Genomic DNA, 72,089 nt, shown 5'->3' on the forward strand with positions numbered 1-72,089 from the left:
TCTCCTTCCTCTACGCTATGAGACTTCCTTTCACTTGTCCATTAATTGTTGACATGTTTGAAATCATTGTAATGAGTGACATTTCTATTGAATTATTTAAATATATAGTTATCAACAGATCAATTGCACAATGTAAAATAGCAAATGCAAGATTAGATGGTTAAACAGAAACGATCCCTTTCTAAAAAAATGTTAAACAAAATGAAAATACAATTCAAAAAAAATGTTGAGAAAATTTGTAATCACAGTTTTAACATAACTTAAAATCAAGCATGTGATTATTGAATTTAAAGTTATGAAAAAAGATCCTACATAGCCCAACTCCCTACAAATCTGTTATTGTTCTTGAAATTCTTAAAAGGGTAAAGATATGAAGGATAAGTGTAATGTAACCACTCTATCCCTAGCCATGGCCCTTGACCAGTCCTAACTTACTATTCACTTCAGTGGACTGAACAAACTATGCATTCTGATAAACTCTCTAATTATTGTGAAGAAAAAAGGGCTTTCTGTATTGGATAGTCCTTGCTCTTGGATTTCATCTGGTCCTGCCTCATATTTGGAGTTAGAAGATGCCTACAAACCGAATAAAAATAAAACCCTCCTATTACTTGAATAAAAGAAGAGAAAAAACATTTACTCCAGCCTGTTCTGTTAATTTGCTCAGGAAAGAAATACCCCAAGTCATTCTTAACTAAGAAATTGTTTTTTATGAAGTATACATTAAAAAAACTTGGTATAGTGAGAAAAGTGACAGAGTCAGATCATGAAGGTATGGTAGCTTCTTCATGCCTTTTTAGTTTTTCCTGTTGAAGTTTAGAGAATGGAGCGAGGATTTATGCCTTACACTGACTTTTGGCCACTAGCATAATCATTGTGACACTGTTCAAAACCGAGAATAAGTTACTAGATATTAACTTACTACTGGAGAATTATAGTATTAAATCTCTGGATGAACAGAAGAATATACTGGGTAATAAGAAATCCTAAGAAAAGTTCAGAGCAACAACTAAGGTTGGAGAATTTATTTCCTAGAACAGGAGTTAATGGAAGGGTCCTACTTTATATACCTCGTCATAAGTATCATCTGTTGAGGCAGTCCCACTAGTTATGCTAGGTATTTTATAAATAATAGTTTATTGAATCATTCAACTATAATTCAACTTGCGTAATAGTATATTTTGCATATTAAATTATGAAGGTGTGATTTTTTATATACCCTTAGCATAGTCACATATGCAGTGTGTAGTTACACATGATTCAAATCCTGATCTATCTGATCATAGCTCCTTCCCAGTTTGCTATGTCCATGTCGCCTGGTTGGAGATAACCAGGAAAGGCATGGAGCAAGGTTAAGTAGAATACTTGGTAGGGGTGGCTTCAATCATAAAAATGTGGCAATAATTACATGAGTACCTCCTACCTAACATCACAAATTAATTTAAGATGTACTTTTGTATAAACAGTTACAAACTGTGTGGAGAATTGAAAACATCTTCCATTACCAATTATATTTAATGCACTGCCCCACCTCCACCCAATCTCCACTCTTCTGAGACATATTGTATCCCTACAAGTTAGTTTGGATGGAGTGCATCACCTAGTCTCCATTGTCAGCTGGCTTCTGATTAGATTTGCCAAAGAGAACTATGTTAGTCTGGGTCCTCAAAGGAGATAATAGTAAACAAAATTAAATATATATATATATATATATATTTAGTGGAAACCCCTATGTAAAAGAAAATGAGTGGGAGAGAAAGAGAGAGAGAGAGAGAGAGATATTCAGAGTGATTCACTGTATGCTGGAATATCTATATTGGGAAGTCATTATTAGTCTCTGCTGTTGGGTATTTAGGGGAATCCATGTGGTTGGATTCAAATGCAGCTTTTTTCTTTGCCACCATTGATGCTCTGCACCAGTCCTACAGTGGCTGATAATGAAGACTGGCTAACATAAATTGACTAAGTTATTTTGTCAGTATATCTTTGGATTTGGATGAATTTTGGTATTTTGGTAGAATTATTATGTGATATAAAGTCATCAAATTTTGTATCTATTCCTATTTGCCACCTCACATGCCTTTCACCTAGATTTCCTGGCACTAATCCTTCATTCCCTTTGTTTCCATGAACCCAACCTGATTGCTAGGCCACTAGACATTGCCCCAGCATTTTGTATCTCACCATAGATTATTTCTCCTTTCTTTTAAAGTAGATGGCTATTGCACTGCTCACAATTCCATTTATTTAAAATATTATCTTCTTCACCTGTCTCTTTGGACTATGCCTCAATGACTACAATTCAGCCTCCATCCACTTTCTGCTTGCACCCACTTATCAAGTTGGACAATCTATGAACTGTACTATACATTTCTCCATTCCTTAGTTATTCATGCCAGGTCCCCCAACCCATGTATAGGTGCATGTACTGAAACACCACTGGTGCAACTCTGGTGGCTAACAAGGCAACCTGGACTTCTTGTTCCTGTAATTTGCTTGTACTCTGTGGTCCTACTCAGGCTCAAGTCCCAGCTACCATGACAGGCTACTGATTTTTTTAAATTCATGCTTCTAACTTCATAATGTAGCAGGTCTGGCAGAACCCAGATCATTATAGAAAGCTAATGGACAGATGGTCATACCTTATCTGTTGCTGCCAAACAAATGATCCCAACTGGGCAAGGTGGTGCTGAGTGTAGTAACTGCCCTAAAGCCAAGGGGCCTTGGAGGAGGGAGGCAAATGCTACTGATGTTCTTTGGCCACACTGTTGTTCCATCTGTTCTGTGTGGCCTCTGTCAGCTTTGCCTCCGTTATGATCATGTGGGACTTCTAGAGTAGTCATGATCTGGGTGCTAGAGGATGACAGCAGCCAAGACCCACGTCATAAAGTGAAAGTGAAGTTAGATAAGGAAGTGCATATGCCTCTTCCTTTGAGGCAATATTTGAAGACAAAATATTTTAAGAGTCCAGCATGGCTCTGGCTCTGGGATTGAGTTCAAAGCTACAAATGGTTAAGATAGGTAAACAACTAAAAGGAATTTGCGAAGCAGCAGTGCTGAAGACTAGCTGGAAAGCCAGACTGAGGATGACAACTCCAAAGACGTTAGTAAACCATATAATTGGACCTACACAACAAATTGGAACCGTACTTGAAGAATCCCTTAAATTAAAGGTTGCACCTATGATAGAATTAGAGTTGGAAAAACTGCAAGCCAAATTAAGTTTTTTGAAGAATTTCTGTTTGAGGATGAACTTCGTAATTGTGAAGTTCAAGACTGAATATGAAAATTAGAGTCCTGCCTTCTAGCTTTTGGGGGCTGTTGCTACTTTTCTGGGAGTTGAGGTGCTTATCAAAATAAGAGACTTTACCACATGGCCCAAAAGACCTATATGCTATAAGAATACACATCACAAGAGCAAAAGTGCTAATGTCATGCATGTTTCACTTTCCCTCTTCACAGGACGTAATGAAATATCCACAGCATTTTAAAATATATGTTCTCCATAAATTAAATTGACGGTTAATTTTTTTAAGTCAGATAAAAGAAAATTATGAGTGAATCTCCCTCTCCCTCCTGCTTCTGTATTCCTTTAAGGCAATGGTCAGTAAATTTTTCCTGTAACATTTCAGATATTTAATACTTTTGAATTTTCAGGTAATGGTATTAAAGTCACAATAAAGCAACACTATCACTGTAGTTCAAAAGCAGTCACATATGATATATAAACAAATAGGTTTGGCTATTTACAAAAATAGGTGGTGGACTGAATTTAGCTCATAATCCATAATTTTTCAAGTTCTGCTCCACAGCTACATCATTGTTTTCAAAAACAAATAATTGGGATTAACCAAAATATCTATAATATAGGATTAAAAAAAACCCATGAAACAGTTTTTAAAAAGTAAATCTATAGATACTATCATGGGTTGATATCAATAATATTAGAGTAACTAATATATTATAATGTGTATAAACATGCTATTTCCCTTTTGTAATAATAACACTTAGAGAATTGTGTTTACATAATAAATATATCTGAATGGACATGTGTTTTACTGGTTTGAGTAACGTACCCTTCAAAAATCACATCAACCCAGAATATGGCCTTGTTTGGAAATAAAGTCTTTGCAGATGTAATAAAGTTGAAATAAAATTATACTGGGTTTAGGTGATGTAATTTAATGACTGGTGTCCTATGAGAAGAGGGATCTATGGACACAGGAAGGAGGACACAAGAGGATGATATGGAGAAGTTCACGGGGAAGACACCATGAGATGACTGACAGATGTTAGTGGTGTGTTTCAAGGCAAGGAATGCTAAGGATTGACAGCAACCATCAGAAACAGAAGAGAGGCAGAGAAAGAGCCTCCCCAAGAGCCTTCAGAGAGAGAGTGATCCTGCTGACAAATCTACTTTGGCCTTGTACCTCCAGAACTGTAAGAGAAAGAAAAGTCTACCCAGTTTGTGGCAGTTTGTTATACCAGCTCTGAGAAAGAAATACACATGATAAAATATTACCCCTCATTTTCTGGGAGCATGTTTACCTTTTGACAGTTATATTTTGATGTTTACATTTTATGCTATGAATTAGATGATCAGGCAAAAATTGCTATGAGTGAAAATTTAAAGTGCACATATCCTTTTATGTGATAGCTATTTTTATATACTTATTTTTAGTAATACTTATTTTGTGCAAAAAATGAATAAACAGTCAATATAGCAAGGTTCTCATGTAGTTTTTTTAAGAAAACAAAAATCTAGAAACAAACATCTGTAAGCAGGCGACTACTTCAGTGAATTCTGACAAATATGCAAAGGAAGAATATAAATATTTGAGAAGTAATAAAATAGGCTTACTATGCTGATATAAAATAATCACTAAGAGCATTAAATAAACAAAAACCTTAAAATAACATAAAAAAAAACCTTAAATAACCTTAAAATAACATTTGCCTTTGTGTAAATCGTACACTATAATTCAATTTTTCCCACAGATATTATTTATTTAATTTCACTGTATATCATGTTAAACAGAATACCTGTAAATACGAATCTTATTCTACATAAAATATGCATTTTTTTCATAAGTTCACACTTAGTAAGAGGCTAAAAGTTAAACTACTCAAATAACGAATTTATAATGACCCAATCTGTGTCATCTATCCACATATGAATGCCCCAGTCTGAGTTTTTAGGATTTGGGGTTTATGTAAACAAGAAGATCTGATTATCTTAATGGTGACAGACCTTGTTGTTTCCATAACCTACAAATATTTTTTTAAATATTGAAAAATTTATTTTAAAAAAATTTGTATTAAAAATAAAATAGCTTTTTAAGAACATATAGAAACAATATTAATTCCCATTAATACTATATTCAAGCAGGTGACAGACAATTAAATAGAATGGGGTGGGAGAAGACCTGCTACTATATGAAATCTTTTTTCACTTTTCATTTGTCAATCATTGCTTAAAATCCTGTAATTAAATTGTAGGTATATTTCAGCAATCCAAAGCAGGAATTTCCATAAAAACAGACTACCTTTGAGATAGCTCTGCTACATTGTAATCGATATCAACAGTCTGCCATTCCTCTTCAACTCCTCTAAGGTCTGATAAGGTTTGGGTTGCTTCTGATGAGGTTTTCTTATATTTCAGTCAAAGAGACTTGGTTATTCTCCATTCTCTTCTATTATTAACAAATTGAATTGATCTGAAAAAATCAATTTCTATCCTCTGTCTTACTCACATTTTTAAAAAAACAAAGTTTGTAGTTTTCCTGTAGAACTATAAAATATAACTCTGTGGAAACAGAGACTTTTTCATTTTACTATATATCCTACCACATTTGAATGCTTTGCCAAATATACATATGTCGTTAACAACAGTGCAAAAAAATAGACAGCAAAATAATAATAGTAGTAGTAACATTCTTATTTAGTTCTCTGTGAAAAGTAAGACTCATGGAGAAGTAAAGATTTGGAACTATGCATACCTGCAGAAGCTCTTTTTCTACCAGGGGTCTTTTAAATGTATTTTTAAAGAATATCTTCTAAAGCAACCTGAAATAACTATAGTTGTAAAAACTTATTTTTATTAATAAAAATAGATTTTTTGATACTAAAAGTTGGAAAATTAAGAAAAAAATCTGTGGAGTGGGCTCAAAAGGTGAACCCTTTATTGATCCCAAAGGAAGTCTTAGGTCTGTGCTCAGTCACATTGATTGTTAAATTAGACAATTCTTATATACCACTTCATAATAATTTCCAATTCATAGTTACATAACTGTAACCCTTAACAGAATGTTCTCAGAATTGTGTCTTCAAAGAAGATTCTTCTCAGATGCTGGAATTAGCAGAGACAAGCAGAAGAACTGACTCTAGGAGTCTGTACAACTATGAATTTAGTTAAAATGAATATCAACATTTTCATTCTAAGAGCTTCCTATTTATCCACTTTCCTCAGATGTTTCTCTGGAAATTGGATATTGTGTTTCCTGTATACATTCCCTAGGTCTACAAGGAAGTGGCAAGTCCAGTTGCCCAGATGTAATGCTTCTTCAGTAGGGGCAATAAAATAGTGACTCTAAATTCAATTTCAAACTTTCCCTGTCCCTTCTCACTCCCTTCAGACAAACTTCTCCACTTCCCACCCTCTCCTTAACACACAAATACAAACACTCACCCAAGTCTACACGCACCTTGGCCTTGCCTTGGCAGACAGAATACAATTCATCAGTGATGGGCAAATTATTGTCTGCTCTTATGTTCTCTCCATATGGAAACATTCCACCCCATCTTACATGTATTTTGTGTGTGTTGGTGTTCAACATGCTTTTTACATATATTATCAGGTATAACTTGCTCAAGGATTATCAGGTATAGAAAGCAGGTGTCATTATTTTATTTCACAGGGCTTAATTGCCTTGCTTTGGAGTTACTGAACCCAAGAAATTGTCTTGCCCCTTAGCTCTCTGTCCAAATATAAACATCCCATCAGCTAAACTACTGGCATAACATGTTTCTATCTCTAGTCAATTACCCCCTACACGGCATTCATTTAACATTTTTTTTCCATGAACCCACAACTGCTGGATTATCAAATAAGTTTCTGCCTGGGGGCAATTGTTATAGGCTCCTTCCTCCAACAACTGTATTTAGTTACTTTATCCCGAAATTCCTTGGTTTTTACTCCATAAATAATTGGGTTGAGCATTGGAGGTACAAGGAAGTAAAGATTGCCAAGAATGGTGTGGACGTGGGGTGGAATACCTCTGCCAAAGCGGTGTGTAAGAAAAGAGAAGAGCGAAGGCGTGTAAGAAATAAGCATGACACAGATATGTGTGGTGCAGGTGTTGACTGCTTTGTGGTGGGCTTCCTTAGAAGAGAGGCGCAGTATAGCTTGGATGATTAGCACATAAGATGAGGCTATCGCAGAGATGTCTAATCCAGCAACCAGCAGGGCCACCACCAAACCATATATCCGGTTGACTGTGGTGTCCACACATACCATCTTTACCACAGCCATGTGCTCACAATAGGTGGTGGGGATGACACGGTTGGCATGAAAGGGCATATGCTGGAGGAGGATGGGCATGGGGAGAATGAAGAGGATGGCTCTCACCAAACTCACTAGGCCAATGACCCCAATGCGATTATTGGAAAGGATGGTGGCATAGTGCAGGGGCTTGCAGATGGCCACATAGCAGTCAAAAGCCATGGTCATCAGGATGGCTGACTGCATGGCAGAGATGGAGTGGATGAAGAACAGTTGGACCAGGCAGCCTTCATAGCTGATCTCACTCTGGCCAAACCAGAAGATGCACAGTACCTTAGGAATGGTGGTTGTCGACATGCCCAGGTCTGTGAGGGCCAATAAGCACAGGAGTAGGAACATGGGCTTATGCAGGGAGCGCTCTGTGGAAATGGTGAAGAGGATGGTGCAGTTTCCGAGCACAGTGATGAAGTACATGGAGGAGAAGGGAATAGATATCCATTTGTGTTTGTCTTCCATCCCAGGAATGCCTTGGAGAATGAAGAAAGAAGGGTGGCCTGTGACATTGCAAGTAGTCATGGCAGCACCCTGATGAAGTACCTGAGGGGAGCAATAAAGACACTACCTGAACTTCAGTATTACAAAATCAAGAGCTTCAAAGTGGAAAACAAGGATTAGAATGATAAGATACACAAAAATGGTTCTGAAATTTTGACAGTATATGTCATGTAGTATAAGACTATACTATAATATTACAGCAATAATAATGTAGTACAACAGCATCAGTATCTAAGAGAATGTTTTATGATCAATGTTTTATTAAGGCTAGACTGATTAATTATATGTTAATAAAATTTGGTTATTAAATGTATGTGAATAAATGAAGAATTTAATCTATTTCTACCAAGAAATAGAGGTTAATATATGCAAAAATATGAACAGAAACATGAAACATAATCAACAAAATTCCCCCTTTCAGGAAATAAAAGATGAAACTTAGCAACAAATTTTTAAAATTAATGTAACTTCAAAGTTATGTTGAATCCTGTATTCAAACATTTAAAAATACACATTTTTAGTAAATATAAGATCAGAGGTAGTGGGGTTATTTTTGGTGAAGATTTTGTAGTGGTGATGAAGAATGAGGTACTCAACAGTTGAGCTCAAGGAGCAGGCAATGGGAATGTGAACTTGAAGTCTACCCTTACCTGGAACTACTTACCTGAAAGTGAGGTAGTGAGAGAGTGGGCAGCTTGTCCAAGACATCTGTTGAAAATGTGCTTGGGTGAGCATGTACATATGTGTGCATGTGTGTTTTAGCAAACATTATGTTGGTTATGGAGAGCAAACTCATCTCCTTACTTTCCTGCCCCCAGGATCCAAGTTGTGGTCCATTAAATAATCAAAGCAAAGGCCCCCAGGGTGCCCAGAATTGATTCTCCCCTGAAACATAAAGGCACCATTTCTATTATGTTTGACATTGACTCTGGAGTTTGCCCTGAGCTCCCAAGAGATAAAGCTGATTGATTTTAGGGATTCTGGGAATGGTGAATATTTGCAAGGTCTGGAGGAGCTTAGAGAGAGAGAGAAGGTACAGTTAAAGCTGAATAGAAAGATGAACAGATAAAGAAAGTGGTGTCTGTTTATGTGTGTGTGTATTTTCAGTCTTAAGAATGGAGATCCTGCCATTTGCTAAAACATGAATGGACTTGGAGGACATATGCTAAGTGAAATAATCCAGAAACAGAAAAAAAGGACACTGCACGATCTCACTTATATGTAGAATCTTTTATTAAAAAGTCAAAATACAGATATTGAAAATAAAATCATGATTATCAGGATCAAGGTAGGGGGTGGAAATGTGGAGGCATAGGTCAAAAGGTACAAAGTTGCAAATAGGGATGAACTAGAAGGAAAGATCTAATGGGAACATTGAGGACTGCAGTCAATAACCTTGTGCTGTGTGAAACATTTGTTGAATGAATAGATCATAGCTTCTCTTATGGCAGTGAGAATGATGGGTAGCCCTATTCCACTACAATAACCACTTAAATATAGACATTAAAATTTACTGAAGAACTCAAAATCTAATTATGGCACTAGATTGAGGCCTAGTAAATTGAATTTGCCAAAGACTCTTATTCCCAAATGTGTAGGTGTGGGAATCAGGGAGGCAAGTAATTCCTGGCTGGAGTGATCATGCCAGGAAAGCATCAGAGATACAACCCTTGTTGAGAAATATCTTAGCCAAACAGTATAGAATCCTCAAATTTTTCTGTCCCTAGTCTCGTCCTGACTTTCCCTCTCTATCCTTTTCCCCAGGCCAGTGGCTTTGTCCTAGACATTCTCCAGGGTGTCTTGTGCTGTCCATTACTCCTCTCCCATCCTTACATCATTTGTGGCTCCAGCATTTCCCCATCTTCTGGGTCCTCATGTGGCCAGATATATTTTTCCCTTTAGTTGAATGGAAGAAAGTTATTAAGATTTGTTTAAAAATCAATTATCCAGGCTGGGGTTGTGGCTCAGCGGTAGAGTGCTTGCCTAGCACGTGGGCGGCCCTGGGTTCGATCCTCAGCACCACATATAAGTAAATAAAAAGAAACATATTTTTAAAATCTTGTTTAAAAATACCAATTTTCCATGACCACTGAAAAATACACAAGACAAAACAAAACAATCCAAAAATTGTGAAAAGCTCAAGAGAAGTAGGACTCAGAGAACCAGCTTCTAAATCCTGATATAATATATGTTCTGCCTACAGATAGGTCCTATAGATGGCTTTGATGAGAGATGAGTGTCATCAAGAAGAAAATCAAGGGCAGAGAAATGAGTGGCAAATTATAAATAGACAAGCCTGGTGCACTTGGTCATGGGCACATTAGCCACAACCTATATCTTTTCTCTGCAGAAAGTGAGGCTATAACTACATGCAGAGATCCTGGCCTCTTTGACTCGAGATGGTCATGATGGATGATAATGACAGGTAGCAACCAAAGATATGAAAAATTGTGCTCTATATGTGTAATAAGACTTGTAATGCATTCCGCTGTCAGATATAAGTTAAAAAAGTAAAATAAAATAAAAACAGTGGTACACCTTCTGCAGTCTTCACCAATCAGGTGTTAAACACCTTCACATTTGGTGGGGGGGGCAGTTTTTGACCCTATATGATCTTCCCCTGAATTATCTTGGTGACCATCCTATTCAAGAAGGCTTCATCTACAGGTCAATTCTTCGTTAATGCTGTACTGGGTTCAATGACAACACAGACTTAAGTTTAATGCACCTGTGTAACTAAAGAAAATTTCCTTCTATGATATACTAAGAAAGCTATGGTTATAGATCCTAACTTTATAATGACATAAGAAGACCCTGTCAGGAGTTAGGGCCATTGATCTTTCTTTCTTGATATATTTCTTAGATGACTCCCTTGTTTTTTTTTTACTCCCTTGTTTTATACATTTATTCAGAGTTAGCATACCTGTTCTTGTTCTACAAGTTACTTGATTACAAGTTACTTGTTCTACAAGTTACTTCATTAAAGCAATTTAAATAAACCCCTATGTTATTAGTTCAAAGTCCATTGCTTATTTTTTTTTAATTTTTTATTGTTGGTTGTTCAAAACATTACAAATTTATTGATATATCATATTTCACACTTTGATTCAAGTGGGTTAAGAACTCCCATTTTTACCCCATATACAGATTGCAGAATCCCATCAATTACACATCCATTGATTTACATATTGCCATACTAGTGTCTGTGCTGTTCTGCTGCCTTTCCTATCCTCTACTATCCCCCCTCCCCTCCCCTCCCCTCCCCTCTTCTCTCTCTACCCCATCTACTGTCATTCATTTGTCCCCCAAGTATTATTTTTCCCTTTCCCCTCATTTCCTCTTGTATGTACTTTTGTATAACCCTGAGGGTCTCCTCCCATTTCCATGCAATTTCCCTTTTCTCTCCCTTTCCCTCCCACCTCTCATCCCTGTTTAATGTTAATCTTCTTCTCCTGCTCTTCGTCCCTACTCTGTTCTTAGTTACTCTCCTTATATCAAAGAAGACATTTGGCATTTGTTTTTTAGGGATTGGCTAGCTTCACTTAGCATAATCTGCTCTAGTGCCATCCATTTCCCTGCAAATTCTATGATTTTGTCATTTTTCAATGCAGAGTAATACTCCATTGTGTATAAATGCCACATTTTTTTATCCATTCGTCTATTGAAGGGCATCTAGGTTGGTTCCACAGTCTTGCTATTGTGAATTGTGCTGCTATGAACATCGATGTAGCAATGTCCCTGTAGCATGCTCTTTTTAGGTCTTTAGGGAATAGACCGAGAAGGGCAATAGCTGGGTCAAATGGTGGCTCCATTCCCAGCTTTCCAAGAAATCTCCATACTGCTTTCCAAATTGGCTGCACCAATTTGCAGTCCCACCAGCAATGTACAAGTGTACCCTTTTCCCCACATCCTCGCCAGCACTTGTTGTTGTTTGACTTCATAATGGCTGCCAATCTAACTGGAGTGAGATGGTATCTTAGGGTAGTTTTGATTTGCATTTCTCTGACTGCTAGAGATGGTGAGCATTTTTTCATGTACTTGTTGATTGATTGTATGTCCTCCTCTGAGAAGTGTCTGTTCAGGTCCTTGGCCCATTTGTTGATTGGGTTGTTTGTTCTCTTATTGTCTAATTTTTTGAGTTCTTTGTATACTCTGGATATTAGGGCTCTATCTGAAGTGTGAGGAGTAAAGATTTGTTCCCAGGATGTAGGCTCTCTATTTACCTCTCTTATTGTTTCTTTGGCTGAGAAAAAACTTTTTAGTTTGAGTAAGTCCCATTTGTTGATTCTAGTTATTAACTTTTGTGCTATGGGTGTCCTATTGAGGAATTTGGAGCCCGACCCCACAGTATGTAGATCGTAGCCAACTTTTTCTTCTATCAGAAGGCGTGCCTCTGATTTGATATCAAGCTCCTTGATCCATTTTGAATTAACTTTTGTGCATGGCGAGAGAAAAGGATTCAGTTTCATTTTGTTGCATATGGATTTCCAGTTTTCCCAGCACCATTTGTTGAAGATGCTATCCTTCCTCCATTGCATGCTTTTAGCACCTTTATCAAATATAAGATAGTTGTAGTTTTGTGGATTGGTTTCTGTGTCCTCTATTCTGTACCATTGGTCCACCCGCCTGTTTTGGTACCAGTACCATACTGTTTTTGTTACTATTTCTCTGTAGTATAGTTTGAAGTCTGGTATCCCTATACCGCCTGATTCACACTTCCTGCTTAGCATTGTTTTTGCTATTCTGGGTCGTTTATTTTTCCATATGAATTTCATGACTGCTTTCTCTATTTCTACAAGAAATGCTGTTGGGATTTTCATTGGCATTGCATTAAACCTATAGAGAACTTTTGGTAATATCGCCACTTTGATGATGTTAGTTCTGCCTATCCATGAACAGGGTATATTTTTCCATCTTCTAAGATCTTCTTCTATTTCTCTCTTTAGGGTTCTGTAGTTTTCATTGTATAAGTCTTTCACCTCTTTTGTTAGGTTGATTCCCAAGTATTTTATTTTTTTTGAAGATATTGTGAATGGAGTGGTTGTCCTCATTTCCATTTCAGAGGATTTGTCACTGATATACTGGAATGCCTTTGATTTATGCGTGTTGATTTTATATCCTGCCACTTTGCTGAATTCATTTATTAGCTCTAATAGTTTCTTTGTAGAGCCTTTTGGGTCTGCTAGTTATAGAATCATGTCATCTGCAAATAGTGATAATTTAAGTTCTTCTTTTCCTATTTTGATGCCTTTAATTTCTTTCATCTGTCTAATTGCTCTGGCCAGTGTTTCGAGAACTATGTTGAACAGAAGTGGAGAGAGAGGGCATCCCTGTCTTGTTCCAGATTTTAGAGGGAATGCCTTCAATTTTTCTCCATTCAGAATGATGCTAGCCTGAGGCTTAGCATAGATTGCTTTTACAATATTGAGGTATGTTCCTGTTATCCCTAGTTTTTCTAGAGTTTTGAACATAAAGGGATGCTGTACTTTGTCGAATGCTTTTTCCGCATCTTTCGAGATGATCATATGGTTCTTATTTTTAAGTCTATTGATGTGGTGAATAACATTTATTGATTTCCGTATATTGAACCATCCTTGCATCCCAGGGATGAATCCTACTTGATCATGGTGCACAATTTTTTTGATATGTTTTTGTATCCGATTCGCCAGAATTTTATTGAGGATTTTTGCATCTAGGTTCATTAGAGATATTGGTCTGTAGTTTTCTTTCTTTGAAGTGTCTTTGTCTGGTTTAGGTATCAGGGTGATGTTGGCCTCGTAGAATGAATTTAGAAGTTCTCCCTCTTTTTCTATTTCCTGAAGTAGCTTGAAAAGTATTGGTATTAGTTCCTCTTTAAAGGTTTTGTAAAACTCTGCTGTATACCCATCCGGTCCTGGGCTTTTCTTAGTTGGTAGTCTTTTGATGGTTTCTTCTATTTCCTCAATTGATATTGGTCTGTTTAGGTTGTCTATATCCTCCTGACTCAATCTGGGCAGATCATATGACTTAAGAAATTTATCGATGCCTTCACTATCTTCTAATTTATTGGAGTATAAGGATTCAAAATAGTTTTTGATTATCTTCTGTATTTCTGAAGTGTCTGTTGTGATATTGCCTTTTTCATCCCGTATGCTAGTAATTTGAGTTCTCTCTCTTCTTCTCTTCGCTAGCATGGCTAAGGGTCTGTCGATTTTGTTTATTTTTTCAAAGAACCAACTTTTAGTTTTGTCAATTTTTTCAATTGTTTCTTTTGTTTGGATTTCATTAATTTCAGCTCTGATTTTCATTATTTCTTACCTTCTACTTCTTTTGCTGTTGTTTTGCTCTTCTTTTTCTAGGATTTTGAGATGAAGCATGAGATCATTTATTTGTTGGTTTTTTTCTTTTTTTTAAGGAATGAACTCCACGCAATGAATTTTCCTCTTAGAACTGCTTTCAATGTGTCCCATAGATTCCGATATGTTGTGTCTGTGTTTTCATTTATCTCTAAGAATTTTTTAATTTCCTCCTTGATGTCTTCTATAACCCGTTGATCATTCAGTAACCTATTGTTCATTCTCCAAGTGATGTATGCTTTTTCCTTCCTTCTTTTATCGTTGATTTTCAGTTTCATTCCATTATGATCAGATAAGATGCATGGTATTAACTCTACTCCTTTATATTGTCTAAGAGTTGCCCTGTGACATAATATGTGATCTATTTTTGAGAAGGATCCATGTGCTGCTGAGAAAAAAGTATAACTGCTTGATGTTGGGTAGTATATTCTATATATGTCAATTAAGTCTAGGTTATTAATTGTGTTATTGAGTTCTATAGTTTCCTTATTCAACTTTTGTTTGGAAGATCTGTCCATTGGTGAGAGAGGTGTGTTGAAGTCTCCCATGATTATTGTATGGTGGTCTATTAGACTGTTGAACTTGAGAAGAGTTTGTTTGATGAACATAGCTGCACCATTGTTAGGGGCATATATATTTATGATTGTTATGTCTTGTTGGTGTATGGTTCCCTTGAGCAGTATGTAGTGTCCCTCTTTATCCCTTTTGATTAACTTGGGCTTGAAATCTATTTTATTTGATATGAGTATGGACACACCTGCTTGTTTCCGAAGTCCATATGAGTGATATGATTTTTCCCAACCTTTCACCTTCAGCCTATGTATGTCTTTTCCTATCAAATGCTGTTGATGCTTTCTTAATGGATTGAGCAATGCACGTGATGTTTCCTACATATAAATAAAGCAAACCCGGGCTCTCACTGTCTTTTTAGTGTGGAAGCTCAATTCCTAGGGTTGAAGAGCTGTCCTGCCCTTGCTTTCAAATGTCATGTGGTTTTTCTGTCACCTTCTTTTTCTTAGCTTTATTGTGTAGCCAGCCCACTTCACTTAAAGGGAACCCAAATTCCACCAATCACACAGGATGGGGTGAGAATCTTCAAGGGTGGTGATTTGTAATGAGTATATCTCCTCCTTCATTCTAGTGTTAATCATTGTAATTTTATTCTATCCAGTCATTCCCTTGCAGGGGAATACCCAACGAGGTAGCATCAATCAATTGTTCTTTTTTTTTTAAAGAGAGTGAGAGAGAGAGAGAGAAAGAAAGAGAATTTTTTAATATTTATTTATTTTTTTTTTTTTAGTTTTCGGCGGACACAACATCTTTGTTTGTATGTGGTGCTGAGGATCGAACCCGGGCTGCACGCATGCCAGGGGAGCGCGCTACCGCTTGAGCCACATCCCCAGCCCCAACCAATTGTTCTTATTGTTCAACTGCTTCTGCCACTATTAAAAGGGAAGAACTAGGTGCCTTGAGTAGAGAATTTAGAAAAATTCCTATCTTTGTTAAGATATCATTACCCAATAATGGAGGTGGACATTCATCCATCACCCCCAAAAGAAATGAACGAACATTATATCTTTCTAACTACACATAGGTGAAGAGAAAATTACCTTAGTTTGGGTATTCTGCTCACTCCCATAATGAACAGGAATTAGCAGAAAATGATCCAGGAAATGGTGGCAAAACACTATAGTTGGCACCCATAAGGAATTTAATAGCACTATTTCCTACTTCCAGAATTACCATCCATTCAGCCCCACCAATGGTGACGCTTTGGGGCTCCAGATGATTCTGAAGTCCTCCTAATTCTTGAGCCATCATTTAGAGAACATCTGATCTAAGGCCCCCATGGCCTTTGGGGCAGTGATTTCTCCAATGGCCACTCTGCAACATTAAATCAAAAAAGAATAATTGTGGCCCTTCCCTTATTTGAGCAATCATTCTTCTAATGCCCTGGTTGTTTGCACAATAAAAAATGTCTTCAGGGGATCCAGGGTTCTGAGGAGGAAAGGGGTAAACCTTGAGAGCCATAGCCAATAATTGCACCTGTGTCTTATCCCTCTTTAACTATTTTCACTGATACCTGAAATTTTCTCCAGGTCTCAGTTATAAAAACCTGGGAGACTACCTAGAGTAGATCTTCTCAAGAAGTCCCTGTGCCTGTTGCCAATTTTAAAATATTATCTAATAGTTGATTTCCCATTTATAAAACAAATTAAGTCAGAGTTGAGCCCCCAGGGGCTCCCTCAGTAATACTTATGAAAAAGAATAATGAATGTATGAAGGCATCCCTCCCATTTATTCCATTTTAAGCCCAGAACCAGGAGGTATCCCTACGTGATTCCTGAGAACTCATTCTATCATAATAGTCCAAGTTCCACAACTTAAGACTAATTTATTGAAAGCTTTATTATTCAAGTTTATTATTTACACTAAGAAACATCTTCAATATTTTTATAACAGAAAATTGATATAACCTGAGAAAGGGACCCTCAATTATTTTTGTACAGAATTTTAGGAGTAGCATAAATCTGATGTTGAAATGTGAAAGGGAGTAGAGGATTTGGGGTCACTATGTTGGAAACATAGCAAGTCTGAAAATAACAATGGAATAAATGCCATAAAAGAGGAACAAGGATTATAGTGTCATTCAGCTTTTCCTTTAAATGAGAGACATGAGGGAACAAACATAGTGGCCATGCAGGGTTGCTATACAGTTACAACAAAAACTAAACTTTTGGTGAAGGGAAGAATAAAAAACTAAGAAAATATTTATCAGCTTTGAGATATCTTAAACTCTCTAGTGCCCAGTGAGTTGATTCATAAGTAGAAAAATTTGGTGATTTGATTACCCTCCCAATTCTTGATTCTCTAAAAGGATATGTTCTAATGTCCTTCCTGATGTGAGTCAGGTATATGCCATAAGACAACAGGCACAGTGATAGAGACGTTGTCATTGCCACTGCAGTGACCTTAGTAACCTTGCTGAAAAAGATGCCACAAACACACACACACACACATGCACACCCACAAGAAGAGAGCATAAGAGTGCCAGCCAGAAAATCCATGGTGCTTATGTGGTTATTGACTGCAGGAAAAGTGGAACAAGTGCAACAAGATGATACAGGCAGACAGAATATGGGTGAGAGATGGAGAAAATTTGTACAAAGGAAATATTACACAGAGAAGTCCAAAGCAGAAGATATTGGAAGCTAAATTAGATACCATCTCCATTAAAGCTGGGAGATGAAGAAGGTGAAGTTCAAAGGCCTGTCCTGTAGATGGCGGCATTGATTCAAGCCATCTACAGGACAGGCTTTTGAACTTCAAAAGGTTATTCTCCTGAAACATTTGCTGTTACAGGAGAGTGGGGAATTGAAGTTCCAAACCTCAGTTCTTGTGTTCTGACAAAAGGACAATAAGAATTAATGTTAAAAATAATAAATAATAATAAAGTCGGAAATGAAAATCCAAAAAGAAAATTTGGTTATGAGTAAAAATGTAGTGAAAAGAAAATAAAGCTCAAGCTAAGAGCACTCCCAAAAGAAATTTGGTTGTCTCTGAGCAAAGATTGATAAAGGAAACTATGATACTTTCAAATTTATTGTTGTTTGATATTTACCTTGAGAACTGGAGTCCACCTTGTGCAGTTTTGGCCCGCCAGACTGTAACTCCTATGAACATGAGTTGGGTAGGGATGTTTTTGAGCCTCCTTGGACATCTCCAGAACTATCATAGTGATTATCTTATTCAGGAAGGCTTCATCTACAAGTCAATTCTATGTTAATGTGGGTGCTTGAATAAAAAAACTCATCTTAGTACACTTGTGCTACTAAAGAATATTTCCTTCTAGTATACACTGAGAAACAATAGCTATAAATCCTTACTTTGTAAGGATACCAGTAGACCTTGTCAGGAGTTTATCTCATTTATCTTTCCTTCTTGATGTATTTCTTCATTGATTCCCTTTGTTTTACATGTTTATTTTCAAGGTTAGCACACCTGTTCTTGCTCAACAAATTCCTTGATTGCTCATTAAGAGTAATAAATAAACCCTGTGATCCTGCTATACTATTAGTTCACATTCCATTGCTCATTACCACTACCTAAAGAACTTAATGTGAGTTTCTTATCTTTCAAGTTAAAGTGTTCTGAGTTGTAATCTGTGGGGGTTTTTATGACAATAAAATGTTCAATATTTGTTTTCATATTTTTATAACTTGGTTTCATTGTATTCTTTGATAAATGCATAATAAATTATTTTTTATATGGTGTAAGTTAGTGAAGTTCATTTATTTCCATATGAATCTCAATTTATCAGTAACAGCTATTGAAAATATTTCTTTTGTTCCTTGAATCGCCTTCATCTAAATACAATAAACAATTGACTATATTTATGTGGGTCTATTTGGGGACTTCTGGGTAGTTACATTGATCTATTTATCTTTTTTACATCAATATATCACTTTTGATTATTGTAACTTCATCAAGGTCTTTATTTATTATGTTAGTCTAAATACTCCAAATTTATTCAACTTGTTAAGTTCATTTGTGCTATTTTTGGTACTTTATATCTCTGTGTGAATTATGCAATCAACTTGTAACATTCTAAGGCTGCTTCCTAGAATTTTGATTTGAATTGCATTGAATCTACAGATAAGCAATGATCAGGTAGATGTCTGAAGAATGTTGAAAGTTTAAATCCGTAAAGATGAAATTTTTCACTACTAAAGTTGCCATAATTTATCTTAGCAGTATTTTAAAATTTCACAATATAAATTTTATGAATTTATTACAAAGTATCTATGATGCTATTAAGAACATTTAATGTATCCAATCATTTGCTCATTGACTACAAATGCAATTGATTGTTAACTGTAGACCTTCTATACTGTTAACTTGTTAAGATCATTTATTGATTCTAACAGTTTCTGAGTATTTTCTACAATGTCATATGCAAATAAATATATTTTAGTGTTATGCCTTTAATTTATCTTTTACACTGTGTAGATTCTTCAGTACAACATCAAACAGAAAGTGGTACAAAGGGCTTCCTTACCTGCTTGTTACTATAGAAGAAAAGCATTGGTTATATTAACAAAAAGTGAATATTAGATGTGGGGCTTTTAATTGCCATTTATTGGGTTGTGGAAGAATGATTCTGTTGCCACTTCTAGGAGGTTTTTGCTTGTCTGCTTGTTTTCTTGCTTTAGTTAGCAGTGGTGTTTTAATTTTTATTAACTTATCTTTCTGTCTTTTTTGAAATGATCATATTAAGCTCTTATTATTCCATTAATGTGGTTAATTGGTTTACTTTCTAATTGTAATCAGCTTTATGTTCTTGGAACAAAAATGAAAAGGTCATTTTATGAATTGCTATTTGTGACCTATAAAATATTTTATTGAGAATAATTTCTTCCATATTTATGAAACGTTAATGATTTAGTTCATTTTAGTTCAGTGTAATTGGTTTCATGAAATGTGATGAAATGTATCTTCTATTTTCTGAGAGTTTGGTGAGATTTGTAGTAATAATTTCTTAACTTGAAAGAGTGACCAATGAAATCATTAAAAACTTTTTTGATTATGCCTTCTATTTCTATTTCATTTAAATAGTTATTTTCTCTTTTACTTTTTTTGCATTAGTTATTATAGTTTATGTTTGTCAATGAATTTCCCCACTTAATCTAATATGAACTATTTGTTGACAAAGCTTAAGATATTCCATATTAAACATTTTGATATGTGTAAGATTCATAGTAATGTCTCCTCTTTCATCTCAGAATCTGGCATTTTGGAGGTTTTTCTTTCAGTATTTTTTTTCCTATTTTTAAAATAATTTTCCACCACTGATCTGTATTTTTGTCTACCACCCCAAGTTTGCTGAAATATTTTTAGAGATGGCATTTAATCTACAAATATATTTGTGAGAAAATGGCATATTAAAAATTTTGGTTCCTATGAAGAGGAAGCCTAGAAAATCTTTCTCCTAGGAAGGAGAAAATCTTTGCCACCTGTACCTCAGATACAGCATTAATCTCCAGGATATACAAAGAACTCAAAAAACTTAACACCAAATAACCCAATTAATAAACAGGCAAAGGAACTGAACAGACACTTTACAAAAGAAATATGTTTGGTCAACAAATATATAAATAAATGTTCAATATCACTAACAGAGCAATGTAAATCAAAACTACACAGATTTTATTTCACTCCAGTCAGAATGGCAATTATCAAGACTACAATAACAATAAATATTGGTGAGAATGAGGGGGTAAAAGTACACTCATGCATTGCTTGTGGGACTGCAAATTGATGCAAATACTATGGAAAGTGGTTTGAAGATTCCTTGGAACACTTGAAATGGAGCCATCATTAGATCTGGTTATCCCCTTCCTAGGACTTAAAATCAGCCACATCAATGATTATAGCAGCTCAATTCACTATAACTAAACTGTAGAACAAACCTATGTGTCCTTCAACAGATAAATGGATAAAGAAACTGTGATACATATACACAATGAAATATTACTCAGCCATAAATAAGAATGAAATAATGGATTTGCAGGTAAATGAATGAAACTGGAGAATATCATGTTAAGAAAAATAAACTAGTCCCCAAAACCAAAGGTCAAATGTTCACTCTGATATGCCGATGCTGACTCACAACAGGCAGTGGGGAGAGAGTGGAGGTTCACAAGATTGGACAGGGGATGTAGGGGGATAGGAGGGGAAATGGGATGGGAAAGACAGTAGAATAAATTGGACATGACTTTTCTATGTTCATAGATAAATACAAAACCAGTGTAATTTCATATTATATAAGACCACAAAAATAGGAAGTTCTACTCCATGTATGCATGATATGTCAAATACATTTTTTGTTATGTATAATAACTAAAAAAGAACAGATAAAAATTTAAATGGAAATTACATTCCTAGCACTGAAAAAAAAAACTAATTTGATTATATCACAACAACCATAGGACCTGTACATTTTAACTACATCCACCCCCACACACACATTTTGAATTCTTAATGTCACAGTGTATATCCTTTTATATTGTACATTTCTTAATGGAGGATTGTATATAATATTATTATTAATGCTTTTGTATTTTCCCCTTCATGTTAAATATATAATTGATTTAAAAAAATATTGGTTCTTCTAATGCACAAACATGTCATATCTCTGTAGTAGTTATGTTCTATTCTATTACTTTGGGTCTCTTTTATAATGTTGAATGATGGGGCATCAGTTGACTGCTTTTTTTTAACCATTATTCTCAAGGAGAAATATTTTACTATTTTTATTTTTAATTACAAAATTAGCTATAGATTTTTTAAAATGCATAGCCTTTATCAGGTTAATAATGCTCCCTTCTGATTCAATAATCAGTAATTATCATCCTATACTCTAAATAACATACTATAATATTACCTCTCAGCTATTGTTTATATGAATAAATATTTATTTTATCTTCCTTTTTGAATGATGTTTTATTTGGATATATAATGCCAACTGACAGAATTTTTCCTCAACATTTCAAAAATTGAGTTTAGTTTTCTTGCTCCATACTTTGTGTTGAAAATTGTTGACCACCACTTAAAAGCTGTTCCACTAGCGATAATATTCATAGACTGTGACCCTGCAAGCCCACTCCTATATATATTCTAAATAAAATGTCTCCAGGCTCACAATAGAATGTGTGTGTGCTTGCACAAGCGCATCTGTGGGCAAGATGTTCATCATCTTATCATTAATGGTGATAGGCTGACAAAACATAGTTTTTCATAATCTGTGTGTGGTTAAGAAATTATTTCTGCTGACATATTATGAAAATCTCTGAAGTAACCAAATGCAAGAAGTAAACTACAGATAATAACTTAAATGCATTAAGAAAACAATTGAGTTGAAAGTGAGCCACCTATCATTGTACAAACAATGGATATTAGCTATAAAACAAGTATTTAGAAAGTCAGTCCATATTCATGCATCTTAAAAAATGAATATGCACTGACTGAGTTTTCTGATAGTATCCGAAGAGGAATATGGCCTTGGATTGTGGCACTTGCCTGTAATCCCAGGGAGTCTGCAGGATGAGGCAGAAAAATTGTGAATTCAAAGTCATACTCAGCAATTTAGAAGGCCCTAAGCAACTCAGCAAGAACCTGTCTCTAAGGAAAATATTAAAAAGGGGGCTGGAAATGTGGATCAGTGGTTAAGCACCCCTGAGTTCAATCCCTAATACCAAAACAAACAAACAAATAAAACAAAACAAAAGAGAAAAGAAACATGGATTCTTGCAAGTTGGACAAAAAAATAATCAGCTCTTTAATTCTCTATGGTATGTTGACATTGTTATGGGATGACTATTACTTTTGGTTCTCACCTACATGATAATTTATTAGGACCTTGAATAGTATACAGAAAATATTCAAGTAATTCACTTAATTTCATTTTTAGCTCAAAGGTAAAAAAGTAACCATCACTTCTCATGCCCATAAGCCTTAACCTATCAAAATATATGTATTAAAATGATTCATAAATTTGTAATAATTTTACTTATTCCTTCAGAATGTGCATTTTTTAAAGCTTTCTTAAAGAAAGTTGACAAACTGTTAGTTCAGAAGAAAAAAAATATATATGTGCATGGCTCAGGCTGGGAGTGACCTAATCAGATACCAGTCACCATATTTTCTCATAAGAGGTTCACTGACCTCCACCTCATTTTAGGACTGATTTTGGAGTACAATTTCTGGTTCCATCTTTAAGAAGTTGTTGGGAAAACTGAAGATTTGGGGAGTAATGAGAAAATACTGTGCATGTTTTCCAGAGTTAAATCACAGTTATTAATCCAGAAACTCCATTTGCTATTTGAAAATAGCAGTTTGGATCATCTGGCCCAAGATCATTAGTTTCATAAGATTCAATTTTGCGGATGATTGCTCCAGCATCCAATTTGTTCTTTTCATTTTTCTTTCCTTCCTTCCATCCTTCCTTTCTTCTCTTTCTTCCCTCCTGCCATGATGGGCAAAAGGTGAGACTTATGCAGTCCAGGGGGGAAATAAAAAATGTCCACTTGCTTCTGCCCCTTTCAATGCTTTATTTACTCAGATTACTCAGTACAATTTTACTCTATAGGCTCTTAATCAAGAAAATTACAATCCTTAATGCTAGGCTCTGCAATAGACATAATCCACTCATATCAAACAATTCTAGATTAATTAATTCATAGCAAACAATTCTAGATTAATTAATTCATAGCAAACAATTCTAGATTAATTAATTCTAAGTACTGCAAACACACTTAATTATGAAAGGCTAATGACAGACATTTCCCCTGCATGCTGAGTTGTGTCAGATCAAAAGTCTCAAGCCTTAGGCTTTAAGTCCAGCAGATGCACACTCACTCAAACCATGGTGATCAGGTCAAGAACCAAGGCAGGCTTCTCCTGGGGTGGAGCTGAGGACTGGTTGAGGAGTGGGTCATAGGGAGAAGTTGTGGCTTTCACTAGGGTTAAGATGTGGTTGTAGAGTTTGAGAGCAGTGAGGACCATGCAGAGGATCAGGCAAATGATGACAAGTGGTGGGATGTCAGTCCAGGTCCTCATCAGGCTCTCCAGCTTGTGTGCATCAGTATTAGCTGGCTGAATTATCTGTTCATTTGTTCTATGATTTATACTAAATTTGGGAGCTTTTGACCCCTCTTCAATCCTTATCAGCTACCACTGGATTTCTCATTGACATAATTTACCCTGGGGTTAGAACATCTGGTCTGATGGTTCCCACCCTGATTTTCACCTTTCCCTCTTATCAGGCACCTTTCCCTCTTACCTGGTGAGGGCAGCCTGCCAGAGGCTTCACTCTGATTTTATCATGATAGAGGAAGTAACTTGTTTGTGCCTGAGGGCCATACCAGAGGGCTCCCTTAGGAATGCCTGGTGAGACTGCAGGTTTCAAACTGGAGTTTTTAAAATGGAGTTGCTTAGGCTGAGGCCTAAGACCATCCTCACACCTCCTTCACTCCATTCCTCCTTTTCTCTCTCTCTCTTTCATGGAAAATAATGTTGATGAAACTTGAATTATAAAAAAGTATTCTTTTAATAAAATTCCTATTGAGGATGATTGGCATGCCAATGATTTCTGTATTAATGAGTGTGGATCATGCATCATATTCATTTGACAAAACCATGTAACTACTTCTGGAATGGCTTCTGCCTAAACCCATACAAATATATTTTTTATCCCACCCATACAAGTATTTTCTTCTTATGTTATGAAATTTGATGTCCTTGAGACCTGAAAGAATTCGTACAACACAATCTCATATACTCTTGATTTTCACCCCACAGGCAAAATATTCATTGTGAGGATCAAAAGCAGATAAACATTGGGCACAATAATGTGGCAAGATGGATGAATCTTGGCACTCTCAAAATATGGGTGATAAAAAAGGAGAAGAACACTGGGATGTGGAAGGAAACAATGGCACAGATATGGGCAGTGCAGTAGCTTAAGGCCTTCTGTTGAGTATGTCCTGAAACGAGGCTGATTGCTGCAGGGAGGACCATGGTGTCAGAGACTGAGATGAACAAGATGTCAAAGGCTCAAAACAAGAGGATCAATATGAGACTGTAGGTAGTATTGAATTTGGTATTGCCACAGGATAACCTGATTATTGACATATGGTTGCACTAAGTATGAAAAATAATACTGCTTCTGTAGTAGGGCAAGTTCTTGCTGAGAGAAATGAATGAAATTATAAGCAATAACCTCTGAGAAAGGTGAATACCATGACCTTTGCAATAATTAGACGGGTGAGGATGATTGAGTAACACAGAGGGTAGTAGAAGGCCATTCAGCAGTCCAGGGACATAAGCATAACCAGAATCCATTCCCTTGAAGGTGGGGACAAGGAACATCTGGACCATTTATCCAAGCTTACTTCCTTGAGATGGAACCAGAATACACTGAGGGCTTTAGAGATTGTACTAGAGAATATGACAAGGTCAGTTAGAGAAATCATAGCCCAGAGTAGTACATGGGCCTGTGCAGGGAGTCCTCAAAGTGAATGAGGTAGAGGAGTCCACAATTCCCAATCATAGCCACAACACGTGTGAAGTAAAATAGGAAGGAAATCCATATGTGCCTGTCCTCTGGTTCTGGCATCTCATGAAGAATGAAAGAGTCAGGCAGTGCAGTGGGCCACATCTGAAATCCCAGAGACTTAAGAGGCTAAGCCAAGAGGAGAATAAGTTCAAGGCCAGCCTCAGCAACATAGCAAGGCCTTAAGCAGCTTAGAAAGACCTTGTCTCAAAATAAAAAAAAAATGAAAAGGGCTGGGGATGTGGCTCAGTGGTAAAGCACCTAGTACCAAAGGGGATGGGAGAAAATGAATGAGGCAAGCCTGGGAGAGAGAAGATAGCAGATTAGAGAAAGGACACATTTCCCAGAAGTTTCTTAGCACCAGATTTTTAGAAAACGGGAAGACTGCTCCTCTGTGGGGTGGGCAACTAAGGAACTCACTGAAAATTAGTGTTGGACAACAAAAGAAACCATAGAAACACAGTTAGTCAGAAAATTCAAACAGAGCATAAGAAATAATATGTTAGCGACATGCCAGTCATGACTGCTGAGGAGAAGGGGTAATGCAGGCCGAGAGAAAGGAAGGCACAGTGGACAAAAAAATTTAAAAATAAAAAACAATTGGCCTTGGAAAACTAATAGAACAGAGAAGGAGGCTCATCTTAATAGATCCAGAGTTGGTGGGAGAAGTGGCTGCATGGAAACCAACCAAAGCACACAAGTCCAGCAGTAAATAGTTTGACCAGGACCAGGGTCACCATCTCAGGAACAATTCATAAATGCTGTGTAGCAGTGAGCAGAGACAGGAGGTCAGGAATTCATAAAAGAAGTTTCCAGTGAAACCAGGAGTTGCCTACTGTGACCCTCAAAATGTGCCCAAACCAGAGAAAACTGTGCCGGAAACTGCATACAGTCTCTGAATACTAAGGAGAAAGAACTCCCTTTCCTGCTGGTACCCAATAAGAGATATTTGTGAAACCTTGATGGTTTAGTCCTTCCTTGTACTTTGAAAGTAGATTTTACTGGAGACCCCTAAGACCCAGATGTCTGGCTGAGATCAACACCTCCCCAGCAACAGGGGTCATGGATCAAATCTCAAATACACAGTAACAGAATTCCAAATGTCAGCCAAGACTAAACCCAACTACTAGAACTTCCATTTAGGACTATGCACCATCCCTGCCACAGGAATACACAATTTGTCAGCACTCCTGTAGTTCCTCCTACCCACACTGGGAGACAGGAGGCTGAGAACTACTACAACCAGCTTTGGCTTCTAGTCACTATAACTGGAAGCTATGTTAGAAACACAAAGATATTAGACTTCTCACCCACCAGCCCTTTAACCAAGAGCTGTAGAGTCTAAAAATCAATATGAAGAATCAAAATTCATCCTTGCCAACCATTTTGACTTGCTCAATTAAAACAATTCCTTATTTTTAATTAAGATTTTTTTTCTCTTCCCTGGGTTCAATCTCTAACAGCACATACACACAAAAAATTCTCTTTTTCTTTTCTCTTTTTCATTTTCTCTACATTCCCCCCTGCCATTTTGAATTTTTTACATATTTAAATCTTTTTTTATTATTTTAAATATAATTTTATTATATTTTACAATTTTGTATTCTGCAAGATTTTGTGAGTGAATGTGTGTGGGTGTGTGTCTTCTCACTGCACAGACAGGTTCAAAAATATATTTATTCATATACGTATCTTTCATCTTATTTGCTTTCTTCTGTTCTTATTTATTGTTTAGCCATAGTTTGACTTAGGTGGGGTATAATTATATGAAGATTAAGTTGTTTTGATCTTGCATTTTTGATGTTGTTGTTCATACCTTGGTTATTGTCCTTTTTTTGGCACTTCGTCATGCCCTTACCTAACTATAGCCAAATTTTCCTGTTTCCTCTTCTCCTTCATATTGTGTTACTTTTAGTTAATTTTTTATTTCTCCTTCTTTACTGCCAACATCTGTTACCTCCTGCCTCTTTTCTATTCACTTTTCAAAATATTTAAAACTTTATCTTACTTTCCTTCCAATTTTCTCTTCACTTTAGAAATGGTAATCCCACTATTTCATAGAATTACATAGTCAAAATTTTGCCAAGTAACAGCACATTTCAACTCATGCACAATCAAGTCCAAGCTGAGCCACAACAATACTTCAAAAAATAGAATTGGGGAGAAGAAAAAAAAAACAATGCACAACATCAACACGTCACAATAAGAAATAAGCATTCTTACATTCCACTCCTGGAAATCTACTCATACATCAAAAACAGACAAGTCCTAGAACAAAAAATACAACTACACACAAAAGAAGATGCACATAAAAGAGGAAAGGGAATCCATCTCAATTAATGCACAAGTCCAAGGCCTCTGAAACCATGAGGAAATAGGCAAACCATTTTCTGAACTCACAATTCCCCAACAAAGATCCCACAGATATGGAGTTGAATGACATTTCAGAGAAAGATGACAAAATGATTTCTAAATTTTCAATGAACTAAAAGAAAATCTATGGAATGAACTGAAAGAACAAAAACAGAAGATGAAAAACCATTTCAATCAAGAAATAGAGATATTTAGAAGAAACAAATCACAACTCCTGGAAATGAAAGACACAATGAATCAAATTAAAAATTTATTTGAGAGGATCACTAACAGATTAAACTGCATACAAAGTAGAACTTCAGGTCTTGAAGACAAGGTATATAAAGTTGAATATTTAGTATGAAAAAAAATACAAAAACAAAAGATAATGATCAAAATATACAAGAACTCTGGGACAGCATCAAGAGAAATATATATATATATATATATATATATATATATATATATATATATATATCCATCACCTTGCATACAATATTTTATATTTTAACAATGAGACCACTTAAAATCTATTCTGTCAGTAATTTTCAAATAATTTTTTTAAAAATACAAAATACGCTTATTGACCATGATAACATTGTTGTATAACAGACCTGGAAAACTTACTTCTACTGTCCAACTGACACTTGGAACACTTTTGTCAACACCTGCACATTTCTCACACCACTTGTGTCCCCAGCCTGTGGGAACTTTTCTACTTTCCACTTCAAACAGCTTTAAACCCTAAGAAATTTTGCAGCTTGGGTTTTATATTGTTTTGCTTGGGTAAATTTCCCCAAAATTTCACATGCACCAATTTTTCTATTTTATAACTTTTGACTTACACTTTAAGTCATCCTACTATGACTTTAGCTTATGTTCTTAAAAAGTCAATTATCTTTCAAAAAAATTAGCATAACCTCCAAGAAATGTAATCGATAAAATTTTTTCAAATCTTATTTGATTTGTGAGTGGAGTAACATTATAAATCCATTTTCTTGCTGTGTTTCCTTTATGAATCAGTCACATCTGGGTTTCCTTTCCTCTCTCAACATTTAGGTAGATTTTAAATGTAGGAGATCACAGGAACTAGGTGCTCTTTCCCCTTCTTCTTCTCACCACCTTCACTTGCTAGGAAATCTATGCCAATAATATTATCTCCAATGATCTCAAAATCAGATATCGATCACTTCACTTTTTGTCAGTTTGCTCCTGGATCTCTAGAGCTACCTTTCCGCTTGTCCCCATTGTTCACTTGGATGTTTCAACACAAGAAAATGAAGAATCACAGACTGAGATAAGTGCTTTAATCAAAAGTGACTCGAATATGAACATACAATGAAGGGAATTATATAACCTAGTCTGCACTTACTCTCTTCTACAACCCGTCCTTCTCCAACCACACCTAAGTATATGAATAACATCTCATTCCATCCAACTGCATGTTCCAGGACCTTAGGATTATTATTATTATTATTAATCCATTCTACTCTTTTTTTCTTTTTTATTGATTTTATTTTTTAAATACATGACAGCAGAATGCATTACAATTCTTATTACACATATAGAGCACCATTGTTCATCTTTGTATATCTTAGGATTATTTTTAGGTCATAAATATTATTGATGTCACCCATATATGTCTTCTAAATCCATCCACCTTTACTTTTCATCTTTCACTGGCCTGCTTCATTCCAGATGTAGCCCTCTCTCCCTTGGATTAATTACTCTGGCAGCTGCCTAGCCAACTTATCCTAAGTCTTATCACATGAAGTGTGGTTTCCACATTGTTTCTATGTCTGAATTACCTGTGAAATCTTCCAGTGGCAACATATTATTGGACATAGATTTGTCTGAAATTCTCAGGCTCCTGTTACCTCAAGCTCATCATCTCATGATCATTTCCCCCCATATCTTGAGAGTTTCAGCCACACTTATGTTTTATTTCGTTGGCTGTGCCATACCACCTCTCATTTTAGCATTTTTAAGTTCCTAGAATACTTTCACTCCTCACCCCTCAAACATAACAACACTGAAATTCTACTGAAGCCTTGCTCTTCAATAAAGTTGGTATTACTTCAGGAAATCCTGACAATTACATTAATTCCCTTCATTATATGTTTCATATTAGAGTCACTTTTGATTAAAGCACTTACCTCAGTCTATGATTCTTCATTTTCTTGCTTTTTTATTTGGTATTCTATTCTTTCTCCCATACTAGACCATAATTTCCAGGAGAACAGTGACAATGACTTTATCGATTACTTAAAAAAAAACTCTACCATGTTCTCCAACAGTAGACCTCTCCCTCTAGCTTTTTAAAAATGTTTTTTAGTTTACAATGGGCCTTTATTTATTCATTTTTATGTGGTGCTGAGAATCAAACCCAGTGCCTTACACATGCTAAGCTAGTGTTCTACCACTGAGCCATAACCCCAGCGCTCCCTCCATTTTTGAATGAATAAAAACTTTCTTCTTTAGAAAAATTTAAACAATCGTCCTTACCATAGAATTGTAATACTCTGAATTTTTATCATAAGAACAACTCAAATTTCCCACCTATCATAGGAATACATTGTTTTCATGAGTGGAACTATTTTTTTATTCATATAGGCTCTCATATTGCATTAATGAAAACATTTCTAAGCTAATCTCCCTGTTGCACTTTTGGGACTTAACGTCTTAGGAATTCTCTTTCTCTATGGGACTTTCTCTCCTCATGCCTCTAAAGGAGGCCTATTACCCTAAAATCACATAACTGTTTACTACTTTCAATAAATTTGTGATATTCATAATTTGTGTGTCATCTCTTTTGAGAATACATCTTGATCTCATAATAAAGCTTTTCTCAAAATGCTGTTTGTCCAGTAAGGAACTGCTTCCATTGTGAAGACATCACGCTGTACCTCTTCTCCTAACCACAGTAAGTTCTAAACCATATCAAGGGCACATTGGCTAAATCTCAGATCATTTGATGCCTCACTTTAAATAGAACACTATTTTGGTAATGTTCTTCAAACAAGTTGTCCTTGCTCTCTGCCCTAGCAGGATACAGAGGCTGGTAAAACCTCTGCAAAATGGGCTAAGAGTAGAGTAAAAAAAAATGAGGATCATGAGGCATGAAAGGAGTTACTAATCTGTAAAAGAACTTCCATATTTTTTCAGTATTAATAGTGTATCAACTGTTTTGATAAAGAATCACATTTTATGTCATGTTAGAATTCTGTGAGCTCAGATTCACTCCTTCTGTTATTTGGACCACACAAATATCAACTAGGATGAAACATTTAGAATTAAGTGGAGAAAACCAAATATAAAATTGATTTGTGATCTAGCAGTCCCACTTCTGGTTATGTACACAAAAGATTTTAAATCAGTATGTCAGAGAGAATTTGGAACACTCATGTTTATTGCCATATTATTCACAATTTCCAAGTTATGGAATCAACCTAAGTGCCCATCAAGAAGTAGATAAAGGAGAGACGATATATCTATACAAATATTATTCAGCCTTAATTAGGAAATTCTGCCTTTTGAGACATCAATGGAATTAAGCAAAATAAGCCAAACATAGAAAGACAAATATTGCATGCTCTCCCATATGGAATCTAAAACAATTGAACTCCTAGAAGCAGAGAGTGGAGAGGTGGTTACCAGAGTCTCCAGGGTATAGAAATGGGCAGCTGATGGTCAAAGAGGACAAAGTTTCAGTTAGATTGGAGGAGTAATTCAGATTCTTAGGTTAATCTCTGAGTCCTGAATATAGCTAACGATTGAATAGATTTCAATATCACTGAGAATAAATGTATAATATTCTAATGAAAATATTAAATACTTGAGGTGATGGGCACATTAATTCATTTAAGAATTCCATATTGTATTAAATATCATAACACAGTTTGTGCCCCTTAAATATGTACAACTATAATTTGTCAATATGTAGTAAAAGAAGTAAACAAAAGTACCTCAAAAGAAAGAAAATGGAAATAAATTAAAGGTAAAATGTTATGCAATATTAGGCTGTAAGGTACAAATGAAGATTTCACAAAAGTACCAGGTCTTGCACAAATGATTCCATGCCAGTGCTCTTTTGGAACTTTGATCTGAAAGATCAATATTTAGCTTTATATCCAACCTGTTTTTGCCTCTTGCTCATTAAGTTATGCTATGGATATGTTTCAATTATTTCATTTCTTATCAAATTGCATTCATATAAAATAAAAGATGGCTTATTCCATCATTAAGGAATAACTGTTTTTCCAAACACAGAAGCTGGGTGTAATATCTGAAAGGAATTTCATCTAGTTGTGAGTGATGTTCTCTTGTAGGTACAATTCTGCATGTAAAGTTAATTGTGTCAAAAATGAATCCATGAATCATAAAATCAAAGAATTAACATTTTTCTTTAAAGATGGCATTTTGAAACATTGTTACATAATACTCCAGGTTTTTTCTTTGCAACCAACATGTAATAGCAATCAACATGACAAAAATATTGGGAATGAAATGCTCTGTAAAATCAATAGCTTTGTAAAGATCAAATATTCAAGATACATTCAGATATTATGTGCCTCTGAAGTCAGCATACAAGGAAGTGAAAACCAAGATATAATGCTCAGTTGGGTTAGAATTACACCTGAGAGTGCTCAATGAAAGTGCTTGGGTTTTATTTTAATGAAAGAGTATAGGTACAAATTATTGTAAGCAGGGAAATATCAGTTTAACAAAGAGCAGATTGCAGGGAGAACTGTGAATAAATGAGAAGCAATTGTGATGAGGCAGGTTCCAGAAGCAGTAGACCTGTAGAGGAAGGTGCAAATGAGTCACATGAAGGAAGAAACCCCAAGGTGAGAGGCAGTTGAATGGGGAAAGTGCAGCTGGTTTGCAGAACAGAACCAGGGCCTCATGCATGCTAGAGAAGAGCTTTGAAAATTACCTGCATCTCAGTTAAAACAATTGTGACTTTTAAACATCCCTTCCTTGGATAAAATCCTGGAACTTTCTTGTTATTCATCTTAAATTACAATAAGATGAACTAGAAAATTAATTTTGTTATGGACCCAGCCTGTATAAAGAAAGTTCAAAAATAATGTTTAATAATAATTATGCCCAGAGATAGCAACACTATTTTTTTTTTCTCCTAGGAAAATATGTCTGCATCTTTCAAGGGCTCCAATAGCTCCAAATTCCAGGTCTCCGAGTTCATTCTGATGGGATTCCCAGGCATTCACAGCTGGCAGCACTGGCTCTCCTTGCCTTTGGCACTGCTCTATCTCTCCACAATTGGTGCAAACATCCTCATCCTCACCACCATCTACCAGGACTCTTCTCTGAAGCAGCCTATGTACCTTTTTTTGGGCATCCTCTCTGTGGTGGACATGGGCCTGTCCACCACCATTGTGCCTAAGATCCTGGCCATCTTCTGGTTTGATGCCAAGGCCATTAGCCTCCCAGAATGCTTTGCTCAGATTTATGCCATTCACTGCTTTGTTGGAATGGAGTCTGGTGTCTTCCTCTGCATGGCTTTTGATAGATATGTTGCTATTTGTCATCCTCTTCGCTACCCATTGATTGTCACCAATTCCTTCATCACCAAAGCTACCCTGTTCATGGTGCTTAGAAATGGCTTGTTTGTCATTCCAGTGCCTGTACTTGCAGCCCAGCGTCATTATTGTTCCAGCAATGAAATTGAACATTGCCTATGCTCTAATCTCGGGGTCACAAGCCTGGCTTGTGATGATAGGAGGTCCAATAGTATTTGTCAATTGGTTGTGGCATGGCTTCTAATGGGTGGTGATCTAATTCTTATTATACTGTCCTATGCCCTGATTCTGCGCTCCATCTTTAGACTGAACTCTGCTGAAGCTGTCTCCAAGGCTCTGAGCACTTGCAGCTCCCATCTCATCCTCATCTTCTTCTTCTACACGGCTGTTGTAGTGGTTTCAGTAACTCACCTGGCAGAGACTAAGAATGCTTTGATTCCAGTTCTACTCAACGTGCTGCACAACACCATCCCTCCTTCCCTCAACCCTATTGTTTATGCACTTAGAAACAGAGAACTCAGAGAAGGCTTCCAGAAAGTGTTTTGCTTAGGTTTAAGAAAGAAGTAAGACCCTAGAAACTTTCTCCTTGGTGTATATGAACTTTAGCTTCTTCTATACTGTATATTCAACTTCCAAAGAGAAAGGAGGAGTGAATGAATGTCTTTCAGATCCCTTTTTTTCTGTTTACCTAAATAATTGTGAACACAATTATTTACCAAAGGGTAAGAAAAACTGTTACAATCATTCTAAAACTGACAAAAGCTAATTGTATGTAAGAATATGGAAGAGCTGTCTGCTAAACCAATCAAATTGGTTTAATAAAATCCCTAAGTGGTTATTCATATTCATTCCAAAAAATAAAAATAAATACAATCACAAATATATATTCACACACTCAACCTAGGAAATAAGTGACTAGGATATAAACTACTGGGGTATGATTCACATCATATTCTCAGAATACTATAGTACCTCTTTTTCATAATCTTCAAACAAGAGAAGAAATAAAGAACAATATAATTTGTCTTTCATTTCAATCTGGTCCATGATACTTTGCCTTATACTTTAATCTTAGCTGCTTTCTTCTAGATTCAGTCTCAGAGTATATCATAACATAGCTGGGATATTTTATAGGATATGTCTTGAAATATGAATAATAATTTGGTGTTCAGGTCTACCAGTGCCAGAAACTCTATCACACCTTCTTTACTGTCAGTCTCCTTTTGGTTAGATTAAAACGATGTTTCTATTGGGGTCTCAGATACAATGAAAATAATTTGAACTGCCTTTTTTGTTAATATGAATTGATGTTTTTGTTAGACTTGAATAGTTTTTATGCAAAGACTGATAAATAGAAAACACACAATGTTTGATAGATTTATGAATTCATTTATTTAATGATAATATATTTCATGACATTAAGGTAATTGAATAAAATATGTGTATAGTATTTTCATATAAGCAGGGACCTCAATGAAATAGAACACAGATGACAGAAATTTTCCCTCTATTTCTGTATTGGAACATTATAGTCATATATAGTAGTAGTTGGGTTCATTTTGACAAAACCATCATACAAGGAAATTGATTTCAACTCCAGTTCCCCCATAACTACCTTCCTCCTCTTATTTTCCTTCCTCTCTGCTACTGATAATCCTTTCACCCATTTACTTATTTTTGATTGGTACTTTCTGCATATATATATAATGGTGAAATCCCTTTGACACATTTATATGTGTATATAAGGTGATTTTGTTAAATTCATCTGTATTTCTTCCCATTTCCAATCCTTCATTCTTCTCTCCCACTCTCCATCTTCTCTTTCACTGGTCTTCCCTCTATTCTACTGGTCTTTCTTCTATTTATTTATAGTTTTTGAAAATTAGTGATTTATAGATGCGCATCAATGTGAAATTTATCATAATGTTTTTAGATGTCTACAAAATGTAATTTGGTGAATTACACTCCAAAGTTCCTCTCTTTTCCTGTCCCTTCTCCCTTGCTTTCAATTTCTTTACTCTGCTCCACTGATCCCTTTTATTTTCATGAGACCCTACCTTTATTTCCTTATTTTGCTCTAGCTTCTGCATGTGAGAAAAATGTTCAACCCTTGATTTTCTGACTCTGACTTATTTCATTTAATGTGATGTTCTCCATTTACAACCACCTACTGGCAAATGTCATTATTTCATTCTCATTCATGGATGAGTAAAACTCCATTGTGTATTTATGCCATATTTTCTTGATCCATTCATCTTTTGACAGGCATCCAGGTTTATTTTATTATTTGGTTATTGTGCACTATGCTGCTATAAATAGTGAAGTGGCTGTCTAAGTTTAGTATGCTGATTTTAGTTATTTTTGATATGTACCAATAAGAGGTATAACTGGGTAATATATGGTAATTCCATTCCTAGTTTTTTGAGGAAGTCCATACTGCTTCCCAGAGTCGTTGCACTAAATTTCAGTTCCATCATCAATTTTCCCTCATATTCTCCTCCACATTAATTATTATTCAAGTTCTTGATAATTGCCACATGGACCGAAGTGAGCTGAAATCTTAGTAAAGTCTTCATTTGCATTATCCTGATTGCTAGAAATGTTGAACATTTTTCCATGTATTTATTGACCGTTTGTGTTTCTTCCTTTGAGAAATGTGTGTTTATATTTTGCCTGTTGATTGATTGGATTGTTTGGGTTACATTGACATTCAATTTTTTTGTGATCTATATATGTTCTGGATATTAATCCTGTCAGGGGAGCAACTGGCAAAGATCTTCTTTCATTCTGTAGGCTCTCTCTTCAGGCTTTTAATCATTACCTTTGCTCTGAACAAGCTTTTTTTTCTCTGATAGCAGCACACTTATTGATTCTTGTTTTTATTTTGTGAACATTTATTTCAGGTATTGTTGAGAAAGTCATTGCCTCAACTATATGATGGAGTGTTGACCCTATGCTTTCTGCTAGCAGTTGCAAGTTTTCTGGTCTAATTTCTAAGTCTTTGACCCTATTTTGATTTGACTTTTGTGCAGCATGAAAGACTGCTATCTAATTTCATTCTTCTACCTATGAATATACAGTTGTCCCAGCTCTATTTCTTTAAAAGGTATCTTTTATCCAACATATATTTTTGCACCTTTGTCAAATATCAGATATCTGTAAGTATATGGATTTGTTTCTTTTTCTTTTATTTTATTTCATTGGTCTTGAGGACAATTGTGACCCTAATACCATGCCGTTTTGCTCTAGTAGATTTGCAGTATAATTTGAGGTCAAGTATTGTGATGTCTCCTGCTTCACTTTTCTTCTTCAGAATTGTCTTGACTCTTTGGAGTTCTTACTATTCCAGATAAATTTTAGGACTGCTTTTTTTTCTAGTTCTGTGAAGAATTTCACTAGTATTTTGATTGGGATTGCTCTGAATCTGTGGGTTGCTTTTTTGAAGTATGGCCATTTTGACAATAGTAATTCTGCCTATCCTAGAGCATGGGAGGCCTTTCCATGTTCTGAGGTCTTCTTCCATTTCTTTCTTAGTTTTCACTGTAAAGATGCATTATCTTCTTTCTTAAATTAATTCCCAGTTTTGTTGTTTTTTAATTTATTGGAAATGGATGTTTTCCTGATTTCTTTCAGCAGAATAATTGTTAGACTATAGAAAAGCTATTGATTTTTGATGCTAATCTTGCATCCTACTGCTGCTGAATTCATTTATCAGTCTAGAAATCTTCTGGTGCAGTTTTGGGGGGTCTTCTCTATATAAGATCTTATCGGCAAATGGAGATTGTTTGACTTCTTCTTTTCCAATTTGTTTCCTTTTAATTTTCTTCTCTTGCCTAATTGCTTTGGCTAGAGTTTTAGTGTTTTATATTGAATAGAAATGGTGATAATGGAAATTTTTTTCTTGTTTCTGATTTGAGGCCTTTCAATTTTTCACCATTGAGTATGATTTTGGCTTTGGTTTTGCCTTATACAGTCTTTATAATGTTGAGATAAATTCATTTTATCTCCAGTTTCTCCAGCGTTTTTTTTTTTTAACATGAATGGGTAATGGATGTTATCAAAGCCCCTTTCTGCATCTATTGAGATGATGATCTGATTCTCTTTCTTAATTCTATTTATAGTGGTGAATTACATTTATTGATTTGCAAATGTTGAAACCACCTTGCTTCCTTGAGATGAAGGCCACTTGATCATGGTTTATTATCTTCTTAATATGTTTTTAAATGTAGTTTGATAATATTTTTTAAGGATTTTTGCATCTATGTTCATTAGGAATATTTTTTGTAGTTTTCTTTCCTAGATGGGTTTTTGTCTGGTTTTACTATACTACTATAAATAAAGACCTTTATAAAGTTACAACAATCAAAAGTACCATATTGGTGTAAAAAAGAGAACTGGATCTATGTAGCCACACAGATGTCCCCAAATAGATCCAAATAAACAACATCAATTATTTATTGCATTTAGGTGAAGGCCATTAATGAAATAAAGAAAATTCTTTCAACAAATATCCCTGATAATTTGAAGTTCACATGGAAAAATGCAAACTTCACTAACTTATACCATAAAAAATTAATATGATATGCATCTATTACAGAAAAAAATAAAGTTGTTAGACATGTTTGAAAATAAGTATTAAAAACTTTCTTTTCATAAATCATCAGAACATTATTCTGCCTATCACCTAAACCATAGAGTGGGCTGGTTTTGTTACGCAACTATAATATAACAAAACACATCTAAAACCAAAGCATTTTCTGTTTATTTTAGTTTTGGTCTAGATACTGATGGAGATATTTTTCACACACACGAATATCTCTTAATGGATTTATGGCAGTTTCTGACTGTGCAGAATTCTATCACCAGGTGGAGACACTCCTCTTTCCCATTTTAAAGTCAATGCATAGCAAAAACGTAGCCTGACCTTTTTTTTTTTTTTTACATATTGTGTTTCTTCATTAATCATGGATTGAGCTATGAAAATATATTATCTTGCTTTGTGTATATGTTTAAATGTAAAAGGTTTACTGCATAAATTTTTTTGAGAGAGAGAGAGAATTTTTTAATATTGATTTTTTAGTTTTTGGTGGACACAACATCTTTATTTTATTTTTATGTGGTGCTGAGGATAGAACCCAGCGCCCCATACATGCCAGGCAAGTGTGCTACCACTTGAGCCACATCCCCAGCCTGACTGCATAAATTTTTAAGGCAACATTTTGCCTAATCTAGTTTTAATTTTAACTATGGGTGTAGTAGCCTATCTTTTAGCAAAATATATATATATATATATATATATATATATATATATATATTTCAATAATATATATTTCAAATATATATATTATTCAAATATATATATTATGATTTTTTTAAAAGAGAGAGAAAGAACGAGAGAGAGAATTTTTTAATATTTATTTTTTAGTTTTCGGTGGACACAACAACTTTATTTTTTTTTATGTGATGCTGAGGATCGAACCCAGCACCCTGTGCATGCCAGGAGAGCGAATTACCTCTTGAGCCACATCCTCAGCCCAAATTATATATATATATATATATATATATATATATATTTCAAATGTTCTAACTTTTTGACTTCTACAAATAATGTTGTAAAGAACATTCTTTTTTTAATCTTCTTGTACATTTTTCATTGCTAGGACAACACATTTTTTTGACATAATTATAGAAGAATGGAATATATTTTTTTCTAAATTAGTCCCTAGCAGTTCCCCTTCCCTTCCCTTTCTCCCACTCCTTGTTCCTTTCCCTCTACTCAAATGATCTTTTGCTATTTGCTTACAGTTTTTTTTTTTAATTGGTGTATAGTAGATGTACATGGTGTTGAAATTCACTTTGGTATATTCATATATGTACATAGGAATGTTAGCTCAGATTTATTCCATTGTCTTTCCCTATTCCCTATTCCTCCCTGCCTTTCATTCCCCTGGGCCTATTCCACTGATCTTTTATTCTTTTCTTTTCTTTTTTTAATCCCCTGTACTCTTTACCACCACCTTATTTTGGATTAGCTTCTGCACATCAGAGAGAAAAATTGACCTTTGACTTTTGGGGACTGGTTTATTTCACTTAGCAAGATAGTCTCCAATTCCATCCATTTACTGGCAAATGCAATAAAGTCATTCTTCTTTATGACTGAATAACACCCCATTGTGTATATATACCACATTTTGTTTATCCCTTCATCTGTTGAAGAATGCCTAAGGTGGCTCCATCGCTTGGCTATTGTGAATTGTACTAGTACAAACATTGAGAGGTCACTGTAGTAAGCTGATTTTAAGTTCTTTGGGTATATAACAAGGAGTGGTATAATTGAGTCATATGGTGGTTCCATTCCTTTTGAGGGCTTTCCATACTGTTTTCCAGAGTGGTTGCACCAGTCTGTAGTCCCACTGGCAATGCATGAGTATACCCTTTTCCCCACATCCTTGCCAAATTTCATTGTTACTTGTATTCTTGATAGTTGCCATTCTGACTGGATTGAGATGAAATCTCAGTGTAGTTTTAATTTGCATTTTTCTAATTGCTAGAGATGTTGAACCTCTTTTTATATATTTTTGACCATTTATTTTTCTTGTTTGGAGAGGTATCTTTTTAGTTCCTTTGCCCATTTATTGATTGGGTTATTTGTTTTTCTGGCATTATGTTTTTTAATTCTTTGCATATCCTGGATACTAATGCCCTGTCTGAGGAGCAAGTGGCAAAGATTTTCCCATATTCTGTAGACTCTCTCTTCATGTTATTGATTGTTTCCTTTGGTGTAAAGAAGATTTTTAGTTTAATACTCTCCTATTTATTAATTTTTTTTATTTTATTTCTTGTGATTTATGGGTCTTGTTAAGAAAGTCAGTTCCTAAGCTGACATGTTGGAGTTGTTGGGCCTACAGTTTCTTCGAGTGATTTGTTCTGGTCTAATTCCTAGGTTTTTGATCCACTTTGAATTGAGTTTTGTGCATGGTGAGAAATAGGGCTTAAGTTTTATTCTACTACATATGGGTTTCTAGTTTTCCCAGCACAATTGTTAAAAAGGCTATCTTTTCTCCAAGGTATATTTTTTTGGCACCTTTGCCTAGTTTGAGGTAACTGTATTTATGTGGGTTTGTCTCTGTGTCTTCTATTCCATTGATCTTCATGCCTGTTTTGGTGACAATATCATGCCATTTTTGTTACTATAACTCTGTAGAATAACTTAAGGTCTGGTATTGTGATGGCTCCTGCTTCACTTTTCTCACTAAGGATTGATTTGGCTATTCTGAATCTCTTATTTTTTCCAAATGAATTTCATAACTACTTTTTCTTTTTCTAGGAAGAACATCATTGGAATTTTGATTGGAATTATATTCAATCTGTATAGTGCTTTTGGTAGTATGACCATTTTGGCAATATTATTTCTTCCTATCCAAGACCATGGAAGATCATTCCTCTTCTAAGATCTTCTTCAATTTCTTTCTTTAGTGTTCTATAGTTTTCATTTTTGTTAGATTGATTCCCAAGTATTTTTTGAGGCTATTTACTTACATATATGTCAATTATTTTCTCCTAAACTTTTTAATTTGAATGTAGTTATTTCATTTCATATATAAGATTAATTATTTAAGAAGAAATGCAGTAGTTACTTCATTTACAATTAATACATTCTTGTCTTACTTTTTATTGTTCATCCAGAAACATTAAAATATTTTATCTATATAGAATTTATGTTAGTTATGGGTCATGAAATGATCTTATTTTGTTAGAGTCTGTAAAGAAGTCTGGATGGCACCTGGCATTTTGCCAGAAAAATGTTAGAGTCTGTAAACAAGTCTGGATGGCGCCTGGCATTTTGCCAGAGGGAGTGGTTTGTGAAGTAACACCAGCGAGCCATTAAGTGTGGAGATTCCTTATTGGTTGACTGCTGTATCTAGTTTATGTTAATTAGATAAGCTGTGGGGAATGTATAAATACCCCTCCGGTCCTAAAATAAAGGGCTCCCACTCCAGCTGTATCAATCTACACAAGTTCCTCGTCACCCCCCGGTTATTTTGCTGCAGCCGGACTGCAGCAATATTTCATTCTGTGTTTAATAACATTAGCAGCCACTGTCAAGTACTGATTACAATATTTTATTATTTCTGATCAGCAATACCATACCATGTCAAATAAATCTATAGGTCTTCTTCTTAGTTTTCCTTTCTATTCATTCAAGTTTTATTGTACAAATAATTTGATACAGCTACTATATATTTTAATAATTCATAAAGTCTAAATAAAGAAAAATTTCTCACATTGCTCCTACATACGTGGCTATTAGTAGATCTTTTTATATGTAAGTCTATGAAATTCCTCTTGGGATTTCAATTGTAGTCACATCTAATTAATAGAGTCATATGGGAAGATTAGTTGTCTTCATGGTATTTTGCCTTTTGTCCAGGTTTATAGTATACTGTTCTCTTTAATCACATACTTAATAGAAGTATCCCATTCCAAAATTTTTCATTATTTTACCCATCTATTTATGTCTATCTTGTACCTGTCAATCTTGTTGTGTATTCCTAATAGACTAACAAATTTTCTACAAATTGTCTCTCTCTCTCTCTCTCTCTCTATATATATATATATATATATATATATATATATGCAGGTCCAAAGTCCACAGGGCATGTAGTTAGGAAGTAAAGATCACAATAAGTTTGGATTTTGGAGCCTCACAGGCATGGGATAAAGCTGGCTTCTACAGATACAATTCTCTTCTTCCTCAAGGAAGGTCTAAACCCCCTTTACAGGCTTTCCCTCTGATTAAGTCAGGCCCATGCCCATCCCTTCCCTAAGTCAGTCAGTCTGATTAGGGTGTTTCAGTACATCTATGAAATCCCTCTGCAGCAGCACCTATATTAGTGTTTGAATCACTAGGAGTTATATGTATGTGTATGACTGCTTTTTTTCTTCCATCTTCTAACCCTCAAGAGAAACTGTGTCGTACCCCTTCTTACATGGAAACAGAGAGGTAATCTAGGGAATGAGTGAAGCCTAGCCAAGTTGGAACTGTTGTATCATTGATAGAATGCACCATCTAGGACTTTCCCAGAACATGCTGAGATTTAGACTTGTTTAGGGAAGGTGAACAAAGGAATTTCAAAAGTTTATGTCTTCATTGTCTTATTGTTTCTTCTCTTTTAGTAATAAGAATTATTTGGATTAAAGGTTTCTTGGAGGCATCTTCAGCTCTAGACAAGTTAAGATTTTTTATGGCAGGATTCTGGGAAAGGAGAATTACTAGAAGCCTGCTCAAGGTTGTTAAGGTAACTTAGTAAAATGCCAGGTGCAGTGGCCCATGCCTGTAATCCCAGCAGCTCAAGAGGCTGAGATAGGAGGATTTCGAGTTCAAAGCCAGCCTCAGCAATGGCAAGGCACTAAGCAATTTGTGAGACCCTGTCTCTAAATAAAATACAAAATAGGGATGGAGATGTGGCTCAGTGTTGGAGTGTCCATGCGTTCAATCCTCCATACAAAAAAAAAAAAAAAACAATAACTTATTAAAGATGATAGTAATTACTACACTGTTCAGTAAAACTCAGCAGTAGCTCAGGCAAGAGAACAATTTGAGGAGGACAACTAATCAAAAAATGTTTTTAAATATTCATTTTCTTAGAGTTTGATCTTTTGACTAGCAATATCAGAATTAATTGGGAACTTGTTAGAAAGGAGAGTTTAGGGTTCTTCTAATTTACTGAATCAGTATGGAATTGCAGTTTGTACTTTAACAAAGAATTATGGGTCATTTTGAGTACAATAAAACTCGGACACCTCTGGCTTAGAGAGTATCTTAAGAGCTAAAATCAAGCATATGCATTGACCAGAACTTTGATCTACTCCAGCTGTGGGAATGCACATAACAAGAATATATCCCCTTAGATATGATGTAGTTGAAAGAAAACATAACCAGAGAAGTACTAGACAATGATGAGGAGACTACCTGTGGTAATTTGTAGAGAGAGATTATAATTCTATAATGATAATTCTTGGAAGCCTCTTTGCATAATGTCAGGTTCTAGGTTATGTAACGAGTTTTTGTTTGTTTATTTGCCTTGTTTCATTTTGTGAGGAGATAAGGGAGAATAAGAGTTTAATATACTTGTTCATGTTCTGAATAAGGTTTGAGGTGCATGCTGGAGTGAATTATATTAGTTGTAAGTCCAAAACAAATAAATATTTTATATATTGGAGTACTAGTACTGAGTAAATGAGTTGTAAGCTTAAAACTGGGTTGTGAGAACCAAACTGCTGCTATGTGACAATGGCCAACTGGGGAGCATGTGCAATAAGTTCTCTAAACTAGTAGAGTCTCAGGAAGGAGAAACCAGCAGAATGGACCCAGGATAATCACAAAGGAGAACCAAAGGAAAAGCATGTTCTGAATCCTAGGAGAATGGAAACAGAGGGATCTAAATTGAAGACTCAGTGGTCCTAAAATGTTAGATGCCTTTGTGTAAATAATGCTAGTAATCAGATTTGAGGACTTAAAAACCAAAACAAAACAGACAAAAAGTTCCAAAGGAATTGACTCAAATTATGCCTTTCCTGCCTCTTTAGCAAAAGATGCTATTTCAATTCTACATTCTGACCTGGTCAACCAGAAAAGTTTGAATTCACAATTTCCTAGGAAACACAGACTTCCCTAGATAGGATTAATCTTAAACCTAGTGCCACCCATCAAATTCTCAGGAGGCTGAGAGGTGGAGTCAGTCAGTATAACAACCTCTGAGCCGGTGTCATATATTTGCATGTGGGCAGACACTAGTAATGCTCTTGCAATCTTCAAAGGATGCTTTTACTGTGCTGTGCCTTCTTATTTCTCCTCTCCTGGAGTCATGTAAGTTTGGGCTAAGAAAATACTCTGGAGAGGGCATTTCTTAGCCTTAAATATATATATATATATATATATATATATATATATATATATATATATATATATATGTGTGTGTGTGTGTGTGTGTGTGTGTGTGTGTGTGTGTGTGTTATTGATTGTGGGAAATTTTCTTTGAAGCAGGGACAATAAGGTTTAAAGACCAGGAAAGGAAATTTTCTGAATAATGTCTCTGTGATCTGGCATTTTGACTAGAAGGCTTCCTAAAAGAGGAACTATAGTTTGACATTAGGCTGAGTCCTTGGAAAGGGAGGTTCAGCACAATGCTGCTAATAAAGGAAGAAGCAAGAGATGTTGAGAAAACTAGGGAAATGGAAGGTACTGTGAAAGCAGTTCAAGGCATTTACTATGCTACTCTTGAAGTTACTAATAGGAAATCATTTCTCAGCACCTAAGAGAAAGTTCTGTGCCCAGTGAGACAGACTATGAAGGTCAACCAAAAGAAATTTGGCAGAGGAATCAGTGGAACCTAATGACAATGTTCGACTCCCTGATCCAGCAATCCCAAGATGGACAGAGGGAGCCCAAGTTGAGCTTTCTCTGTCAGACAAACTGGCAGCCTTTGGTCTGTTGTGCAGCTTCAAGGCATGAAGTCTTTCCCATCCTTGGTGCCCCCAACTGTGATGTTAGAACTTTTATCTTGCCCAGTCCAATGGTGCATGCCTATGATCAAGAGCTCAAAGCCACCCTCAGCAAGTTAGTGAGGCCCTAAGCAACTTGGCAAGAGTTTGTGTCAAAATAAAAAAATAAATAAATAGGGCTGAGGTTGTGACTCAGTGGTTAAATAATTGTGGGTTCAATCCATGGTGTCCAAAAAAAATTTTTAAAAGAAATTTTATCTTACTGAAGGCTTGGATTAATGTCATAGTAAGAGTTGGATTATTGATTGGGTAGAGGGACAAATCCATAGTAAAGTGTGAGAATTGTCACAAATATCTGTCATTACGACAAAATATTTTGTACAATAAATACGTGAGACTCCAGAACTAGGAGAGGGATAAGAATGCATGACCCTATGAAGGAATGGAGTCCGTAAAGTTTGGGTTTCTTAAGAAAGAGAAAAAAGTGGTAGGGACTGCAAATAAATCCTCAGTCATATCAAACAAATAAGGAGCCATCTAGTCAAGAAGTATTCGGCAATCTGTGCTCAGTTCAGTTCTACAAGGAAAATAAATGTCATAAAGCACAGAGTCAGAGCTTTAATGAGCATGAACGAGCCTCAAAGAATTATCCAGCTAAGTCTTCTGGCTCTGGGTGAGTGACTTAGTAAGAAGATTGAAAACTGAGGCATGTGTGGCATTTCTAATGAGTGTTTTATGGCCCTAAAGGGCATACAGAAAAAAAATTTAAACAATATCTGCTTATCAACAAGTTTGCCCTGCAATAGGACAAGTTGCATTGCATATTAACTACTTATTACATATATTTTAAAAGCAAGACTAGATTCTATTTGGTTAAAAAGCTGCAAGAAACATTGTGTTTTGGATAATAGGTTATTGTCCCTTTACAATGAAGATGATGCTAATAGTAAATGACGGTCACTGAGTACCTTCTGTGGATTAAAAACATCTGCAAATTCTTTCTTTTAAATTATCATAAACTTGCAAAGTATTATTATTTCCATTTTACAGATCAGGGAAGTATAGAATCATAGAGAATATTTGACTTCTTTAAGCCAACACTGCCAATAATGAAATATTGAAGGAAATACACAGATGTATTCCAAATTTTATGTGCTCCAATGTTTATATTGTTTTTCCCAACATACCCTGACGTTTTAAAAATGCCAAGATCCCATGCCATTGAAATATCCTTCCTTTTCAAAGCACCCATGAAGGCAAGCGTGAGATGTGGCCTGCACTCTTCCCTGAAAATCACATCAATAATGATCGTATATTTGCTCAAGTCTGTATTTTCACCTTGATACGTTTAGGGAAGATAAATACATAGCTCAAAAGAACTGGAAACCCAGATCTTTGCTGAATTTGTTATCCTGGGTATTATTCATATAGCAGTGTGTTTGGGACCCTTCATACCAATGCTGTTATGACTCACAATCATTCCTCTCTCCTCTGATGGTCATGTGTTTTACTGTCTTGAGCTCTGATTAGAATAAAATTGTTACCAAGCTCCATGCCTTCTGTTTGTCTCTATGTCTGGGAGAACAATAACACTAAATTAATAGTTGATCTTAACAACATATTTGGACTTTCTGATACTGTTTATCTTCTTAAATTCCCTTATATTATAATTAAGGAATATCTATGGTCCAAAAACTGAGAAACCTCTTCTTTTAATTTATTTTTCCAGTGTCTATATACACAGAGTAGATGGTCTGTTAGGAATAGGAAAGTTTACATCTCCTTCGTCTTAACATGTTTGCCCTCAGTGAGAAAGAGTAGTGTCAATGACTTGACTCTATAATAACTATTATATAATAGTTATTATATAATAGTTATAATAACTATTTTCTCACTCCCTAAATTTTTTCATTCTTTTGTACTAACTTTTACATTATCTCAATCTTCTAGAATAGGGCTAGTCAAATATAAGCTGCACCTTAAATATTCGTAGTTGAAAAAATAGATATGAATTTTCAAGAAGTGACATTCTCATTCTCATCTTGAAAATTCCCGTTAAAAGGATTTTTCAGTTTATATATCCTAAGGTTTACCTCTCTGTTTCTTCCCTTTCCATTGCTTCCCATATTCAGCATAATTCCTTTTAGCACAGGTAGTCCTAATGGCAGATTGTGTTCTCTTAGGGCTACTGGTATGGGAAAGGTAGGATAAGTGAAAGAATAATGTAAGATTATTGCACAAAGGTAATAAGCCCAGCTACAAGTCAGGGTAATCTTATAAAATCACTTCTTGACATTGTGAAAAGGTTAGAATAAGGATCTAATTGTATTTTTTCTTTGAATTCACCAAGCACTGAAGATAAAATATCAATAAAAGACAGATGAAAGAGAGTACAAGAGAAGGTTGAAATTTTGTTTCAGAAATAAAATGAAGTTAAAAAATGCTTTTGAGATAAGCCAAAATGTTGGGTAAAAAAAACTGGGTATATAAGAACAGGTGAAACAGCTTATGCAGTTTTAGGTGAAGATTGAGCTGATATATGGGAAAATATTTATTGATTAATGAAAAGACTGGAAGCTACTAGGCTAACTTTTATCAGGAACAATTTACCAAAAGACAATTGCCAGGAACCAAATCCCAAATCAAAATCTATTCCAAATTAAAGACCACAAAAATGAAGTTCATCTTTATCCAGGAAACTTTATTTGCATCTTGTGTTCTAGACTGATGGTCCTACATGATGTCTTCCCATATCCATAAAATGTGAGTATTCAATTATATTCCTCCAAATAACAGTGTGCATCCCTTTCTGTAAAGATGAGAGCCTCTAGATGGGAGACAATTCTAGTTTATTTAAAGGGCTTATTTGAGCCTTTTCTCATATTTATTCATTTAACAAGCATTATCTGTTAGGTACTATCTGAAGCTTTTTATAAGTATTAATCCATATTATTCTCTAAACTCTAAGAAGTAGTACTAATAATTGCCATTTTATGGATGATGCAGCTTGCCAACCATTCTGTAGCTAATAAGCATTACTGTAGTCTCATTTATATTTCTATTTTGTGTTGTCTCTCCAGGTAGTGTGATGCTGTGAGGGGGTTTCTGATGAGAGAAGATGTCCAGCACTCTTGGCCACACCATGGACTCTCCTAATCACACTAACCTGGACCCTTCTATCTTCTTCCTCCTGGGCATCCCAGGTCTGGAACAATTCCACATGTGGCTCTCACTTCCTGTGTGCTGCCTGGGCACAGCCACAATCATGGGCAACATAACCATCCTGGTTGTTGTTGCCACTGAGCCAGCCTTGCACAAGCCAGTGTACCTTTTCCTGTGCATGCTCTCGACCATCGATTTAGCTGCCTCCCTCTCCACAGTTCCCAAGCTGCTGGCCATCCTCTGGTGTGGAGCTGGACACATCTCTGCCTCTGCCTGCCTGGCACAGATGTTCTTCATTCACACCTTCTGCATGATGGAGTCTACAGTGCTGCTGGCCATGGCCTTTGATCGCTATGTGGCCATCTGTCACCCACTTCGCTATGCTACTATCCTCACTGACACCATCGTTGCCCGCATTGGGGTGGTAGCTATGGTGCGAAGCTCCCTGCTCATGCTCCCGTGTCCCTTCCTCATCAGACGCCTGAGCTTCTGCCAAAGCCACGTGATCCCCCACACATACTGTGAGCACATGGCTGTGGTGAAGCTGGCCTGTGGAGATACCAGGCCTAACCGTGTGTATGGACTGACAGCCGCACTGTTGGTCATTGGGGTTGACTTGTTCTGCATTGGACTCTCCTATGCCCTCATTGCACAAGCTGTTCTTCGCCTCTCATCCCATGAAGCTCGGTCCAAGGCCCTGGGGACTTGTGGTTCCCATGTCTGTGTCATCCTCATCTCTTACACACCTGCTCTTTTTTCTTTTTTCACACACCGCTTTGGCCACCAAGTTCCACTCCATATTCATATTCTTTTGGCCAATGTCTATCTGCTGTTCCCACCTGCTCTTAACCCTGTGGTGTATGGAGTCAAGACCAAGGAGATTCATGAAAGGGTTTTCAGGGTGTTTCAGAGAGATCAGAGAACTGGGTTAAAGGCATCTGAGTGATTCTGTATTATAGAAGGGGTGTAGACTAAAACAACAACAACAACAAATGAAACTTCTCACGATTAAGAAATCCTCAGTATTTGAGACTGCAAAGAAGTTTTAATAGTGAAATAGTGTTCTTTGCAGAACCTTCTAGATCATTTCCAAGACTGATAAAAATCACAGAGGAGATCAATGAGGTTTATCATTCTTCCTCTCCATCCAGGAAAGTATAAACATGGGAAGATTCTTACAACTTAGATAGTACCTCAGCAATGAAAACAGTCATGTAGGCTCTGGATAAAGTCTGCCCCACTGCAGTTCTAAAGGGCCTCTGCACAGCCCTGGCCCTCTCCTCAGTGCTCCAGGCATGGATTTCTAATTTCATACCTTACACTGTAACTTCTGTCTTACCATCTGCAAGGATTAGAAGATAAGCCACAGTTAAACAAAATTAGAACTTCAAGAACTTTATTATGTTTTCGTTTAAATCCAATATTTCTCGATCAAACTTTAAACACAGGAATAAAGAAGAGATCCACCAACACTCACAATATTACTAGCCATAGAGTGAGGACATGAAACTTAGATCCTTTAGTACAAGTCACTATAACTATGAAGAAGGGTAGAGGAGTGGTCAGAAATAGCTCAGAATCTAGCCCACAAATAATATTCCAGTCTTCACTCTCTATGGAGTCAAGGTCCAAGTGACTTTGTGTATCATGCTCTATCAATTTTCAAATATTCTTATACATTCATACCACAGGGAGGGATATCCAGAAGTCCTTGACTCTGGATATCACTGTTAAGGACAGTGACTGATCCAAAACAATCAGAATGGAAAGTCTTAGTTATTTCATTCATTATTTATTAGCTTATCTATTTATTTGTAAGAAAAGAGGGTCAAATTCAATTCCAGTTAAGCACATGTGGTAAAAATTTCTTAACTGTATTCATGAAACTGGGATTGTAAACCAGTTACTGATCCTTCTGATCTCCAAGAAAGTATCTTTAGATTATTGGTCTATCACATTCCATGAATAATTATCACTCTTTGGCTTTGTTAAAGCTAAGCACTTTCTACTTGTCACCCTCTCCACATGCCACACTACCCTGTTAGATGGGTGGAACACAAACGCCCCCGTCCTGGACATTCACAAATCCTTCCACCCTTGGAAAGCACCATCACTGAGGGTAAAACACCAGGATCCAGCTTTTGAGAGCTCCCATTCTTAAGAAAATAAATATTTTGATTGGAATACTTCAGATAGCTAGAGATAAGCAGATTGTATATATTGAAATTTAATAAACTGTTCTGGGAATTGTCTATTTTTGAAAACAATGATAATCATTGTGTTATTCTATAGGAAAATTGTCAATGCATCAGCTGACACTAGTTCTAATTTTCCCTTTTAACCTCAAATTGAGATAATCTTAACAAATTTTTAATAATTACATACAATTCTAAATACTACTAATCCTCAACTGAATTACTTATGTTATTCTTTAAACCATCTCCTTTCTCTCTCCCTTTCTTTCTCTCTTTCTGTCATTCTTTCTTTCTCTCTCTTTTGCTCTCACTCTCTCTTTCTCTTTCTTCATAATGGGGATGGAACCCAAGGCGTCATGCATGCTAGGCTGTTCTCTACCCTTGAGTCGTACCACCTTTTAGTGAGAAAGGTTCTCACTAAATTGCTGAGGATATCCTAGAACTTGAGATCTTCCTGCCTCAATCTCCAGAGTTTTACTGAGGATTACAGGTGTGCAAAATTCCTGCCTGACTTCATTGACCATCTTGTTAACACAAAAACTTACAAACCTAACTCTGGAACAATCTTGTACTCCGTTTTAGATTCTTACACGCAGAGTTTGAAGTACTTCTGAAAAGAGCCTACAGATACTCATGTAGAAAAAAAAAAACACTTGTTCATGTTTTTTAAAAAACTGGGATCTCAATGCTAGTTGTCTACATTTTTATGTATTGCATATTTTATATTAAGTTTTCATCTCATCTAACTCCCTTGTAAAATTCCTTCTCCTCAGGCTTCAAATGTTACATTAATTTCTATTCCATAAAGTTCAATGAAACAATTAGAAGTATACATCTCAAATACAAATATTCTTGTAGACTTTGGACATCTCTTTTGCTATATTAATTTAAATCTAAACTTTTTTCTACTCAAGAAGCCTCCTTACATGCTCTTGGAAGTTTAGACCAAGACCATGTGTTATTGGCCATGATCTACTTCTGCAAAATCTATTCAAGTGTGACTTCTGTAATCCCATATAACTCTTTTTTCTATCCCTGTAATGGTTTCCCTGTTCTCCTTAACTTTTCTTCACAAACCTGACTTTCAAATGTTGATGTTTCTCAGGGATGCATCTTGGTTATCTTCTCACTCCATCCAATCTCAGTCCAGAGAAATGAGGACTATGGATGGAAGAACTGAATTCCCAGAACAGAAGAAGTCTTCCTGTAGGAGACATCACCTAATATATATTAGAAGGGTCTGCACTCTTTTCTGCACTAGGAGTTTCTCTTGATTTTTCATTTCTTCTTTGATTCATGATCTATGGAATGCTTAACAGACCCCTTCCACTGCCACTGTCTCTTGCTGATGATTAAATCTTGAACCCAACCTGAATGTAAGCAGAACTTGAATTGTATTAGTATTCAGAATCTATTTCTTGAAGGATTAGACAGTGGGTAAAAGTTTTTGTTTGTTTCAGCATTTCCCACCTGCTTTTCTTTGGTTGGGTTCTGTTTGACTCAAAGGGTGACACATAATTCAGTAAGTGGAGAAAAAAAATGAAACAGCTCACTCTATTGACTCTTGCGATTGATTCAGGGATGAGCCCATGACTTAAGCTGGTTACTGGTGCATCTTCTCTTCTACTGCAAATATTGGGGAACAGGAACCTTTGTAATTGGAGAACAGGGACATTTTTAATTGGTGGGCTTAGCTTACAGAATATAAATCTAGCTAGAGATATCAGTGCTCATCTTGCCATCATTGGGAAAGATCTGTCTGTGACTGAAGTCAATATAAAAGAAAACGGGGAAAAAGGTATAAAAATATGAAGACTATTATTGTTTGAATACTTGGATCAGGAGTGATCAAAGACATTTCTACTCTTACAAACATACTGAACAGGAAAATGCATCTTTTTTGCTAAAGGCATTTTTTGAGTGGAAACTTTGTTCTTTAAAATCAAAAGAAGATTAATATCACTTCCTCAGAGAATAGGAACTCTTGGGACCCCCACTCAAGTAAGACACCAGCCATAGCAGAAACAGATCTCAGTCCCTGTCCCCCTCCCCATCCTTCTCTTTCCCTGTGGGATAGCAGATGAGAAATGTTTTAATCTGAGCCCATTGATTTCCAAATGTATTTCACAGATCTCACATCTATCTTCAGATTTCATTCCATACATTTTCATAGTGACCCCTAAACAAGAAATAATTAATAAATAAATATGTATTAATAGAAATATCTTCAAACTATAGCACGAATTAAAAAAAAAATGAAAGAAACAAATAGGAGGCACAAATGACATGTGGGACACAGATATGGAGGACAGGAGGGGGAAATGAGGAAAAATAAATATTTTAAGAAACGATGACAAAGAAATTATAAAACTACTAAACTACAAATTCATAAAGGCAAGAAGTCTAGCAATAGGTTAAAGTCAAAGAGAACCCACATTTGACACATAAGAGTTGAATGAGAAACATTGGAGTTAAGCTGCTGGAAGTGAAAGGCAAGCTAAAGAAATGTTCAAAACAGTCAGGAAAGGTACAAAGGGGGAAACTTAAGAAAACACAAAGGACTGAAGGAATTTTTCATTGTTTTCTAACTTTCAATTCCTGAAAGAATAAAACTATAATTGTAAACCTTGAATGTGAAACAAACATAAGCAAAAACTTAGAGATTGTATAGTATAAGATACTCTTCCAAAAACATACAAAGTGATTGCTTTAGGAAGAAGGAAAATGATGTCCCTTCCCCTTTAAACACCAGGGATTGGGGAATTTACAACTACACATACTTGCAAGTGACACAATGAACAAAGAACAGAGAATAGTGGTTTCACAGCAATGTCAATATACCATGAAGAGGATTAGAAAGCCAGTTCTTTCTATTCAACTTGTGAGAATCCACATTCCTTTTCTGATGCTAATCATGCTCAGGAATTTCCATTTTGTCCGGTTTTGAGTCATCCTCTAGTAAAAGGCACAGTAGGTTCTTTTCTGTGCTCATCTGTTTCCATCTCTCAACAATACTCATTAGTCTTTTTATCTAGAAACAGACCATTTTCTTGACATTTGAAAACACTATACATTCTATGTTGTTCTTCATTCTCATTAAAACCTTTCTGCATAATTTGATTTCCTTTTTCTTCATATCAGAATATCCCTGGGTTCACCTGTCTCCTTCTTGAACATAGTCCCTAGATATTGAAATATAAGTAGCCATAAACACATTGTATGCTATGACTCTTGAGCATATTAACTCAATGGATCACTGAAGCTCAGGTGCTAGTTCAAGGTGAAGTTAGCTTTACTTTATGCTTTTCTCAATGGAGCATTAACTCTGTTACTGCTAGGTTCTTTTCTTGTTTTGCTCTTTATTTTACTTTCATCACCTTATTCAATTTTTTCTCCTCGTTCCTGTCACCAATTGGCATCCTTTATAGTATGTCTGCAAAGTTTTTTTAGATATATGAATATGGACTGGCTAAATTCTATAGCTTGTGTCCATTTTTTGTTTTATAATAGTATGTGGCTCAATTTCAACTAAATTGTTTTCATAATGCATTTGTCTACTTAGCTATAGTTTGTTTCTTGCATTTGATTATTCTACAGATTTTCATAGTATGCAACCAGGAATAATTTTGTAGCCATCCCAGATTGTGGATATCTATATTTTTCCAGTCTCTCTGTCACCACAAATGATCCTATGGTGATTATCTTTGCTCATAGGCCTTTCTGCCACACACACACACACACACACACACTTCATTGTGGATCTGTGTTTTAGTCAGCCTTTTTACTGCTGTGACCCAAAGACCTGACAAGAACAATTTTAAGCATGAAAAGTTTATTGGGGTCTCATTCCACATATGGCCAATTCTATTCCTCAAGCCTGAGGAAAGACAGAATATCATGGTGTAAGTACATGACAGAGGAAAGCAGCTGGAGACATGGCACCAGGAAGCAGAAATAGAGAGAGAAAGACTCTCCCCACTATGACAAGACAAAATATAAACCCCAAAGGCACACCTCCAAAGATTCACTTCCTCCAGTCACACCATACCTGCCTAGGGTTACCACCAAGTTAATCACTATAAGGGGATTAATGCACTGATTAGGTTAACTTTCTCATAATCCAATCATTTCACCTATAAACGTTCTTGCATTGTCTCACATGTGAACATTTGGAGGACACCTCACATTCAAAACATAACTGGAAATATTTTATTTAGAATATTCTATGAACATTCCCCTTAGTGTTATAGCTTTTAAGCTAGTAGTCAACTTCGCAATAGAAAATATGAAGAAAGAAGTCTGGAAAGTCATAGTTTTGAAGTGCTGAAAAAAATTCCATCAACTTGTGTTATATATCCAATTAAAACATCCTTCAAAAGGAAGATAAAATACTTATAAATAAAAGATGAGAGGGAATACTAAAATATGTTATTCAGTACATAGAATAATAATTACTGATGTGAAAACAGAACTGCAGAAATTAATGCAATAGTCAGGAAAATATTTGAGTAATCATGGATGAATATTTACTTTTTGAAATGGTCGAAATAATATCATATAAATTCTTCGGCATCAAAATGTAAGGCTGAATAACAAAAAACTGATATTGGAGAAAATGCAACAAAAATAATGATAATACCAATTTCATTGGTCTAAAAAGAGTAAGGAAAAAGTATAGGACTAAATTAAAATAAACAGAAATGAGGAAACTTGGGTAAAAGTTGCTTCAATAATTAGATTAATGTAAGTTGACCAGGCAACCAATTGAAAAAAGAAAATGATTACCTTCAATTAAAAATTACTAAATTTAAATTTATAAATACTTGAAAAAGCTGGTGTGGCAATTGCAGGAAAAACAGGTTTTAGCACTAGAAATATTAGGAGAAATAAAATGCAGCATTTTATATATTACATTATCAAGTCAACACATAAACATAAAATATCTGAACTTCTAGGTGCCTAAGATTACAGATTCACACATACTCGCCCATAGAAGAAATTACTGGGACTAGAAGGGGAATTGCCAAATTGATAGTCAAATCACAGCTGGATATTTTAACTTATGTTCTCAGTAATTGAAGGACAAGGAGTTAGAATAATCGAATTAACACAGAAGATCTGAGAAAATGAGCAACTTAACCTAATTGACACATAGAAAATAACACCCGACAGCTTTAAGTAGATATTTTTTATCCTTCAATAAATAAATAAAATATTTACCAAAATAAGCAAAAGGAGAGTCTTAGTGACAACTTTTTGTCAAACAATTGAAAACGGAGATAAAATAGATACATGCTAAACATACTACAACTGATGTAAGAACTGCAAAGTGATAGTAGCCTTGCATTTATAATGAAATTGCATCTGCTACTTAATAATTCCCATAAACACCTCTGCATGTATGTGTGGTAGGTGTTACAGAGGAAAATAAATTGTGACCAAGTGAGGTTGTTCTAGTAACTCAAAGTTGGTTAATGAAAGATTATCAATTTAAAATACTACAAAGTCAAATTAGAGAGAAGCGACTATCAGAATAGTTACACTAGATGAAAAGAAATATTTGCCTTAATTAAACAACTGTTCTTTGCAGAAGAAATTAAATGATGTGTTGAAATTGTTTTAGGTCTGTTTTGCAAAGGCAAATACTTACAGTTGTAGTTAATACTAGAAACTAGATCTTAGAAATCTTCATGAATATATTGAATAGGGGACAAACTTGTGTAAGCAAAAGACCAGTTCTAATGATAAAGCCATACACACAATAAGTAAATATGAGAAAATGTGTATTTAGTATTTTAAAATACTTCAGAAAAGTGGACAAGTAATCAAGAAAAATATTTTGTTTAGGAAATATTTAATATTTTATTATTCTGTGTGTGTTTGTGTGTGTGTATGTGTCACTAGGGATTGAACCCAGCAGCAACTGCCAATTTTATTTTTTATTTTGAAATAGGGTCTCACTAAGTTGACAATCCTTCTGCTTTAGCCTTTTGAGAGTCTTGGAAATTAAAGTCTTGCACCACCAACCAGAAATTTCCCTTAATTTTTCTACATGTTGCTGATACATGATACATACATACATACATAAAGTGTAATAGAACTACCTGCTCATACTTGGATATATGTGTATAGCCACAATATCTTTTTGTCCCCCCAGGCACTTGTTCTTTCTGAACAAATATCATTAAGACACTAATCTATCATTCTCTACTTTTTGTATAAAATTATTTAACTCCAAGAGAAGCTATGAATGTGCTTTGTGCACTGATGTTTACAATGCAATATATACCTTGAAGCAAGTACTGAACTTTACAATTAAGAGACACTGTTCAATGTATTAAAGTGGTATAGAGGGAGAAAAGAATAGTGACCCTATTGACTAGTTCATTCTAAATAGTTATAAATTATTGAAACATAATTTTATCAACTTCTCACTGCAGCCTTAATTAAATGCATATTACTTATATGTTTGTGTGTTTATATATACATCTATATGTACATGTACAGACTATATATGTTTAGCCTAAAAATATATGTGTAAGAAACCTGAAAATATGTTGACTACAAATATAACTTACAAGTTTACTAAGATTAAAGACAAAATCTTGTTTGTAATTTTAGTTTTCAAGTTAAAGCATTTCTTATATTGAAAAGGCAAAATTTTATGCTTTATTCTAAAAGAAAGATTAATACACTCCTTGAAATCAGAAAGCTAACATTTTAGCTTGTGACTAATCCAGTTGTCTTACACAGAAAATTTGAGTAGTTTTATAAGAAGTCTATATTTCAACTTTCCTTTTGTATTCGCACAATAAGAATATGAATGTGTTCTTCATCATTTGTATTATGAAAATATCTCATTAGGCTGGAAATCAAACAATTTGGTACAATTAGCTTTAATTGAAAACTACCAAGCATTTTGCTTCCCCAAAGGGATCTTGACCCAAGTGTTTTTGCTTTGAATTCTCTTTGTATAACATTAATACAACCTCCCTGATACTTTGGGATACTCTTCACTTTTTAAAAAACATCTTCATTCGTTTTTAAACCTTTGTATGTAATTTTTATTCTATGTGCTCATTCATGCTGTATATGTCATTTAAAAATAATTATGTTTTGTAATGGGAAGTTTGAATGATTTATATTTATTACCCAAACTAATATATGTGTCTCGTCTTTGTCATTTTATGTTTTCTTTCCACTTTCTTTGGATTTTCTTTGTCTCTGTAGTTTATGATAGTGATGCTTTATTTATCTTTTCCATTAATCTTACGGAATATAATCTGCATTTTTTCTTCTGCTGGTATCCTTTATGCACTCTAAATGATAATACTTAGATTATAATCTAGTATTTCTCAAAGTGAAGTTCAACATGTCATGCATTCATTACTCATCTATATACTTATTTAAAAATACAATTATTGAGTATGTACTATGTGTGATTTGATTTGCTAGACATTGGTGATGATTTGTTGAACAATATCCCTAACATAAATGATTTTATTAAACTGTGAAAGATTCCTAAATATGAACTAATTTTCATTCATAAGGTAAGCAGAACTAAAAAAGTATAAATTTTAATTCAATGGGTCTCTTACCACTCATCACAGCTTTTGGAGACTACATTATTTTGGGGGCATTTAGAGGATGAATCACCATCAAGTCCAAAGGACATCTGAGTCTTCCTGATGATGGTTTTGCTTGAATAATGAGTAGAAATTAGCCACTTTTGAGGAGGGTAGGTCAAGGGAACACCAAAAGATAGAGGACTATCCATCACAAAGCCAAGAATACCAGTTTATGTAAGTAGGAAATAGCAAATAGGAAAGGATATGATCCCTCCCATTTTGATATGTCAGGATTGTCATAATGCTTCAGGTCTAGAGCATTTTCCCATTTCACTAAAAGCTCCTCCTGAGACTAGGTTAGATACACAGGTGCTCCTTTGATACTATAATAGCTATAAGATTTTGTAAAAGCCTAAAACTATGCCCTTGAAGAGTGTGTACAACTGTGTTCCTTCACAATTTTTGAAAGAAGTTGTGTTATGATAAATCTCACTTGTCCCCCAGATGTTGCTTTATGATGAGAAGAAAATACACCCTGAGCACTTCAACGATGCCAGTATGCTTTAGCAATCTTCTGTTTTCCCCAGCAATGTGATTTTATTTTTAATGAATTATTCTCAGTGGTCAATGCCTGACCATAAAACATACAAATTTATGGAAAGAATAAAATAAATGATTCATTATCATTCATGGATTCACCATCCTAAGCACCATCCTAAGCAATTTTCAATTATGAGTAGAAGTTTAATTTGAGAAAAAAGAAGTTTTCTTAAAATGCACATAGACTGGATGTGGGAAAGGATAAGAGCCATACATCATAGAAAGTGAGAAGACTAAAACTAGAATATCACTGGCTTGTGAGATCCTAGGATCCTTTGAGATGAAAGTCATATAATGATTCCAAAATGCTTTGAACAGTGCTTGGTTACCAACAGTAAATCTCAGTCATTGAGCAACATCCCAAGCCCTTTTATTTTTTAATTTTCTAATATAAGATATTTAAGGGAACAAGCTTTCCTGAAAGAGAAGCTTTAACTGCATATAAAATTCCCGATGAATTTTGTTTTATTTTATTTAAATCAATAATTAAATATGTTATTTTTTTCATTTATCTTGTGAATTCTCCTTTAGACCATGAATATTTGAAGTGCATAATGTAAATTGCAAATATTTTTAGATATTAATAATTTGTCTTTAATTTTTTAATATATTTTTATTAGTAGTTATACATAATAGTAGAATGTATTTTGACGTATTATATGTATTTGGAGTATAATTTCTCATTCTTCTAGTTGTATATGATATACATTTCTTTAATTAGTCATGTTATCATATATGCACATACAATAGTAATGAATGATTCATTCTACTATCCTTCTATTCCCAACCCACTCCTGTCCCTTCATTCCTCTTGTTCTATCTAAAGGACTTCTATTCTTCCCTACCTCCTCTCTTATTGTGAATTAGCATCCACATATCAGAGAAAACATTCTGCTTTGGTTTTTTGGGTTTGGCTTATTTTACTTAGCGTGATATTCTCCTGTTCCATCCATTTATGGGCAAATGCCATAATTTCATTTTTCCTTATGACTGAATAATATGTAATTGTGAATATGTACCACATTTTCTTTATCCATTCATCTGTTGAAGGGCTCCTAGGTTGGTTCCATAGTTTAGCTATTGTGAATTGAGCTGCTATAAACATCTGTGTGGCTGTGTCACTATAGTATATTGATTTTAAGTCTTTAGGGTCCAAAACTCGGAGTGGGATAACTTGGTCAATGGTGGTTTTACTCCAAGTTTTCTGAGGAATACTGCTTTCCAGAGTGGTTGAGCCAATTTGCAGTCCCATGAGCAATGTATGAGTGTATTTCCCCCACCACACATACATTCTCACCAATATTTATTGTTGCTTGTATTCTTAATAATTGTCATTCTGACTGGAGTGAGATAAAATCTCAGTGTAGTTTTGATTTGCTTTTCTCTAATTGCTAGAGATGTTGAACACTTTTCATATATTTGTTGACCAATCATATTTCTTCTTCTGTGAAGTGTCTCTTCAATTCCTTTGCCCATTATTGGATTGGGTTATTTGGGATTCTGTCTCTCTCTCCCTCTCTCTCTCTCTCTCTCTCTCTCTCTGTGTGTGTGTGTGTGTGTGTGTGTGTGTGTTTTAATATAGCCTGGAGATTAATGCTCTATCTTAGGTGCAGGTGGCACATATTATCTCCCATTCAGTAACCTTTCTTCACATTCTTCATTATTACCTTTGCTGTGAAGAAGTTTTTTAGTTTGATTCTATACAATTTATTAATCTTTCTCCCTAGCCCTTTTTATATTTTATTTTGAGATATGGTCTCACTAAGTTGCTTAGAGCCTGAATAAATTGCAGAGGTTGGCCTCAAGCCTTCCATCCTCCCGCCTTTATGAGTTCCTAGAATTACTGTACGCATCACCTTGCTTGTCATGAGTCATTAAGAATTTTAAAAGTGTTTTTAATTTTGTGTTTGTTGGCTCATCAGTGAGGTGATCAAAGTATTCTTCTTTAGGATCACATTCATAGTGAGTGTGAAATAATTAACAGTTAAATAAGGTATTCTAACAAAAATTCCTTATTATACTTGATTATAAATTATGAAGGTGTCAATCTGCCGCTTAAAGTAATTGATGTACAATCAGTTTCTCTGATAAACACTTAGATTGCTTGATAAGAACTTATTGAATGAATCAATGAATTAACAACAAATAATAAGCAAACAAATCTGTACCTTGGCACTCAGAAAAATTTGAATATCTGATCATGAAAATGTTCTATGTAATTTTTTATAAAGTACGGATGGGGGAAGACAGTAACCTTAATCTATGCTTTCTCTCTCTCTCTCTCTCTCTCTCTCTCTCTCTCTCTCTCTCTCTCTCTCCCTCTCTCTCTCTCTTTCCTACTTTAGGAAAACTCATGTAATTTTAAGCTGTTTAGTGACCATACTAGTTTGATCATGCTGACCCTGAAGAAAACATATGTAACCTCAGCTTCATTCATTCTTAATGGGATCCCAGGCTGGAGGACATGCACATCTGGATTTCCTTCTCATTCTGCTCCATGAATGTTGTGGCTGTGGTTGGGAATTGTGGACTCCTCTACCTCATACGCTATGAGAACTCCCTGCACAGACCCATGTACTACTTCTTGGCTATGCTTTTTCTAACTGACCTTGTCATGTGCTCTAGCACAATCCGTAAAGTCCTCTGCATCTTCTGATTTCGCCTCAAGGAAACTGGATTTGATGAATGCCTGGTCCAGATGTTCTTCATCCATATCTTCACAGGGATGGAGTCTGGGGTGCTCATGCTTATGGCCCTGGACTGCTATGTGGCCATCTGTTACCCTCTGCACTACTCAGTCCTCCTCATGACTGTGTCATGAGGATCCTTTCAGGTTCTAAGGACACCAAGTCCCACAACATATAAATAAATAAGCATGTGCAAGGGGAAGAGAAGAAAATAATTATATCTAAAATTTGCCTGTTTCTTTTCAGGAGATGGTAAATTCCTTAGCTGTGTAAGATAATACATCTGTTTTAACCACACATACACATACAGATGGAGCTTGTAGAATTGTGCATTTTCCAAAAGTGCCTTGGAAATTTTAATGTCACTGGCATGCCCAGCAATTTTCTATGAATTTCTCACCTTCTGATATCTGTGAAAAAGTAGACTAATAAGTACACCAAGTTTCCTTTAAAAAGACCTAGGGAAAATTGAATAAAGTGTAATAATGTTATCTGAGTATTGTTTTCAAATAGTAATTTCCAGATTGATGGCTAGTAGTGACATTCTTCTGGAAATATGTGCTACATATTTATTTTCTTTGTCTTTCTTTCTTTCTTTCTTTCTTTTCTTTTCTTTTTTTTTTTTTTTTTTTTTTTTGGTGGAGGGAATGGTGTGGGGGTTGAACTCTGGGTGGTTTGCCACTGAGCCACATCCCCAGCCTTTTCTATGTTTTATTTTAAGACAGGGTTTTACCAAGCTGCTTAGAGCATTTCTATGTTGGTGAGGCTGGCCTTGAACTTGTAATGCTCCTGCCTCGACCTCTCTTCCGAGCTACTGGGATTACAGGTATGTACCACCATGCCCAACTACATGTTTCTTTTTTTTTCTTTCTTCTAGTTATATAACTTTAGTTATACATAACATTAGAAATCATTTTGACACAATTATATAATCATGAAATATAACTTGCTCTAATTCAAGCCTCAGTACTTCTCCTTTCCTCACCTTCTCTCTCTCTCTTGATACCTACCTCTACTCTATTGATCTTTCATCTATATTTTTATAGTTTTTTAAAAATGGCTTTCTTCAATGACTTCTTACTGAAAAGGAAGATGGAATGCACCCCGTGAAGTATTTATTATTATGAGTCTGAAGTCTTTAGGCATCTTGATAGAACCATAATTTTAGACAATATGTCTTTCCTAGTCTGGTCACATACAAAGGTATTTCACAACAGAATAATTGGACACTTAGTTTTCTCCAACAGACCCTTAAAAAGCACAAACTCTGACCAACAATAAAAAATTTAAAAGAAAAAAGCACAAACTCTGGAAAGAGAGGTAGTTTTCTTAACCAAATGTAACAATAAATATATTTTTTCTAAGAACCACATGAGAAGTGATCAAAATCCATTTGTTTTAGCATATTTCCAATTATGGATACAATAAGGAAATGAGAAACTGGATAAAATGATCTTTTCATATTAATTCCTCATTAAGTAAGCCAATTATAGAAGGAATATAGAGTAAACTGAATTTTAAACTTCTGTTAAAAACATGTGTCTGCAAAAAACAAAAAAAACAAACATGTGTCTGCTAACTTTGCAACAGAGAAATGTCAGCGGTGTTTCTATACACTAAACAAATATTCCAAAAAGAAAATAAATAAAACAATCTTATTTGTAATAATATAGAAATGAATAAAAATCCCTAGAAATAAGTTTACCCAAGCAGGCAAAATATTTGAGTAGTGAAGACAAAATCAAACTGAAAATATTAAAGATGATACAAAAAAGTGAAAAGATGTTCCATATTCCTGAATTAGAAGACTTGCTATTGTTAAAATGGTATTGTTAAAATACCCATAGTATTCAGTGATCTATAGACACATCACAATCTATAAGTCACAGTAAAATTTGTATAGCAATTGAAAAAAACAATCATAATATTCATATGGAACCACAAAGAAATCTGAATATCCAAAATGATTTTGAGAAAGAAGAATAAAGTTGGGCACTCATGCTTAATTATTTCAATATACCTTATAAAATTCCACTCATTAAAACAATATAGTGAATAAGAACAGTGTGGGACAAAAATAGACATAGACCAATGGAAGAAAACAGAGAGCTGAGAAATAAACCCACACTTGTAGGATCAACTGATCTTCAACAAGGTGGAAAGAATAAACAACAGGAAAAGGATGGCCTCTTCAATAAAATATTTTGGTGAAACAGAATGTCCATATGCAAATGAAAAAAGTGGATGCTTATTAATTTGTAATTTTTAATTATGCATTATAATTATGCATTATAAGTATAAATAATAATGGGATTTGTTGTGATACATTCCTATATGCACAACACATAATTTGGTATATCTCTCTCCCCTGTGCCTCACTTCTTTTTCTCATTCCTTCTCTGATCCCCAATTCCTAGTCTACTGGTCTCCCTTATATTTTCATGAGGTCCCTTTTCTTTCCTTTTTTCTTTCTAGCTTCCACATATGAGAGAAATCTCACTTGGCAGAATGTTCTCCAGTTCCATCTGTTTTTCTGTGAATTGGTTAACTTTTTTCTTAACAAAACTCTATTGTGTATATATACCACATCTTTTGTTATTCATTCATCTGTTGTCAAACCTAGGTTGGTTCCATAACTTGGCTGTTGCAAATTGTTGCTGGAACAGTCAAGTCAACAAATTGGTAAGCAGGTATCACTATTATATGCTGTCTTTAGTTCTTTTGAATAAATATCAAGGAGTGGTATTGCTATGGACCCTTCTAACACAAAATTGATCAACAAATATATGAAAAAGTGTTCAACATTTCTAGCAATTAAAGAAATGTAAAGCAAAGCTACTCTAATATTTCATCTCACTCCAGTCAGAATGGCAATTATCAAGAATACAGGCAGCAATAAATGTTGGTGAGGATTTGGGGGTAAAGGTACTCACATGCTTTGCTGGTGGCACTGCAATTTGGTGCAACCACTCTGGAAAGCAGTATGGAGGTTCCTCAGAAAATTTGGAATGGAGCCATCCTTTGACCCAGCTATCCAATTGCTTTGTTTATACACAAAGGACTTAAAATCAGCACACTACAATGATGCAGCCACATCAATGATTATAGCAGCTCAATTCACAATAACTAAGCTATAGAACCAACCTAGGTACTCTTCAACTGACGAATAGATAAAGAAAATGTAATATATATATTTGATAGGATGTTACTCAGTTTTCAAGAAGAATGAAATTATGTCATTTGCAGATAAATGGATGGAGTTGGAGAATATCATGCTAAGCAAAATAAGCCAATCAAAAAAAAACATAGGCCAAATTTCTTCTTTGATACACAGATGTTAATTTACAATAGGGAGGGACTAGGGAAGAACACAGTTACTTTAGTTTAGATAGAGGGGAGTGAAGGGAAGGGAGAGGACATGGGGATAGGAAGGATATTAAAATGAATCAAACATTCTACATATATACATATATGATTCATGACTGGTATGATTCTAAAAAATCTACAATCCGATAAATGATAGGAAGATAAATGATAGGAAGGATATTAAAATGAATCAAACATTCTACTTATATACATATATGATTCATGACGGGTGTGATTCTAAAAAATCTACAATCAGATAAATGATAAATTATAGTCTATTTATGTAAGACATATAAAAGTGCATAAATGCATTTTACTGTCATATATAACTAACAAAAAATTTTAATGCAGGACACGGTAGCACACACCAGTAATCCTAATGGCTAAGAAGGCTGAGGCAAGAGGCTCATGAATTCAAAGCCAGCCTCAGAAAAATCAAGACATTAAGCAACTCAGTGAGACCCTATCTCTGAATAAAATACAAAATAGGGCTGGGAATGTGGCTCAGTGATCAAGGGCCCTTCAGTTCAATTCCCAGTTATCCCCTCCAAATGCAGTACTATTACTTTTGTTGACATTATAATAAATGTGCTCTTAGACAATGTGTTTTTATTAAAATGATATTTGTAATGGGTCTCAAAATCTGCTAAACTTTGGCTAAAAGAGAATTTAATCTATTTAGAGAAGTAAAATAGCCCTGTAACTATTGTGGATATAGATAATATCAATGGGAAATCATGAGCATATGAATTCCAAGTTCATTTATCCAATATAGTAACTCTGTGATCTCAAACATGTTTCATGATATTGTGTGCATCTGTTTCTGCATTTATAAAATGTAAAAATAATGTCACATAACTCAATTAGGGTTGTTATCAGGATTATTTTTTAAACATGTAACATACTTAAAATAACTTATAGCATGTTGGAATTATTATATAAGGACTTATTAAAATTTTTATTGTGAAATATATAAAGTAATCCTGGATCTAGTTTGCATGTAGGTAAAGTTGTCATTGCAGAAGTAGTTTATGAATGTGTATTGTTCAATACTACTAAACTAGGCATATTCATCAATAATCTTGTACAACCAAGAATTAAAAGATCATGTGGATTTCTGACTCGTATAGGTAGGTTTATGTGAGTTTGGGAGGAAGAGAAGGAGTGTTTTGAGGACTATTACTAAGGTTACCCAGAGAGAGATAGGCTACTCTGCAGACTGTCAAAGAGAAAATTGCCTCATACTCCCTCCCCTTTTACGTAACACAGCTCAGACTATCTAAGTCAAACACACAGAGATGTAAGAACTTTGAGTTTCTCTCCTCTGGTAGCTAATCAATCAATTGATCACTTAGTATTATTTAATCTTTAGAGCTTTCCCAACCCAATTATTTTCTGAGTTGCCTTCTCTAACTCAAAATTGAAAAAAAATCCTAGAGACACAAGTTGAGAGAAAAATCCCTCAGAACTTTGCGTATATACATAATTTAAAAATATGGGAAGAGATTTTCACATCCTACCTTTCTTTCAAGAAACCTCCTGAAAGCTTTCCTACCTGAGGCCTGTTACTCTTTTCTTTTTGCCTTTTTCTCCTTTTTGGAAGGCGAATGTCAATCCTATCCTTGACCCACTATTACATTATAGGAGTTCATAAGTTGTTTGATTTCACAGAATCACAGTTGGAAGACAATTTACTTCAAGATTAATTGTCCCCCAAGTTTTATCTATATCTGATAAAGATGAGACTTTTGAGTTGATCTGGGTAGAAGTAAGGCATTTGAGACTAGTAGAATAAAGTAAATATAGTTTGCTTGTGAGAAAAACGTGAATTTGAGGACCAGGTACAGAATGGTATGGATTGAATGTGTCCTCATTGTGTCAAAGTTCATTGGTCAGAAACTTATTCTTCAAAACAACAGCGTTGAAAGCTGGGATGTTTAAGGATTCTACTTCATGAATAGATTAATGTTATTATATGACAATGAGTTCATTATTGCCTGAAAAGGGTCATTCTAAAGGATAAGTTTGTCCCTTCCTTTTAACCATGTGATACCTTCCACCATGTTATGACACAAAACGAAAGCTCTGACCAGATGCATTTCATTGGAATGGACTCTCCAGTCTCCAAAATTGTGAACCAAATCAAATTCTATTGTTCATAAATTGCTCACTCTGTGGTATCCAATCATTGCAGCACAAAATGGACTTAACACTTTGAACACATCAGATTTGTGGTACACTGATATAAAAAAATGTAAAATGACACAGTGTCTGAAGGAAAACATTTGACAGTTACTCAAAATGTTAAACAGAATTGGCATATGACACAGCACATACTCAAAATAATGGAAAACAGGTGTTTAAACTAAATCTTATCTCTGAGTATTTATTGTAGTATTATTAGCTAAAAGGGGTAGAGAATCTCTATGTTCATTAGTTAACTAATGTGTAAACAAAAAGAGTGTTTCTATGAAATGCATCAATATTCTGGATTAAAAAGAAAAGATGTACTGGGACAGCCTGTGACATGAACTTTGAAAACATTATACTAAGAAAGCCAGACAAAAAATCTACCTATTGTGTGATTCTTTTTATATGGTTTTCCAGAATAAGTTAAGTCCACAAACACAAAAAGCAAATTTGTTTTTGCATGGGTTGGGGGCACAGGACAATAAGGAGATACTAATTAATAGTTATGAAGTTTTCTTTGGGACTGATGGAAATATTATGTAATTATATAGTGATAATTGTTGCATAACATTGTTAATGTATTAAAAGTCCCTCAAAGAACATTTTAACATGGGTAAAGTGGTCACTTTTATTTTATGGACTTTTCATCTCAATAAAAATAGTTTAAGATTTGTGCTAAAATTGTTCTCTGAATATATATTTGTTTTATCATATACTATAAGATAAAAGAATATAGATGTCTATGAATAGGAGAGTGGTTTAAAAAGCATATAAATATACACTGTACCTTGGATGAGTTATACTGAAACTGAATAATCCTTTTTTGAATATGCTTAAAATATAATGTCAATTTTAAGTGATAAAATTTATGGTTTAATATGTTATTAACCAAAATATTTTTAAACATAATAATTATATATTAAGAAATGCCTCAGAAGACACGTCTACATTATAGAATGTAAGAGTTATATATAACTTTTCAAACACATTTTATTTCACATATTAATTTTTTAATTAATAAAAATATACAGGTTGGCCATGATTTTGGTACTAATGTAAAGGGATATAAAATTAGGGTCACTTATTGTGTTTTATTAGTAGTATGTTCACTATAATCATTACTATCTCAAACATTCAATGTTTAATTACATTAAGTTTTTTAAGTGTGCATAATACCTAAACTTTTGATAAATTTCTACAAGGTAATAACATTTATCACCAGCTTCATTTGAAATTAAATTTTATGAAAACCAGAACTCATGTTATGTGATGATTTTTTTAGTTCCTAGTCTGACTTTTGAATTTCAAATTATTCAATCACATTATTTTTTAAAATGTAATAAAATGAATATAGAAGAATGCAATTATGCCACTTGCTCCTGCAAAAGAGATCATCATCTTGAGCAAAAAAAGTCAGAAAGACACGTATTGCATATTTTCTTTCATATGACAAAACTAGAACAAATGGGGAGAAGGATATCATGAATGTAAAAATGACAAGATTAGTGTAAAGTAAGGGAATCAACATAGAGAGATAAGGGAAGAAAAGGAAAGGTAATAGGGAGTGAATTTGATTAAACCATGTTATAAGCATGTACAATACATGACACAATGAAACAAACTAGATTGTATAATAAAAAATTTGAAGTAAATTTTGATGACAGAGTTCCATGTGATATTTAGCACGTTTTAGAAATAGCCTAAGTAACTCAGTAACAACATTGAAACCAAAAAGAATATATGAATCTACAAATGTGAATGATTGAAACATTTTGTACTTAAATACTTTTCTATCTGTATCTCACAAGGCCTTAAATACAAAGAAATTTCTTGAAAATACCATTAAAATCATGATTTTTATTAAAAATAACATGATCATTCTCCCTTCAGTGTTCATATGCTCATGTGAAAACATGCACATAGGTACATGCAAATGAAATTATTTTACTTTTTTATGTATTATCACACAGGCCATAGAAAGCTCCGCAATCTTTTTCCTCTTCCATAGAGTAATCTTGTTTCCACACCAATTCTGTTATATACTTCAGGATATATAAGATACATTTTCCTTTAAAGGCTCAGTTTAATTCTACAGATATCAAAGGATTTAGACAGTGAGTACCAGGCATGTACGTACTGTAGATTCTGATATATTTTGAACAAGACCCAGAATAGCTAGATAAGATCATTTTCATCTCCTTGTTTTGTCATTCAGAAATGAGATGTTAAAGGACACGGAAAAGGGGTACTACTTAAAAAGTATTTTTTGTTGATATTAGTAGATACATTGGTGAGAGATTTTGCTAATGTGCAGAGCTGCTTTGAATATATCCTGACTGATAGCTTTTTCTCAGAAATACATTTTTGATTCCACTCACCTAGTTCAAACACAGACAGCATTGTGAAGATTGCTTTTGTCTTTGAAAATGTTTACTTTTTACAATTCTTAGATTTCTATTCAGTGCCACTCTTCATAATGAGTGTGAATATTTGTTTTCCCTAGACAAATTGACACTATTAGAAATGGTGGCAATCAAGTATAAATTGAAATGGAAAAGAACCAAAGTAATGCCATTTTGTTATGACCTGACTCCATTTTATGGTTGCTTAACAGGTTATTTTTTCAGTCTCCTGGATCTCTGTTGACAGTACAGTAGGACCTTTCTGAATCCCTGACTATGGCCATGATATAGAACAAAGATGACTCTGAAATGTGTAATCAAACAATTTTCTCATGTAATCAAAATATCTGTCTCAACAGAGTCTTTCTGACCTATATGTGCTCAATTGTTTTTGTGATTTTTGCCTTTATGAACTCTATACTTCCAAAATTCAGGTGCTGGGAGTTCTTTGAGGTGCTAGCCTGCTCCCAGCCACTTGCCAGGCTTGTTCATTAAAGGACTTTTTTCCCCCTTTCTGTTTGGCTCAATATGTGTGGTGGATTGTAATTCTCGTGCACTCTGTAATAGCATCACCCATGATAAGAAGACATAGCTAGAAAAGCGTTGATAATTATGGTCAGAGCCCTGTTGCTTCTTACCTGTCCTTCCTTGCCCATCCAGAGCAGAATCTCATTAAATTGTTCTTTTCTACCCAGACTTAGGCATGACTCTGTTTCACTCATCTTGGCAGAAGTGACTAGAATGAGCCCACTGTGGACAGAAGAACTTGGGTTGCAAAAATTGACTATGATCAAGTGAGGAAATAAACTTACCATTATGGGCTTTGAAGTGAGAAAAAACACTAGATGCTTTCAAAATAATACTTTGTGGTGATGCTCCTGTTCAGAGTTATTACTTCAGTGGACCTAACACAGAATAATGTGAGCCCATTGTCCCTGCAGAAATGTAAAGTCATATGGTATTAAAAGCATTTTAAATGTGCTGTAAAATGTCTAATTTAATTTGTTCTTAGTTCTATATTACTTGTTATCAGTTTGGATTTTTAACCCAGAAATTTAAAAGAACATTGAAGATGAAATATATACTTTTGTTACAATAAAACCAATATTATCAATTAAAATTATAACTATAAAGTGTGATGAGGGACATAGATAGGATATTTAGAGAGAGTTTGGAGATATAAACTCTTGAGAATACAACACGGTTCACCCCAGCTACGTATATCCTATTATCAACTCATGGCATCTATGTTTTCCCACTAGTCTGTGTTACATGAACACATAATAGTTAAGAGTTGACTCTTAAGTCGAATTTATTGAGAGAGTGTGTTATGGTTTGTATATGAGGTATCCCCCAAAAGCCCATGAGTGAGAATATGCAAGAAAGTTTAGAGGTGAAATGATTGAGTTATGAGAGCCTTAACCTAATCAGTACATTAATCCCCATAATGGGGATTAACTGGGTGGTAAATGTAGGGTAGGGTGTGGCTGGAGGAGGTGCATCCCTGAGGACTTGGCTATGGAGTAAATATTTTGCTCTTGGTGAGTGGAGCTCACTCTCTGCTTCCCAGTGCCTTGTTCCCTATGCCTTTCCTCTGACACACACTTCTGCCATGATGTTCTGCCTCCGCCCAGCCTAGAGTAATGGAGTCGACCATCTATGGATTGAGACTTCCAAGACTGTGAGCCCCCAAATAAACTTTTCCTCCTCTAAAATTGTTATCATCAGCTCTTTATACAACAGCAGAAAAAAGCTAAGACAGAAATGAACAAGTAAAGATTGTAGTTTTTTCAGCAATTAGTGACAATGTTGAAGATAAGAGATAGACATATTATACTATTTCATTTATTTTGTAGATATTTAAAAATTTGGAATAAATTTTTTTCTATAAAAATATAAAGGTCATCTACCATTTTAGCTCTTAACATTTTGCTTACCTTTGGGGATGAGAAAAGGAGAAAACAATTTTCAGGGAGCATAAGAGAAGCTGGTCTGTTTCTTGCTAAAGAAATGTTTTTACTGTGTAATCATGCACAGCTGGGATATACCTCAGCATTGCAGTGATTGCCCAGAGTGTGTGAGACTCCAATACCATTTAAATATTAACTATTAAAATTGCATCTCAATGTATAGCTTAATTCCACCATAATTAATTATAACATACATATGTTTCTTTAAATTTGTATCTCTACACACATACAACACACACACACTCACACACTCTCACACACACACACTCACACTCACACACACGTACCTAATATCTCAAGTACATAACTTAAAAAAAGTTACTATGTAACCTCCAGCAGCAGAAGTTTCATACATAAAAACCTTTATTGTGTGTTCACTTTACATCTCTAAAGCAACCAATTCATTAGCAAACCTAAACCTCACAGTCAGACTGTGATATCAGATCACCTTCATCTTCTGCTGCTATTGTGACCTATAACATGAATGATCTTTAACACAGTCCTGATTTTCTCTAATAGTCAGTTCTTTAATTAGAAACATGGAAAAAATATTACCTGATTTATGGAATTTTAAAATGGTTTATAGAATAAGTGAAAGGATTGTGTCTCCTATTAGAGTTACTTTTTTCATAAGAAAGAAGTAAAAAAAAAGTAAGTGAGAGGATAAGAACATGAAAGAGACTAAATTCTCCTTAATATTATGTGCTGGGAGCCATTAGCCAAGTAGGTATGACAATTTCCTTGCCAGTGTACCCCATGTTGCTGACATGTTGCAGTGACATTGAATGTAGGTGACCTTGCTCAAGGACCAAGGCAGATTAGGGTGTTCCCGGTTTTAAGATAATCGTGTTTAGGGCGTTCCCAGTTTAGGTTCCAGGTTTAAGGTTTAAGATTATTCCTGCTGGGAATAGGGCGTATCCTGCTGCCTGAGTTCCCCTTGAGTTCTCACGGGATTCAGACAGTATGTTTTGGAGATAGAAGCCCAGTGGATGTGGATTTGGGCAGAGAACGTGGATTTGGGCAGAGAACGTGGATTTGTATTAGA

General features: G+C 35.0%; 3 protein-coding genes across 3 annotated transcripts; 2 read left to right on the forward strand and 1 right to left on the reverse strand.

Annotated features, from left to right (window-relative positions):
• Positions 1-7,102: 7,102 nt before the first annotated feature.
• LOC124091117 (olfactory receptor 52P1-like) lies at positions 7,103-16,209 on the reverse strand. Its single transcript, XM_046442089.1, is given in 3 exon segments — positions 7,103-8,089; positions 8,091-8,123; positions 16,135-16,209. Coding segments are annotated over 3 exon segments (1,095 nt in total).
• A 16,797-nt stretch (positions 16,210-33,006) lies between these two features.
• LOC124091256 (olfactory receptor 56B1-like) lies at positions 33,007-33,966 on the forward strand. Its single transcript, XM_046442224.1, has one exon. It carries the CDS (start codon positions 33,007-33,009, stop codon positions 33,964-33,966), a length of 960 nt encoding a protein of 319 aa, XP_046298180.1.
• A 14,050-nt stretch (positions 33,967-48,016) lies between these two features.
• LOC124091045 (olfactory receptor 52P1) lies at positions 48,017-49,012 on the forward strand. Its single transcript, XM_046441976.1, has one exon. The coding sequence runs from the start codon at positions 48,023-48,025 to the stop codon at positions 49,010-49,012; it is 990 nt and encodes a 329-aa protein (XP_046297932.1). The 5' UTR covers positions 48,017-48,022.
• Positions 49,013-72,089: the final 23,077 nt, after the last annotated feature.

Source organism: Marmota monax, unplaced genomic scaffold (assembly GCF_021218885.2).
Source record: "Marmota monax isolate L192 unplaced genomic scaffold, Marmota_monax_Labrador192_F-V1.1 WCK01_AAM20220418_F8-fsc00068, whole genome shotgun sequence".
In the NCBI taxonomy this organism is placed as follows: Eukaryota; Metazoa; Chordata; class Mammalia; order Rodentia; family Sciuridae; genus Marmota; species Marmota monax.

Excerpts from the sequence above, each read along its gene's own strand:
- LOC124091256 (XM_046442224.1), top strand. The coding sequence starts at position 33,007 with ATGTCTGCATCTTTCAAGGGCTCCAATAGCTCCAAATTCCAGGTCTCC.
- LOC124091045 (XM_046441976.1), top strand. The coding sequence starts at position 48,023 with ATGTCCAGCACTCTTGGCCACACCATGGACTCTCCTAATCACACTAAC.